Source organism: Raphanus sativus, chromosome 3 (assembly GCF_000801105.2).
Source record: "Raphanus sativus cultivar WK10039 chromosome 3, ASM80110v3, whole genome shotgun sequence".
NCBI classification, from domain to species: Eukaryota; Viridiplantae; Streptophyta; class Magnoliopsida; order Brassicales; family Brassicaceae; genus Raphanus; species Raphanus sativus.
This window is the reverse complement of record NC_079513.1, coordinates 6391630-6463226: the sequence shown is the minus strand read 5'-3', so window position 1 is coordinate 6463226 and position 71597 is coordinate 6391630. Positions and strand designations below refer to the sequence as shown.

Genomic DNA, 71597 nt, shown 5'->3' with positions numbered 1-71597 from the left:
ATCCATGGCTTCGTGGTGTGGATGCAAGTGTGAATGTGGATAGGCCGCGACGTGCGTCCACACGAAAATTAGAAGAAGTGGATGACGAGGAGTTTGATATACCTCAGCTCTTTGATGATATAACGTACGCTGCACCAGAGATACCTGATATGGACTTGGATGAGAGGGATGGGAGAATTTATGTTGGCAAGGTTTTTGGGAACAAGGAAGATTGCCAGATATCTTTGGCTATATATGCTATTAAGAACCAGTTCCATTTCAAGCAGACAAGAAACAAGGTTGATTCATTTGTGGTGAGTGCCCTGATAAACATTGTGATTGGCGTGTTACAGCTCATGAGATCAGGGGGTGTGGGTATTATGAGATAAGGAAAGCTCAACTAGACCATCGATGCCCAATTGAGTCAAGACAGGGGTATAAGAGCAAAGCTACCTCTAAGGTTATTGTGCTGCTGTGTACAAATCTAAGTTTGGTGAGACTGGTAAAGGACCTATGGCTACTGAGTTGCAGAAAATGGTGCTAGAAGATCTTAGAGTGACAGCATCTTACATGAAGTGCTACAGGGCTAAAGAGAAAGCTGTTATGGGCGTTCATGGTTCAGAGGAAAACTCATACCTGAAGCTTCCTGAGTATTTACACATGTTGAAACTTGCTAATCCCGGGACGGTTGCTGATTTGGAGACTGAGGTGGATGAAGATGGAGATGAGCGCTTTCTTTATTTGTTCCTTGCTTTGGTGCATCAATTGCTGGGTTTAAACATCTACGCCGTGTGCTTGTGATTGATGGTACACACCTAGGAGGTAAGTACAAGGGAGTGTTGCTTACTGCTAGCGGACAGGATGCAAAATTTCCAAATTTTCCCCTTGGCCTTTGCTGTTGTGGACAGTGAGGATACGGACGCGTGGACTTGGTTCCTCCAGAAGGTTGAACGCATATTAGCTGATTCTCCAAGTCTAGCTATTATATCTGATCGTGCCACAGCCATCTCCAATGCTGTAAAATGTGTCTACCCATCCGCTCAACATGGGCCTGCATTGTGCATTTGGCACGGAACGTGAACTCGCGTTACTCAAGTAAACACTTGGCGAAAATGGTAACTAAGCTGCAACTGCTTACAGGATAAGGGATTACAGAGATAAGTTCAGTAAGGTTAGAGCAACTAACAGTGCATGCGGTGTGTACTTGGGGAATATAGGGTCTGGTCATTGGTCAAGGGCTAACTTCCCGGGTGAACGTTGTAATATTATGACTAGTAACATTGCTGAAGCAACCTCAACAACGCTTTGGTGGAAGGAAGGTCTTCACCAATCATGGAATTGGTAATCTTCATTCAAAGGATGATGACAAGGTGGTTCTCTGCAAGGAGAAAGAAAGCAGAGAAGCATAGAGGGGTGGTAAGCGTTGAGGTGGATAAAGAGATGACTAAGAACATGGCAACAATGAAGGGTAGCAAAGTGAACTCGGTATCTAATTGGACTTGCGAGATTGTGGGAAAGTTTGGTAGTAAGGAACGTGTGATGCTTGCTGAAAAGAAATGTGATTGCAAGTATTTTGATAGGATCCAGATACCTTGTGGTCATGCTATGATTGCTGCCGACAGCTTGGGATTGACATATGAACCCTTGGTTGGTCACTGGTACAAGACGACGACTTGGAGAGAGACATATGCTGGTTTAATCAGTCCCGAAGGAGATCCAAAAGATGTGGATGTCCTGAAGACGTGAAGAAGAAGGTGGTGATGCCGCCTTTGACGTCAAGGCCACAGGCCGGCGTAGGAAGAACAGGATGGCTTCCACTGGTGAATTTCCAGTAAGTGTGTGCGTAGATGATATGTTTTATTTTGATTTAACAAATTTTTGGTAACTCCGCTTATAACGGTTGCTTGGATAACAAACTGCAGGTGACTAAGAAGAAGAAGCTAATTCCTAACAGGTGTGGAAGATGCGGTGGAACCGGGCACAACAGGACCCGTTGCACCGAACCGATATAGAGAGTTTTGTATCGCGTTTCGTTTTTTGCCGTTATCAAATCTGGGCTTGGCACACCCATTTGGATGAGGGAATCCTGTTACTTTCCCTTGCTCAAACATAGTTAATCAATTTAATTTGGTTATTTGCGGATAAGTTTTTTTTTAAGTTGTGGAAAGGATTGTTTAACTTGTTTCCATATTTTGTTTAACTTTCTTCCAAATTAATTTTATCGGATTTATGCTAAGACAGCCTAAATTAGGAGTTAGTTTATCCTTTGAATGAAGGAATTGAGAACCTACACAAAGTTGTAAAGAATAGAGTAAACCAACTTCCTCTTATGATAATTTGTGTTCGGGACAGTACAGGCGTTCTCCGAACACAGCAATTGCGTCCACAAATGTAAACCGAACACAAGGGAGTAAGCATTAAGACACTACTGGGAACTGAGAAACATTTTAGATTCTTACATAGCAATAATCTGATTCTTAAATAGTATGGGCTAGTGAGATAACATTACTACAAACAGAATTAAGTGATGAGAATTACAGAGCCATAAAAAAGTTTAAAGGAACTTCCAATATAAGCATGCGATTGCTCCAACGATTGCCACAGCAGCAAGAAAGTTGTGGGTGGTGCCACTGTCGGCAAGCGGTTTTACCAATGTGTTTGAAGACACGATAGCCTCAAACTCTTCTTTCATATGTCTTGTGGCTTGACGAATCTCTTGCTTCATCTGCTTGATGTGTTCATCCACCTTGAACACACACTCAGCCTTGTGTAGATCTATCTGTTCAGAGACGGTTTTGCTTAATGTCTGAATGTCGTGTACGAGATCCATGATTTTCGCATCCAACATCCTAACTTCGTCTAAAATGGCTTCGTCTTCCCATTTGAAGAGGTGTGACTCTGTTTTCCTCTGAAATCATCAATGTAAATGTCAAAACGATATCATAATCATAACAGTTAGTGTGGTTTGGGTGGTGTGTTGTATGTGTCGGTAGAATTTACCTGAAGTGCTACTTCGCAGTGGTAGAATCGGCGGAATGGGTTTTCTTTGGTTTCTGAAGCCCAGACAACGAGTCCTTTGCCACACCAACATTTAATGGGAACGCCGTGGACTGTCCTCCGTGCCGCCGATCGGGAAGACGTAGATGAAGAGGTGCTCATCGATCTGGAGGGGGGATCTGAATGAAGGTACGAGTTCTCTATGTAGAAGATGCGTTGGAGGTGAAACCCTAATTGAGATTTGGGATGAGACGATTTAAGCAAGAGAAAGTGTTTACGGAGAAGACCGGTTTGTTGATGCCGGTCTAACCAAACGGTATGGACATATTTAATTGGTTTAACTCTTAATTTGTTTTTTGAGTAGTCATCTTTGGAAAGATTCAAAATTGTTTATTGGTTTAGTTTAGAGTGAGCGATCAAAAATCTAGGATTTAAACAAAAAACAAAGTGAACATGGAACCCAATCACTAGGAAACGATTAATAGATAGAAAGTAGTAGTTAGAAGCAGAAAATAGTTTAGGAACACAAAGAGAATTCTACGCAGAAATAACAGAAACAGAAATAGTCATGGAGAGAGAGAGGTGAATCGAAACAACAGCAGTAACAGGACACAATCTTTGTTCAAGGCATTGGTTGGGGCATGATAGGCAGGTAGAACGATGGTCTTGTAGACATCCATTGCGTATTGTTTGCGCATGTCGTCCACATTGGTGTCTGTGAGACCTGACATCTGTGGATCTGGATCACCGTGAGCATGGAGCTCCATGAACTTGATGTTAAGGGGTCCACAATCACCTCCACGCTCGTTTATGTAGATGTCTTTCATCCTCTTCCAGTAAAAGGGCTTAAGACCACGGAACTGAGTCTGCTGGGGTTTGGCGACCTTCTTGACTAGGTAGGGAAGTGAAGTGAGTAGAGCCTCCATAAACTTCACAACCTTCTTATCACCGTAAAGCGATGGGAGGGGATCCATGATCTCGACGTATCCCATGTCGAGGTTTATCGCCAGGCCAACCCAGTGTCTATCCCCCCAGATCATTGGGGTGTATATGGTGACAACATCCTCCATTCCACCCCCCCCGGCTTAAGCACCAAGTATGTGAGGTTCTTCTCCCATTTGAATCTGTCTTTCCTTCTGATCAGTTTGAACCTCTTCCACACCTCCTGAATACTTGACGTTAGGAATGGTGTTGTGAACGCAAGCTTCTCCCTCTCAAGCAGTACCTGGTGCCTACCAGCGAGCATGTACATCAAAATCTCCATGTGCTGCATGAAGATAAACAGCAAAAAACAAAACAATCAGGAACTACTATTACAAGTACACAATCACCAAATATCCCAAGAAGCTTCCGTATGCTTTTTTATAATTGTTGCCTACAATCTAACAATCAACATACGCGATAAGTGTTCATCTGAAACTAAACAACCTCCAATAGCTACTAGACAATATGATAACATCCACTACATATCGAGATGGTTTTATCGTGACACTTACAAATGTGGTAACCCATTTCTGCGGCTCCGCTATCTCAAGCACGAATTTGTTGGAGAAGTCGAATTTAGAGGGAGTGATGTGCAACCTGTGAAAGGACATTAGACACACAAAATGTAATTCTGTTAGGGCCTTCGGATAGATTTATAACGCTACTAATGAAATAATGATTGCACTTACACATGCTGTTTTGTTTGGAGAGTGGAGTCGAATCGTTCCCACATCGTCTCTGGGGGGGGGGGGAACGAGGCAAATCGCTGGAACAGACGTACAATTAAACAGCTCAGCTGCGAGCAACGCTTCCTCTTCGGAAGGCTGATGCATTGGGGTCGGCCTTGCTGGCGATGAGTCGCTCAGCTCAGTACAATCATCCGTCGCATTATCCTCCTGGACAAGAAAAGATTTGGACTTAAGCATTGTGTCCTAATGGGCCTAAACAACGGTAAAGAGACAAGAATGATCAGTACCTGACTCTGGTCGAAGTTAAGTTTAGGTATTGAGATCCGTCTGGATGTAGCAGTTGCAGCGAAGGCGTTGACTGTGGCCGCATGCTCTTCAAACCCGCTGCTTTTCGTGGGAGAGGTATCTGGAGTGATAGGATGTGGTGGAGGTTGATCATCTCTTCTCGTTGAAGTGTCGTAACGTGGGTTTTCAAGTGATGAAGCGTCAGGACTTATTGGATCGAAAATTTCAAGACCTTCATTGAGGAGGTGGTGTAAGGCAGGACTGTTAGGATGATCAGCAGCAGTGTAGATCTCTGACTTGTATATGACAGGTGGCGACTCCGGAGTGTACAGCCAGGGGGGAGTGGCAGAGGGTGAAGCTGCGAGTGGTAAGGACTTTACTGGTGTAGTGCCTTCTGGAACTGGTGGAACAGAAGTAGTGGGCTCTGGAGAGTTGTGGACAGGAAGTCGGAGGTCAGTTACCTTGGGTTCAGAATCTGTGTGTGCAGGGCTCTTGTGTTCAGGAAGGTTGTGTTCAGTGTCCATTGGTTCCAGGTCTGTGTGTGCAAGGTTCATGTGGACGGGGGATCTGTGTTCTCGTATGCCGTATTGCTGAGCTCCGTATTGGCTGATAACAGGTGAGTTGCAGTGAGTCGGGTCTTCCTCCATAGGTGTAGGAGATTCCTACGAGTGGACGATAATAGTTAGATTTGTTATGTGTAATAGCATACTTTGTTGTTAAAGATAAAAGAGATAGAAAAGTACTGTTGTAGGTGCTTTAGCCTCTGTAGTTTGTTCTTCGTTTCGTTTGACAGCCTCTTGATTCAAGATTAGCTTTGCAGTCACACGATATGACTGTGTGAAAAGCTGTTCGCGTGCTGTGGCTCCGTGTCTTCCTGCGTTTGATCAGCTGTCGCATCGCCTTGAAATCTTTCCGAAGTTTTGAGACCTGGGAGGAAACCGTAGTCAACAATCCGATAATCTGGTCGTTGGTGATGCTGGGATTCGAAGTTGTTCTAGGAAGTAGTTGCTGATCCTTCTCTGCTTGCGGGAAGAGGATGGTTTGATAATGGTCTTGGTGGGTTTCAGAACATGCCTCCTAGGTTCTGGTTGCTCCTTTGGAGGTTTATACATCAGTTTAGGACAGCCCCTAAAACCCCCAGGCCATAGATGCTTCTTGAATAGGTGGCTGTTCGATATGAGGCTCTCCATGTAGGTTACACGGGCGTCAACTGCGGCTTCAGGCCAGACACCCCATTCTTGTTGTGGTTGCATGCGGATAGGTATCAGAGAGGTCACCGCAAGCTGCATAAACAAATGAAAAAATAACAGAACGATCAGACAAGTTAACAGCAGTAAATATATAGATTATTCTGCAACAAGACATGAAACTAACAGGTTGACTGAGTTCTGCAAAAATAACCAAAAATTGAGAAAGTAATTCGAGTACTTACATCCTGCTCAGCTTCCACGCGTAGAATGTCATTGTAGTTGATGTTCGCGCACACAGGAAGATGGGGTTCTTCGAGATCACTTATTGATAGCGTGTCTAAGGGGGCTGGGATTAGGGACTGCAATCTAGGGACAGCCTGAAATGCAAGGAGTTGCAACGCTAGGGGAAAACCCTGAAGCCGGTATGTTTCCTGTTTCAGCAGACTGACAAGCTCACCAGCAGGATCTTCGCAATCCAATGGCGGTTTCATGCAATTGATGGTCTTGAGAAATGATTCTCTGCCCCAGGGGTGTTGGCAGAAAGCGTCCACATCCTGAACCATCTTGACATACTTCAGAGTAGGGCGTGTCTTCTGCTGATGAGCAATAAGGACACCGTCGACGATTAGTATCAACGCTATCTGCAACTTCTTGCGCCGTGGCATCCTTATGTCGGTCTCGAGTCTGTGCCGAAGATCAGCAATAGTGACAAACTTCTTCTTCCCGAGCAGCCTAATCCAGTCTGGATCACTGTTGGCTTTGCTCTGGTCTTATAGTTCGCTCTCGTAGTCTGCAGGGAAATCACCACATGGTAACCCTGTGATGGTGCCAAACTCTTGGAGCCCAAAACGAACGGCGTCGCTTCCAAAAACTGACCACAAGGTGTGCCTGTCTTCGCAAAGAAGTTGTCTGGTGAGAAAGGCGTGGATAAGTTTGCAGGAGACAGGACATTGACGTGCAGAGAGATCAAACAGCCCTCCGAAGCAAGAGTTCTTGATGTACTGCAGCTCGTCCGTGTCCTTTAGGACATTCTGAATGAAAGGTAGAATGTCTGGCTTGGAGAAAATGTTATGGCGACCGGTGGGGAATCGATCTGTCGCGAAGAGCCTGGATGGGAGCCTTTTGTCGGGTTTACTCTTCTTTTGTCCTACAAAACAATGGATCTCCAGTACGTGAGTATCAAAACAGAACTCAACTAAGAACAAAAACAAAAGAAAACAGACAGACAGTGTGAACCTCTGGTTGGAAGTAAACAAAAGTAAAACACGATCACAAACCCTAGAAAAGACAATTACAAACCCTAGAAAAGACAATTACAAACCCTAGAAAAGACTCTGGTTGGAAGCACATTGTTATAATGACAGTCAAACGATAGCAAAACTTCAAAATATGTATGAAAGTCGAAGGAATCGAAAACCCAGAAAGTCGAAGGAATCGTACCTTTCATATCGGGAGAAGAACTTAAGAGTAGTCGGAACCGGCAAACTGGTAAATCCTGGGACTAAACGAACAGATAGGCGAGATTTCGGGAATTAGGGTTCGTCGTCGCCGCCGCTTCTTTGGGAGAGAAAGATAGAGTGCGAGAATTGGGGAAATGAAAGAAAATGAACAGACAAGGGTTGGGGTTTGGTTTAATGGATATTGGTTTAACTTTTTGGTTTGAGGCGAAACCAACCGGTTTAGTTTCGATTAGTCTTAGGGGCAGTGGAGTCTTTGACTAGAGAAGAAGTGCTCTTCAAGTGGATTGTGTCTTTTCTTGATATATGAAACTCATATTGTGTCCTAGGGGGTAGTAAAAATCTAAGAGAAACCCCCTGAAAGTTAGAATTTTTGTGGATTTTTTTTGGGAGAACTGCTAAAAGAAGCAGAGAGGAATGATGAAAAAATTAATAAGAAAGATCGAGTGTTTGTAGTCTTCTTAGATGGATCAAGAATACGGTGGAGATGCAATCGTTTTTCTGGCAATGTGTAGCTTGGGAATTCTGCAATGATGTTCATTTGACCGCTGGTCACTGACCAGTTGAAGATTAGTTGTGTGTTTATGAGTCATGACACATATTTTTATCTACTTTTACTAAGTTTATGTAAAATATATTTTACATAATTTTTTATATTTTTAACTTCAATAAATAAGGTCAAAATATCAATAACAACACTGTATTTAAAAACATAACATATTGCAAATGTAAAAGATACAATCTAAATTAATTGAAATTTTATTAAGTTGTACAGTTAGACCAAATTTATCAAAGTTTTCATTAAGTTTTACAGTTTACTAAAAATGCGACTTAGTTCAACTTAGATTATTTTGTTAATAATATAATTTTATTAGCTGAAGTTTTATTAACAAAATAATCTAAGTTGAACTAAATTTTATGGGTCAGATCCAGATGGTCCGTTAAATGCTTCTCATTGACTTGTAGTTAGAGATGGCAATTGGGCTCTCCCGTCCCATCCCGTCTCGAACCGCTGCGGATTCGGTTTCTGGCGGTACACGGCGGACCTGTCCCGCGCGGGATGCGGTCCTCAAACTAGCTGTCCAATCCCGTACCGCGAAATATGTAGGCCTTCGCGGGCCGTTCCGCGGTATTACATTACTTGTTTCTACATGTACAAACAAACATAGACAATAATTGAGTTTGAGCTTACACATGATCGAGCATAATCTTACAAGATCAATACATTAAGCTTATACAAAACAAATGTTTTATTATCATTTATGATGGCTTGAAGAAGCTCCACCAGTGCAGATCAGAGATGTTTGGGGAGACTGGAAGCATCATCGACCCTGAAACCACCATCAACGGAGCTCCATAATGTCTAATCCTCTCTCTCTCTCTCTCTCTCTCTCTCTCTCTCTCTCTCTCTCTCTCTCTCTCTCTCTCTCTCTCTCTCTCTCTCTCTCTCAAAGCTTCAAAATCCCGCGGTTTAACCCATCCCGCTTTCGGCCCGTCCCGCTTTGAGCCCATCCCGCTTTGAACCCGTCCCGCGAGCCCCGCAATTTTGCGGGTTTATCAAATGTAGACCCAATCCCGCCCTGCAACAAGTCTTTACGGGCCAGGCCCGCGGTCCAGGTCCTTGATTGCCATCCCTACTTGTAGTTATGCAAGTTTGTTTTAGTTTTGTTAATTTTTTGGATTTAAATAAAAATTTATTTAATTTAAATTTTTCGGGCATGACTATTTGAGAATTATTATTTTTAGGTGAGGAGCACTCGAGCAATTGATTCCCCTTAGTGCAGGGTGCATAAGTAGAAAAATGGGGGAAAATGTGAAAGGGAAGACATAGCGGCAAAAAACATATTTGTGAAATTGGCGGGTTTCCCAACCTCAAACCCTAACAAGCAATATTCTCTGAGATTTTTTTTCCTGTTGATGTCGTCAATCTCAAATATGAATAGCTTCAGATGCTTCTACACTCGAGCCAACTCTCTCCTCCTCCTCCGATCTTCCTTCACCATCCCCGCCCGCCGCCTCTCCTCCGTTTTCGACTCTCTCCCCAATCAAACCTCCAATTCCATCTCAGACGTCGATTCAAAGACCCAGACGACTTCCGGAATCGCAAAAGGCGCGATTTCGAGCAGACAAGAGGACAAGCCCGAGGAGAAGAAGCACAGAAAAGCTGGTCGGGGGTGGGACCCAGGGGAAGTGGTTATGAACAAGAAGAAAGGTAAAGTGAAAACCTCCTGGGTTTGTGAGAGCTGTGGCCATTCGGAAGGGCAATGGTGGGGAAGCTGTCGCTCTTGCAACAAAGTTGGGACCATGCGGCGTTTCTCTCAAGGCTCTGAGTCACGTGCAAGTGGTGTTGGTGGCGGCGGCGGCGGCGGCGGCTCGGAAGGTGCTGGTTTGGCTTGGTTGCCTGAGCAAGGAGTTGCTCAGCCACTCAAATTGAGTTCTGTTATCGATGGGATTACTCATCAGCAGTGGAGAATTTCATTGTATGTTTGTGATGAATTGATTCTGTTACAATCTAGGATACTGTTTGTTGAAAGGGGATATCAATTCTTGTGATGTGTTATGTTTTTTAAGGCCAGGACTTTTTGGGAATGAAGTTGGGAGAGTGCTTGGTGGTGGTCTTGCACCAGGTTGGTTGGTTGGTTGCTGTCTTCTTTTATTTCAGTTTATCCAAAGCTCTCTTTTTTTTTTAATACCTTTGCCTTACTATGGTAGGTTCACTTATTTTGATTGGTGGTGACCCTGGTATTGGCAAGAGTACCTTGTTATTGCAGGTTAAGATATGTGATTTATAATGTTTGAATTGATTTTTTTTTCTTCCAATATTCCCTCATTTTGATTAGTGGCTCACTGATTCTCTCTCTTTTTTTTTTCTTGAATGGAAGATTGCATCTATAATTGCTGAGGGGAATGATTTGGCCCAACCAGCACCGGTCTTGTATGTCTCTGGTGAAGAGGTAGGCTGTAGACTTCGTAGTCACATTCCTTAATATCCTCCCATCTAGATACTGTTTCAAACTCGTGGATTGAGTATATGCCCAGTCGCTTTTTTATTAACTAACTACTTAAGATGCTTTAAGTGTTCTTACGCTGTTTTTCTTCTCTCTTTTTGTCCGTTTGTACTTTTAATATGTTCTGAAGGATTGAGTATATGCACAACTGCAGAGTGTCGACCAAATAGGAAGTCGAGCTGACAGGATGAAAATTGAAACAGACGAGCTCTACCTGTTTTCCAGTTCTGATCTTCAGGTATACTTTTTTTTTTTTTGTGGATTAGTATTCTCTTATCGTAAATAAACAAATTACATTCTCTAAGCGCCTTAGAAGTGCAAGGGGTATTCCTTCCTTTTTGTGCTAGTTGTTAATCTTCCTCATGTCAGACACCGACTCTATACTTTGTGATATTCTTAAGCCTTTTAACTGTTTCTCTTAAAACATTGTAATTTGGATGAAGCGAATCATTTGTTTTTAATTTATTTCAGGATATTCTAACAAAAGCTCATCGCCTCTCTCCGCGAGCTCTCATCATTGATTCAATTCAAACGGTTTATCTAAAAGAGGTGACTGGAAGCGCTGGCGGTCTCACACAGGTTCAATTTTATTCCTCCTGTATTCGCTTAGTTCCTGACTAAAATACTCTTCTAATTACTATGAGCAAGAAAGTTAAGCCATAGCTGGTTTTTGTTTCCTCCCATCTATATAGAATCACACATCTTTTAGTAGTCTTATGTTGTAGATGAAGAACGACCTCCACATCCCTTAATTTGTTATTGTTTGCTGAGAAGGTTAGTTTTTTTTTTGGCAACCTCTGATGGTTACAGGTTAAAGAGTGCACATCAACCTTGTTGCGGTTTGCTAAGAAATCAAATGTCCCTGTTTTCTTGGTGAGTAAGCCAATTGTTTCCTATATCTAATTTGAATATCTGGATCAGCTCTTTTATGCAAACTAATTTCTGGTTTAGGTTGGACATGTCACAAAAGCGGGAGATATTGCAGGACCTCGTGTTTTGGAGCATATAGTAGATGTTGTTTTGTACATGGAGGTGATCCGCTTTTTTGTTTTCTGGTGTGTTAAGATATCTTCGTCAATAAATGGCACTCTGTAGTTCTAACTATATGCTTCTGGTTTTGCTTTGATTAGTCTGATAACCTCTTTTCTAGACTATGAACTTGACATTTCTTTTCTTTCAAATTTCAGGGTGAAGAACATTCAACTTACCGGTTGCTTCGATCTGTGAAGAATCGGTTTGGGTCGACTGATGAAGTATGTATGAAAATCCTTGATATAACCACGTAAAACTAGTATGCCAGTTAATTCATAATATTGTCTGCCCTTGGTGGTTTTTTTCTTCTACAACTGTCTTAGTTCGAACTCGAGATATTTAAGAAAAATAAATTCGTGTCTGTCGTCTTTGTCAGCTCGGAGTTTTTGAAATGTCGCAATCAGGGCTTGAAGTGGTTTCAAACCCTAGTGGTATATATCTTAGTCAACAGAACACAGATTCAGATGTTTTAGCTGGATTAGCTGTAGCAGTTGTTATGGATGGATCTCGGAGTTTCCTCATTGAAGTTCAGGTAGAACAGCAGATAATTCTTTTCTTATGCTTCAGGATATCAGTTGTAAAAGGGCTCCAAACTGCGTTTTGAAAGTCCTAATAGATTTTGCAAATTGTCAGTATGATGAGAGAATCATGACTTTCATTAGCAGTAGTATGTAGGTTCTTAATAGACGACAGTCCCATATGTGTTGTAGTTCCTACTGAAACATTGCTTTTGTCTTTATGTAGGCGTTGTGTGCGACTGGCTCAACAGTTTCAAGGCATGTCAATGGTGTTCAAGCAAGCAGAGCTGACATGATAATTGCGGTTAGTGCAACAAACGTCTTTGCTTGTCGTCCAAAACCAATAACGTTTGGAACAGTCCCTCTTTACTTTTTCTATTTAACCTTTATCTTATTGGTATGTTTTGGTCTATCATGTCACAGGTTCTTATGAAGCAAGCTGGACTTAGGATTCAGGAATCTGTAAGTATTGTGTCAATATGCAGTATTGCCCACCATGTGAATCTTGTTCCCTCTAAAAACATAGAAGGTGCTAAAATAAATGATAGGAAGCGTATCAAACTCCAGTCTTCTCTATGTGAATACTACTCACCTAGTAATGCTAATAAATAAATAATTTGGGTATTTGTAGGGTATCTTTCTGAACGTTGCTAACGGGATGGCTCTCTCTGAGACTGCTGGTGACCTTGCAATAGCAGCAGCAATTTGTAGCAGGTGAGGCGTTGTTTACCTACTCTTTGGTCTCTTAAGAGTGTTATCCTGGGACTATAGCTGCACAATTGTTTTGATTGCAGTTTCTTGGAGTTTCCAATTCCTCACGGCGTGGCATTCATCGGCGAGATTGGTCTTGGAGGCGAAATTCGCACGGTAAGCAAATGTCATTGGAAGAATCAGCTGACTGTTTGTTATTTAGAATTTGGATGAAGTGTGATTAAAAGGATCATAATGGTAATACAGGTGCCAAGAATGGAGAAAAGGGTAAGTACAGTGGCAAAGCTAGGTTTCATCAAATGTGTGGTTCCCAAATCAGTGGAGAAGTCACTGAAATCGCTGGGTTTGAAAGAGATTGAGATTATTGGGTGTAAGAATCTGAAAGAGTTGATCAATTCTGTGTTTAGGGGATAATGAGAGTAAACAAACTTCTTTTTTGGTCTCTTTACCTTCTTTTTCGGCTCAATACAATTAAGGAGTTCAATTGTTCAAACCATATTTGGGGAGTACTTTGTGGACTTTAATCTAGAATGGGTCAAATTGATCCAAAAAAATCTGTCACCACCTATTTTAATCTATACACAAGATTTCGATCCGCACAACCGTGTGGATTTTATTTTCAGTTTTATATGCATATATTTATTTAGATCATTAGTATTATATATTTTTAATTTTAATTATATATTTAAAAATTTATTAAGCTATTTCAAATACAATAGTGTATAGTTTGCATGTTGTAAATAATCAACTGTTTAAATTATCGTACGTATTTTTTGCTTCTTATTATATATTTATTTTATTTTATTTGCATTTAATTATCAAACATATTAATATGTGCATAAAAAACATATTTGACAATTATTTTTTATTTAATTTATGTTAAATTTTTACCCGCATTTCAAAACTGAATTTTTAGCAGTATTTTCTATGTTTATTCATTTTACACAATATATTATTATATTTATAAAAGTGAAAGATATGTTAATTTTTATACATGTCTGCTAATGTTAGCCTCTCTGTCATCATATTATATTTTTAAGATAAATATTTTATTTTGATGAAAATAAAATTTAAAAATTTATCAATTTAATATAATTTTATCATATTAAGTTCAGTATGATAAAAATTAACATGATTGATTGTGATTATATAATAGATAAACATAAGATATACTATTTTATTTTTCATTTTATAAAAGACAATAGAATATATTAATGAATAATAATATTTCAAAACTTATTACGGAATTAGTTAAATTAATTTACATATAATTTTGAAAATTAAGATCTTGTTAAGATCTTCTTAATAGATTTTTCGAAATTTAAAATATACATATTTAAATTTTAAATGAACAGAAATCAATATGTGTATGTTTACCAATCCTGATTTTTAGGATTAATAGATTAGAAATGATATATTATTGAACCATATATTTAGTAATTAATGAATGGTAAGTCATTTCTAGTTAATGGTCCATTTTTTAAAATATCACACATGCATCAAGGTTGTGACTTCTGTTTTAATATAATAGATGAGATCATGATCCGCGCGTCTGCGCGGATTTATCTTTTGATTCACATATTTTATATACATGTTGTATATTATTTAAGATTTATAAATAAAAAAAGTTAGAATGATCTGGAACCAAAAAAAATCGATCCGAACAAAAAAAAATCAAATACCTACTTAGATCCAAATGTTGAGAACTCGAAGAACTCATACCTGAAATGAACAGATTTATACCCGACCAATGAGCTAAATTTCAAACATAATATCTTTTGTTATATTTTTAATTCATTTTTTGGGTTGGTGAGATTTACTATTTATTCGGAAATTTTTTTGCTAACTTAATGGTATATATTCGTAGGTTTCTTTTTTTCTGAACAGGAAAAAAAAGATTTGGGTCTTGATTAAATTTATCTTATATAACAAATTGCTGCTATAAATAATTTTTATAAAAACTAATTTGTAACAGTAATATCATTTTTGTTATAAATTAGTATATCATGGTTTATAGGTTTAAAGTATAGTCGTCTTTATAGTATTGCTAATATTGATAGATGCAAGTTAATGAATACATATAATATATTGTATTATTAGTAATATGTCGTATAGTATTATATGCTAGTAGATGTATTATTAATAATTTATCTTATAGTATAATATGTTAGTGGATGTATCTACTTTATAGTAAAATATATGCAATATAAGGAAACATGCGTAGTGGATATAATAATAAAGTAAGAAGTGAAAAACTATGGTAATGGTTGATATTAATTATTTATAAAAAGACATGTCTAATAATAAATAGATTAATATAACATTAATTGATAGATGAGATTCTATTATCTTATGTTTGCATCATGGTTCTAGCCACCAGTCTACACTATTTTTGATCCATATTCAATTTAGAAGTTACTACCATTTTGATCCGTTTTTTTTCAAGGCGCGAAAAAACTTTTTGTTCACATTTTGATAATTTTGCATGAATTTATAACTTTTTTATTAAAAATAAATAATTTAAAAGTTCTTATATTGTAATGTTTGAATTGCAAGTAGTATTTTCATATTTATCCTAGACCCCTAGTCGAATCGGTAAACCTGTCACCATATATATAATATTTGGATTTAATAAAAGTTCATTAATTTGAAAATGTTATAGAACCGTTAAAACATCAAAACCCTCTATAAACCAGTTGAATATAGTATTTATAAAAAACGAGTAAAAAAATTAAAAGAAACAAACATGTAACCTCAAATAAATTAATCTGATTTCTTAAAAAAATGATATATCACGTGATTGAATTTGCTAGTACCCCGATGGGCTGTTGTCATATTGTAGTACATTGTTATATTGTAATTTTGAGTAATTATGTTTACAAAAATAAACACATGTGTGTAAGACTGTTTTTTTGTCGACAGTTAATGTCGTTTTCTTACTAATTTGTGTATGAGTTTCAAAAAGATGTCGTTCTTAGGAAATTTAGGTGTATAAAAATATAAGAAAAAATATATAAAAATATAACAAAATTATATAAAAATATAAGTATTTTTGTAAAAATAAGTAAAATATGATTTTTAAATGTGAAATTTTTTAACAATTGATTTTAGTAAAATATGATTGATTGTAGTAAAAATCTTGGTGATATATAATATTAATAAATATTGCAAGTAGAATAACAATTAAAATGTGGATTATAAGTAATTAAATATATCGGATGTTGAATTATTATTATTATATATACACATATATAAAGGTATGCAATAAGCAAACAGGATTAATAAACAAGATAAAACCGACCTAAAATATACGGGATGCAAGCGACAATGGGCGTTTGGCGCCCGAACATCGAAAGAATTGACGAGTTTAGCCTCGGCCAAATCTGGTTAACAGCAGGTTCGTACAATACTAACGACATCAACACAGTTAAGGCTGGTTGGCAGGTAAGATTATAATTAACAAAATATTAATCCAAAAATTTTACATGAAAATAACTAATAATAGCTGTAAATTCAAATTCTATTCTTTTGTAGGTTTGTTCGTGGTTATACCATGATTACCAGCCTAGATTTTTTATCTATTGGACGGTATGTAAGATTTTATTTAATTTATTTGACTGTCTAAATATATAAATAATATGAATGATTATTAGAAATTTAAAAATTACTTATTAATAATTGTATCTAATAGAATTGTTTGTTCTAAAATACCTAATAGACTTGGTTTTATGTATGCATTTCACAGTCCGATTCATACAATCAGACTGGGTGTTACAATCTGAGATGCGGTGGCTTCGTGCAAACCAGTCGCATAATTGCTGTTGAAGGGGCAGTAGATGAAACTTATGCTTTTAGAGGAATGTAAGTAGAAATGATAATTAAAATGTGGATTGTAAGTAATTAAATATATCAGATCTTGAATTATTGTTATATATATACATGTATATAAAGGAATGGAATAATGCAATAAACACATGATTAATAAACAGGATCGAAACCTCGGGGTCTGGTGGCTCGGAGTGATCCTTCAGCACGACATCCTAGAACCCGTAAGATATTGGCATGTAATACTTTTCAACCGCCTAAACGATTACGCAGAACGGGTGAAATCATCAACCAGCAAAATTTTGGTTGGGCATATGCGGAACCTAGAAGTCGCATTGTCAGCAAAGTAATATGTTTTGCTGTGTTTTTTCTACTAGTTTATTTTGGTTTGTTTGTTGTATTTTGTTGGGGAGTTAATATTAGTGTTGATACATGTAATAGTTTCTTTTAGTATGAACGTCTAGACTTATATTTTAACTCTCACTAGTGCGGGTATTTATTTTCAAGTTTATGAATATATATATATATACTTTTGTTTTATATAATTATTATATATTTCTAAAGTTACTTATATATTCAAATACAATAATTTCATATTTTTATGCGGTAAATTAATTAATTTATTTCAAATCATCACATATATGTATATATTGTTTTATTATATATTTGTCCTATTGAATTTGCATTTAAAATTTATTTTTGTTTAATTTATTATGATCCTGACCCGTAATTCAAAGCGTTGGATTTCTTTTTGCAATTTTTTATGTTTATTCATTTTAGATAATAAATTACTGTATATAATTTTTATGATAAATTAATTTTATACATGTATTATATAGTTTACTAATTTTAAACAATTCTAACAACATATTATATCTTTAGCATATTTGTTTTATATTTATGAAAATAAATATATTAACTTATCAATTTAAAATAATTAATTTATCATATTTAGTCCAATATAATGGTTTTCTTTCAAAATGGTAGATATTATTATAAATAGATAAAATAGGATATGATTTGATTTTTTTCATTTTATAAAGATAATTGTATATATATATATTAATTAATGTATAATAACATTTTACTAATTACAAAAATTACTGTCAATATTTATTTACAGTTTTTGACAGTTAAGATCTTGTTATAATATGTTTCAACAGATTTTAGAATTTTTAAATATAGATATTTATGTTTTAATTTAAAATATATTATGATTTAAGTAATTAGAAATATTATATTATATTAGTATTAAGGAAATACATTTAATAAAAAATTTAAATGATGGTCAAAATAAAAATATCACACATGAAAGAAGTCATAAATTATATTTTAATAGATAAGATTATTAGACAATATATTGTTGTGAGTTACAAAAATTTATGTTAATAATTTTTTTCTTTTTCTAAAATATTACATAATTTACAAATTTTAACTCGTTTTAACAGCAGCTTATATTTATTTATTTATTTATTTATTTATTAGTTATTTATTTATTTATTTGTTTAAATGAAAAAAAATTTGAAAAAGAGTTTGGGTTACTTTACTAATATATATAATTTTGTTATATTTATTTATATAGCATATCTAATTTAATACAATATAAACTACAATAAATTTTATAAAATATAGCATATAATTTGTTTTAATTAACATTAATTTATAATAAAATTATATTGCTGATCACGAAATTAGTTAATGTATTATTTTATAAAAAGATATTTAAACTTTTTGGTAAGATCTTTTTAGATTTTCTCAACATATTTTTTATGAAATATAGAATGTTATAATAAATCATAATAATAATGATAAAAATTAAAAAATAAACATAACATGACTTTTTAGGAATAGGTTCAACTTAAAAAATTCACACATGAATCAACGTTGTGACTTCTGTTTTAATATATAAAACTAGATTTTGACCCGCACAATCGTGCAAGTATTTATTTTTATGTTTATATATATATTTGGTTTATTTAATTAGTATATATTTTAAGATTATTCATATATTTAAATGTTTAAATCACTATTTCAACTAAAATAATTTTATAGTTTTCATGCTGTTAATTAACTAACTATTTCAAATGATCACACAACATATATATATATATATATGTATATATGTATACATATATTTATATATATATATGTATATAAGTATACATATATTTATATTTATATGTTGCTTCTTATTATGTATGTATTTTATATTTAATTTATTATGATCTCGATCCGTAATTCAAAGTGCTAGATTTCTTTGAAAATTTTGTTTTGTTTATTCAGTTTATGTAATAATTATTGTATATATAAAAGTTTAAGAAAAGTTAACTTTTTATACATATATTATATAGTTTATTAATGTTAAACCATTCTACAACATATTATATTTTTAGAATAAAGGTTTTATACTTATGAAAATAAAATATACTAACTTATCAATTTAAAATAATTTTTTTGAACTGAGATTTAAAATAATTTTATCATATTTAGTCCAATATATTCGTTTTTATTAAAATGTTAGATTTGTTAGAAATTGCATACTTCAGAATTATTTTGTATTTAATTTACTATAATCCCGACCCGCAATTCAAAGAGCTAGATTTCTTTTAGTAATTTGTTTTGTTTATTCAGTTTATATAATAGATTATTGTATATATAAATTTTAAGATAAGTTAATTTTTATACATGTTATATAATTAAACAGAAATATATATTGCTTTCCAACAAAATCTTTTTAAAATCTTTGTAAAATGTATTTTTGCAAAGTAATCATTTTAAGTGGCTATTATTATCATTACAATATTTTATATAATTTTATTTTTTGTTAAATTTAAATTTCTGATTATATTTTATGACAATTAAAATTTAAATTAATCAATTTTCGAAAATAAATATTGAAAAATTCTAAAAAGATTCTTTAAAGATTTTGTTAGAATTTTCTTAAAATAATATTTATTTTTTATTTTAAATAAAAATGAAGATACTAAATGATATTATAGTTAAGTTATGTGTATTTTATAAATCTTCTAAATAATGGTACAACTTAAAATATCACACATGAAATGAAGTTGAGTTGTGACTTATATTTTAATATAATAGATTGCATCTTATTATGTATTTATTTTATATTTAATTTATTATGATCCCGATCCGTAATTCAAAGTGCTAGATTTCCTTGAGAAATTTGTTTTTGTTTATTCAGTTTATATAATAAATTATTGTATATATAAATTTAAGAAAAGTTAACTTTTTATACAAGTATTATATAGTTTATTAATGTTAAACCATTCTACCAGCATATTATATTTTTAGAATAAATGTTTTATATTTATGAAAATAAAATATACTAACTTATCAATTTAAAATAATTTTATCATATTTAGTTCAATATAGTAATTTTAATTAAAATGTCAGATTTGTTAGAAATGACATACTTCAGAATTATTTTGTATTAATTTACTATAATCCCGACCCCGTAATTCAAAGTGCTAGATTTTTTTTAAGTAATTTGTTTTGTTTATTCAGTCTATATAATAGATCATTGTATATATAAAATTTTAAGATAAGTTAATTTTTTATACATGTTATATAGTTAAACAGAAATGGATATTGCTTTCCAACAAAATCTTTTTAAAATCTTTGTAAAATTTATTTTTGAAAAGTAATCATTTTAAGTGGCTATTATTATCATTACAATATTTTATATAATTTTATTTTTGTTTATAAATCAAAACTAAATTAAATTTAAATTTCTGATTATATTTTATGTCAACTAAAATTTAAATTAATCAATTTTCGAAAATAAAATTTAAAAAGATTCTGAAAAGATTCTTCAAAGATTTTGTTAGATTTTTTTTAATAATATTTATTTTTATCTTAAATAAAATGAAGATATTAAATGATATTATTTAATATGAAGATTAATAATAGATAAAAATACAGTGTGACCAAGTCTAGTAAGTAGTCTATTTTTAAAAAATCACACATGAATTAGAATTCATAACTTCTGTTTTAATATAATAGATGAGAAAATGGCTATGTAAATGACGTTTTTGCCATTAATGATGGTTCAACCTTAGACATTATATCTTATTTCTGTATTTTAATCTTGGCCATCGAATTCACATTTCTTTTTTTTTTTTAAATCTCAACCATGTGAACAACTCAGAGTCACATAATTTTCTTATCTCATTTTCTCATTCGACTGAGTATAACTAGTATAACTCGTACAACTAAATAAGTTAAAAATTATATAATTGATATATAAATGTTATAATTTATGTATAATACATATATAACCACTAGACACACTATTATATCATGTTTTACATAAAAAATAAACAAACAAATATCATAATTGGTAGATGATGACAAAAATTTCATATATATTTTTTAAGATTTTCATATTGTTGTTAAATTACTAAATTATACACTTAATTTTACATTATATACTTTATACTTTTAAGGGTTGTTAATTATAGTAGCCATATTGTTATGATAAACAAACATCGAAAATATTTTTACAAACCTGTAAAATATTGGTTTAACCCCTAAAACTAGACATATGGGCGAGTAATACTGGTACAACTGGTACAACTTTGACATTTTAGAAAATGACAAAACCAATTTGGTATTCCATGTGAGAAAAACAATCAAATATCCTAATTGGTATGTGTTCGTAAGTTCTCTTAATTTATTTAAATTTTTGAAAGAAAAATTCAAAAAATATTACACAACTCCATAAGTTTACATGATCTACCTTATACTTTTAAGGTTTGTTAACTTATTTGTCCACTTGGTTTTTGGAAAACATTCATGAAATGTATTTTTACGAAATTGATGATTTTGTTGTAACCGGACAAAGACATATAAACATAAATAAGTGGTACAACTGATGTAATTGTATTTATTATGTGGTATAACTATTTTTTCCGATTTCACTGCCAATGTACAACTATGCACAAACTTGTACAACTAAAAACTAGTACAACTATGTACAGCCGGTATAACTAAAAAACTGGTACAACTACTTACTATTTTATTTAGTATTACTTTCAAGGTGCATAAATGTTATCATTTATGTATAATATGTAGCTACTATAATTAACACAACTAGTAAATCATGTTTTACATATGAAATAAACAAACGAATCTCCTAATTGTATATGATGAAAAATTACATCTTTTTGGGGTTTGTTAACTATATTAGTCATATTATTATGATAAACAAACATCAAACGTATTTTTACAAAGCTCTAAAGTGAAAATATTGGTACAACCCCTAAACCCAAGAGATGCAAACAATTGATATAATTTTTTATTATATATTAGATGAGTATTACTGGTATAATTGTGACATTTCATAAATTGAAAAAACCAATTTGATATTCCATATAAAAAAAACAATCAAATATCTCAATTAGTATGTACTTAGAAAGTTTCTCTTAATTTATTTCGCCTCGAGAGCAAAAAGTTGAAGATGACTTTTTTTTCCAAAAATAGTACAACTAGTATAACTAGTACTAGTACAAACTTGTAAAAAATCATTATCCAATCAAATATTATTAGAATTATATTCATGTATTTTGATACATACAGACGGGGGAAGATTAAACAAATATGTTTTATTGGTTCTACATCATTCTTTTTTTATATCTTTATACGCTGAAAACAAAAAATAAAAATCACCATATTAATTGCAAAATTGTACTAGTCGTACTAGTATGATATATTACTAGTATAATCTTATATGATCATTATTCAAACATATATTTAGCAGAGAATAGATATGCTTGTATTGCCTGAATAAAGATGCAAAGTTGTATTGGTTATTCACATTTTAAATGTACCATTTATATTAAATATATGTGTTATAGTTGCATCGGTTATACTAGTTATAAGCATTCGAGTCGTACCAGTTATACACATTTTAGTTGTACCAGTTATACTCTTTTGTAGTTATACTAGTTGTATCAGTTATACTCTTTATAGTTATACTAGTTGTACCAGTAATACTCTGTATTCTTCATTGTCGTGAGTATCATACACTGATGAGAATATTCGGTTTAAAATGGTAGAAAATTGGTTGAAGAGGATGATGGGTTGATCGATTTGACCAAAGATGATTATGGTTGATAGATTTGGAATAAGAATGATAGAACCCAGAATCTGAAGATTTTTTTTTTAAATTCCAATTTAAGATGAGAGAAACATGAATGGAGAAAAAAAAAGAACAAGATAGATAATTGATTATGAAAATGGTGATTGTTGATGAACAATATACAGACTAAGAAAGAGAATCAAGATAAAAAAGTTGGGATGAAAAAATTGGATGAAATTGAACCATCTTGTTTTGAAAAGAGGGAAGAACAAAAAAATTAGGGATTGAGAAAAGATCCGACCCGGATCAAGATGATATTATCTGGGTCGAATTTTGAATGGTTGGGTTGGTAATTTTATCAACTTTTGTAAGGATAATGGTCATTTCTCTACTTTTTCTATTTTTAAAGAAAATGAAAATTAAATAGAAAAAAAAGAGGTCTATTGCAGATTTTTTTGAACCATTTGTCCCATCCCAGCATTTGTTCCGAACTTTGTAGTGCCTGTGTAAAAAGAAAATATTTAATCTATTCCTTTATATCTGTCCACCTCTTATTTAAAGACACATTTTCACTGTAGGACACAATACATCTTATTTATTACACTATAGCACATATTCTTCCACCCACACACTTTCTATAACTATTCTATTCATTCTTAACTAAATTAGTTATCTCTTAGTTCAATCATAAAAGTTTAGGAAATGTTCCTTTATAAAATAGATAAGTGGTGGGCTTTCACCGCAACCATTAATCTGTTTTCAATTTCAATCTGTCAAAATCTATTTTCCCAGATCTTTATTAAGACTTATATCATCCAATATTCCTACCTACTAGGTGAACTCTTGTTCTTTCATCATCTACAACCAAGATTATTACTATTGTATTAAGCAAAATCAGCAGAATTGCAGCTCACAAATCTCAAAATTGAAAACTTGGCTCATTACACAATTCGAATCCGCTTGCAAAAAAGTCTCCAATTTCTACTGCACTCATCGAAGAATCACTCATCTATACAATTTCACCACTGATTCTCGAACTAAGTCTCATGCTGCAACCATCGTCGTCGACAACTTCCGTGAAAAGGGTCATGAATACCATGCTCAAAGTACTTCCTTTTAATCCCAAAATTTGTACCTTTAACTCTAAATTGACTGTTTCAATTGAGTTTTTGATATGTTACTATGTTAATGTATCGGCTCGTATTAGAGAGATGTTAAAGCGTATCTGAATGACACAAGAGAGTTTGCCGTCCAATATTGATGAGGACATCCTATGCAGAACCCAAGTAGCTGAGAAGTTAAGAGCTGAAACTACCAGCCAAGACCTCTACCGGAAAGCACATCCACCTGAGAAGATTATTTGCTTCTAATTAATTATTTCCTCTGTTTTGCTCGTCTAAGACCATTAGAGGTCAGTTCTAAAAGCCGTCTATGGCTTCGATTCAATCCATACTCGTGGTGCTTCTGTCTTGTCCTCCTCTAGCCTCGGTGTTCCCTCCAGCTCTACCGGTACTTCTCAGTTGTTCTTCATAGTTGTTATGTTTTGTTCCGTTTGCAAGTCGGTCAGCGCTCTGGTTTTCAGGGTTTGTCCATGTCTGGGTTTCTCTCCTCTCCGTGGGGTTTACGGGATATGAGGTCTCTCAGATCTGATTTGTGGGAGCTCATTTTCCCAGCACTGGAGTCATTTTGCTTAGCATTCTTTCTTCGGTGGATGGGCTCATCCGGCTTGTGCTAAGGATCCGATGAGCGGTTGTGGAGTGCGGATGTCTTCAGCCTGTTTTTGTATAGTTCTTTGGCGTGTAGCTGCTTCGTGGCTGTTCGTCCGAGTATTGGTCGTCTGTTAATGCGGGTGTGCTTGGCCTCTGATTTGGTTATGCTTGTGTTGGTGGATGCTCTTGATGTCTTCAGCGAGCTGTTCTTAGTCGAATCAAATCTTAAAGAAAGAATCATTGCGAAGGCCAAAATTACTGGGTTCCGTCTTTCATTATAATTGTGGCTCTGCTTTTTGCAGCAAGTGGTAAGTGCGGATTGATTGAGACCAATTATAGCGGCTCAATTTGTTGGGCCAGTCTCCGTTTAGACTTGTTCGAATTATTGTTTAGTTTTTTTTTCCGTTCCTTGTTGCCATTGTACTTCTGTCAAAATCTTAAAAATTGGTAATAATATCTTTACATTTTTACAAAAAAATGAAAAGCTAACGATCATCCTCTAGAAATTTTCAACGAAGTAATTTCATACAATTTGTTTATATATTATGTTCTACAATTAATTTATAAAAAAATTACATGATATATTAGAAAATAATACAGTTAGGTTAAATGTAAAATAGATAATTGTCTTTACTGTTAGTTTATATTTTTGGTAAAAAAATTAACATATGGTAATAACTTATACATTATCTTTAAATTAAATATTTTTAATTATGATATTTAATTAAATTAATAAGTTATTGATAAGAAAATAATAAAACCTAATACTGTATGTTAATAAAATTTTATTTTCAATTTATAATTTTATTTTTTATTGCTGCATATGAGATAGTTCATCATAGTCGTATAATTAGCCAAAAAAGGAAGTCAGATCAACTAAAATAAACAGCTCAAAACGGTGACGCTTAGTAAAGTTACGAACCCAAAACCTGAACCCCAGCGCGATTTTCCTTAGGTTTTTGTGGAGATGGCGACGGCGGTAGTGATGAACGGCGAACCCAAAAAGCAGCCACGGCCAGGCCGCGGCGGCTTCCAAGGCCGCGGACTAACGGAGGAAGAAGCTCGAGTTCGTGCCATATCGGAGATCGTGAGCACCATGATCGAGCGCTCCCACCGCAACGAGAACGTAGACCTAAACGCGATTAAAACCCAGGCTTGCCGGAAATACGGCTTAGCGCGTGCGCCGAAGCTAGTGGAGATGATAGCGGCGCTTCCCGATTCGGAGAGGGAGACTCTCCTCCCGAAGCTCCGCGCTAAACCGGTCCGAACCGCTTCGGGAATCGCGGTGGTGGCGGTTATGTCGAAACCGCACAGGTGCCCTCACATAGCCACGACGGGGAATATATGCGTGTATTGTCCAGGTGGACCTGATTCTGACTTCGAGTATAGTACTCAGTCTTATACTGGTTATGAGCCTACCAGCATGCGCGCTATTCGAGCCAGGTGAAGTGTTCAACTGTTTGTTAGCACTGTTGCTAATACGTATTATAAAATTGAAATTGTTTTGGACTGTAATTGCCATTGTAGATTTTTGATAATTTGGTTGATAGACTTCTAGATTATTTGTTTTATGTTTCAGTTGCTGTTTATTATGTGTGTTAGGTATAATCCATATGTTCAGGCAAGGAGCAGGATAGATCAGCTGAAGCGGTTGGGTCACAGTGTAGATAAGGTTGGTGTTTGATATTTTATATGATAGTAATTTCAGCTTTTCAGCGCAGATGGTTTACTGTTGATTTTGAATGACAGGTTGAGTTCATTTTGATGGGAGGTACTTTTATGTCCCTGCCTGCTGAGTACAGGGATTTCTTCATAAGGAACCTTCATGATGCTTTGTCTGGACACACTTCTGCCAATGTTGAAGAAGCAGTTGCCTACTCTGAACATAGTGCAACCAAATGCATTGGCATGACCATTGAAACGTGAGTGTTGTTTGTTTGGATTAATGATCCTTATCTAAATCATGTATATTTGGAGATCCTACTTTTTTTTTGTTTTTTATTTAACCTTTCATAGTTTCTACAATATTGATTGCATTGTGAATTAGTTTCGTGTTTCATTGCTGTTTTGTTTTTCAAACTTCTGGAGATTGAAATTTTACATCTATGATACAGTTTTCTAATATGTTCTATAACTTAACCAGGAGGCCAGATTACTGTCTTGGACCTCATCTAAGACAGATGCTGACTTATGGTTGCACCCGACTAGAGATCGGTGTCCAGAGCACATATGAAGATGTTGCCCGTGACACAAATAGAGGCCATACTGTTGCTGCTGTAGCCGACTGCTTCTGCTTGGCCAAAGATGCTGGTTTCAAGGTAGGAACTCTTCGATGAATATTTTCTAATTTTTCGTCATCTTGACAGCTTTCACTTTCTTTGTTTCTGTTCATTACGTAGCAGTGAGCCTTTTTCTCAATAAACTACTTCGTTTTGTGTTGTTTTACTTATAGGTGGTTGCACATATGATGCCTGATCTTCCTAACGTTGGGGTTGAGAGAGACATGGAAAGTTTCAAGGAGTTTTTCGAGAGTCCGTCATTTAGAGCGGATGGGTTAAAAATATATCCTACCCTTGTGATACGTGGAACTGGTCTTTATGAATTATGGAAAACTGGGAGGTACAGTGTTCGAACTTAGAAGAATATGTTACAAGGGGAAAGCCCTAATCGTGGTCTCTTTTTCTGCAGATACCGAAACTATCCACCTGAGCAACTTGTGGATATAGTTGCAAGGATTCTCTCCATGGTACCTCCATGGACACGTGTTTATAGAGTTCAGCGTGATATTCCTATGCCTCTGGTTACGTCCGGGGTTGAAAAAGGAAATCTCCGTGAGCTGGCTCTGGCAAGAATGGATGATTTGGGCCTTAAATGCCGTGATGTTCGTACTCGTGAAGCTGGAATTCAGGTGCCAATTTTTTTCTTTTTGGTTTGTTGTTTTGAATACTGAATTTTCGTAACAAACGTATGCTCATATGGTCTCTGAGTACAGGACATTCATCACAAAATTAAGCCAGAACAAGTTGAGCTTGTGCGTCGTGATTACACTGCAAACGAAGGCTGGGAAACATTCCTTTCATATGAAGATACACGCCAGGTACAAGGGTCATAATCTCACATCCTCAAGTTTCATAGGATAGTGCTGAGAATGCTATTGACGAAAACTACTAACCTACCTGTCTGGCTTTACTTAGGGGCTTGTTTATAAAGATAAGGCTTCTAAAGAGTATAGATGTTTTTGATTTAAAGAAAAGGAAAATTATTAAAAGATTAGGTAGGACACAGGGCTTGTTATCTTTAAAAGTATCAGCATCTGTTTTACTGGTGTATACAGTGAGTTTGTGTTTTTAATTGAATATGGAATAAGGTCGTGAAGGTGTACTTGTATTCTCAGTCTTGTTGTCATGCGCTAATCATTTTATCTGTTTGGACGCAGGACATTCTTGTTGGGTTATTACGTTTGCGTAAATGTGGTAAGAACGTAACTTGTCCAGAACTCATGGGAAAGTGTTCTGTTGTCCGTGAGCTTCACGTGTATGGAACGGCTGTACCAGTTCATGGTCGGGAGGCTGATAAGTTGCAACATCAGGTACGCTTATATGAAATTGGCAAACACTCAATTATATGGAAGTGTTGTGTTCTGATTAATCCTTTTGTCTAAAAATGATTTGCAGGGGTACGGAACACTTCTGATGGAAGAGGCAGAGAGGATTGCTAGAAGAGAACATCGATCTAACAAAATCGGTGTGATTTCAGGTGTGGGAACCCGACACTACTACAGAAAGTTGGGTTATGAATTGGAAGGTCCTTACATGGTGAAGCATCTTCTTTGAGATTCTTCCTGTTGAACTACTAAAACCCCAAAACTCGTAAACGTTTTTGTTGAATTATCCCTGTTCCCTTTTGAGTGTATTACTTTTGTTTTTATTAAAAAGTTTCTTTACAGAGTGTTTTTGGCGCAATTTCCAAATTCTGTTATAGAATTAAGAATGTTTTCACTGGAATTAGCAAAAACTTTAATAGAAAACATCTGATATGCCATTGTAATACAAAGTTCAAGATTTAGGAGGTTACTGATTATATGATTTTAAAATATTTTTTTTGTTATTTAGAGGATGCTAGTGGAAGTTACATTTATAATTTATAGCAATTATTCCCTTATTTGTTTAAGGAGTTGATTTGAAATTATATTTTTAATGGATGTAGAGGTGTTATCAAGACTACAATACAAAAAAAAACAAATACTGACCTAAACCTTGTCATTTGGTTGGATCTGTATTTCTCAATTTCTATAATCACCATTTTATATCATATATTTCCACTTCAAAAAGTTCTATCTTTCTACGTCTTTCATTTTTAATAAAGAACTCCCTGAAGAAAAAGATCTTGAAGAAAATAATAATGATGAAAAAAATCTTATAACCCAAGATCAGCAAAGAGAGCATGTCAATCAATTGAGAACAACCATACTAACAAATATGTGGAATTTTTGTATATGTTATGAAAATAACATGATATATATGAAAGAAAAAAAATGAAAAACATGTGTTTTTTTAATAGTTACTGACTTTATTATAGTCTTGAGATTATTATAAATCTACTTGGTTATCTTTACTGGACCGGATGTATATGATAAATCTTGCTCTAATAAGTTCTTCTTATTTTAAATTTTCACGTCATTCATCCCAACCCAACTGACAACCCTACCAACAAATATGTGGAATTTTTTATATGTTATGAAAATAACATGATATATATAAAAGAAAAGAACAATGAAAAAACACATGTTTTTAATAGTTACTGACTTTATTATAGACAAAAATATTATAAATCTACTTGGTTATCTTTACTGGACTGGATTTATATGATAAATCTTGCTCTAATAAGTTTTTTTTTTGAATTTTTTTTCTTATCTGAAGTTCTAAGCCATTTATCTTTCTTTTGATCTTCTACAAGTCTTTAAATTTGGTTAGAAATAGTTCCTTTTTCTGTTATCACTGATCATCAGTTACTTTCTTTCACGTCTCTTCTGAGAATTTACTAATTTATAGCTTATTAAAGAGCTTATACCCTAAACTGACACTAAATACTACCAAAAAAGAAAAAAATAATCTTATGAAATGTATCATGTGTGTTGTTGATATACTTGTTTTTAGTTTGGCAGGAAACATTGATTTAGTTGCACCCACTTGGATAGAAGAACATTAGTACATCAGTGAATTCATGTCCATCGAAATAAAGAGGAATATGTTTGTGCTTTGAATACAGAGTTGTTCATTATTCAATTACAGAGAGACATAAATATTGGATCTAAACAGTAGTATTAAAGAAAAACACACCGAGCTAAAAAAAGAGTAAAAGAACAAACTAAGATAAAAACAGAGCCCACAAACCCGACAGATTGGCCGACATTCGCGATAGAGATAGAGATCTTCAGAAGACTCCAAGAGCGAGGATGTGAGTCTGTCTCATATTCCTCGGAACCGGAATACTCGAGCAGATGCACTAGTAAAGGAAGCAAAGACTCGAGGACATATCTTTTCCCATATAGATCAGACCTAATCAGACGACGATGCTCTGCGGAGAATTGACAGATTGACCACCACTTGATCTAGACTAGATGGGTAGTTGACAAAAAAAAACAGAGCAAAAGAGCATACTAAACACAGAGTAATGTGTTCTCCCATAGCTTCTTTTTCAACAGTCCATTTGTTTAGTTGCTTCATTCTCCTTTTACAATGATTCAACTTGGGTTTAAGAAGGCTACACAAAAAAAAAGCTCCACAAAAAAAAAGCTCCATACGTCAAGTTAACTTATTCATTCATCTTTGGTTTCTTCATCAAAAAACACATAATCATTATTCACTGAAATTCAGAACATTACCTCTCTAACGAGTTGGGGCGCTTCTGCTTCTGTGTTTATTTTGTTGAAAAGGAGTCGTGAACCACTTTTCTTTGTAACAAGCCAATATGTATCCAATCGCTAATCCAAATACAATACCAGGTACAAATCCTATTGCAGCTGCAATGCAACAAAACACATCTTGTTGTTGTTCTTCTTCCTCTACCTCTAGCGCTTCATTCTGAGTTGCTGATTTAGCTTTTTCTTTTGATTTCAATTTAGAAACTGGCCATTAAAGAAGAAGCATAAGTGTGTATATTTTTGTTTCATGAAACTTTCACGACCAGATTCAAATATATTTGGTGCCCCTTTACTGAATCATTCAAGTCTTAAGCTTGCGCTTATAAACTGAGTAGTCTATTAGTTTACTTGTAGTACTTGTAAACTTTCAGTCTTGTAAGTTGAGTTTATAGTGTTCTGAATCATATGAGTTTATAGACTTTATAGTGTTCTGAATCATTCAAGTCTGAGTTTAAATATTTTTTTTTTTTGTTTCAGAAAATAGAAGCTATAGACTTGAATGATGATGGTCAGAATGATGTGATGGATGAAGAAATAGAGGATCATGAAGTTATAGAGCATTCAGAGACTAACAAAGGTACACAACCAAAATTAGCTCAATCACGCCGTAGAGTCTCTAGGTGCTGGATAAAGTTTACTATAATTGGAGGAAGATTGTCTGATGGTACAACTAAGATCAGATGCAACCTTTGTTAAAGGTTTTACTTCTTGAATCTTCATCGAAATGGAACCTCAACTTTGACTCATCATATGAAGGTTTGTCCAAAATCTGTTCGAACATCTAGAACTAGAAGTAGTTCTAGGAAGGTAGATATGATGGTGTTCCGTGAGATGATAGCAATGGCCATTATGAAGCATGATCTTCCTTATAAGTTTGTAGAGTATAAGAGGATTAGAATGACTTTTACTTATGCTAATTCCACTATTGAGTACTGGAGCAGAAATACAGCAGGTTCTGATGTGTTGAGAATTTATGATAATGAAAAGTAGAAACTTAGGAAAATCATTAAGATTTTCCTAGTAGGGTTTGTTTGACAACAGATATCTGGAGGGCTATCACCATTGAAGGTTATCACTGCTTGACTGCACACTACTTTGATGATGATTGGAATCTGCAAGCTAAGATTGTCTTTCATTGTTTTTCTTTCACCTCATTCTGGAATAGCTATTTCTATGAAACTGATTGAGCTGCTAAAGGAGTGGGGATTGGAAAAGAAAGTTTTCTGTCCCACAGTTGACAACACTTCTTCTAACGACAGCATGCAAAGTATTATGAAGAGACAGCTGCAAAAAGATATGGTCTGCAATGGCGAGTTTTTCTATGTAAGATGTTCAGCACACATCTTAAATCTGATTGTGCAAGATGGCCTAGCAGTGATTGAGGAGCTTTGCAAAAGATCAGGGAGAGTGTCAATTCGTTAAAGCACTAGAAAGTAGGGAAATAATGTTTCAAAACTGTGTTGAAATAGTGGGAGTTAAAACTTAGGGTGGTGAAGGTCTGGTCTTAGATGTAATTACACGCTGGAATTCTACTTTACTTATGCTTTCTAGAGCTGTAAAGTTCAAACATGCACTAGATAACTTGGTGGATGTAGAAGCGAGTTATGTGAGTCTTCTCTCTTATTCTGAATGGAGAAGAGCATAAGTGATATGTGAGCTTCTAAAGCCATTTTCTGAGATTACAGATTTGATTTCTGGTTCTTCATACCCAACACCAAATTTGTATTTCAATGAAATCTGGAAGTTTGAGTGTTGGTTGAAAGTTCATTCAAATTCTTCTGATTCTGTTATTTGTGAAATGGTGGAGTGTATGAAGCTCAAGTTTGAGAAATACTGGGAAGAGTACAACAATATCCTTGCAATCGCTACAGTTTTGGATCCAAGACTGAAGTTTGACTTCTTAGAATATTGTTTCTCGGTTTTGGATCAGTCTACTTGTAAGAGAAGGTTGGCGAATGTTTGTTCAAAGATCTATAACCTGTTTGGAGCTTACAAGAAAAACCAGAGAATCAGTATTGCTGCAACAACTGCACAAGGGGAAATACACGATGTTCCAGCCGGGTATGGTGCAAATTATGTTCTATAGTTATTTCTGATAAGTGTTATGATTTTCTGATATTATATAAGTGATGTTTAACCGGTTTTCAGGGATTCTACGCATTTTTTCTCAGAAAGCTCTTGGCGGTGGGAAGTCTGCTCTGGACATATATTTGGATGAGCCATTACTTCATATGGCCGCTTACAAGAAACTGAATGTGTTACATTACTGGAGAGACAACTCAGCTATTTCAAAGAGTTGGCGACAATGGCTCGAGAGGTTCTGAGTATACCCATAACAAAAATGGCTTCGGAATCTTTGTTTAGCATACGTAGTAGAGTGCTTAACAAGTATATGAGTTGCCTTCTACCTACTAATGTCCAAGCTTGTCTATAAAAGAAATTGGTTAAAAGGGTTTCCAGAAAATGGTTAATATCACTTGTAATCTGTTCATATAATAAATTGCTTCAGAATCTTCATAAATTTTTTTTTTCGTAGGTGAAAAAGAAGAAGAGGATAAAGACAAGGAGAAAGAAGAAGAGAGTGGAGAGTCTAGAGACTTGACTTGAGGTATTATCTTGTTACAAGATTCTTGTACTGATAGATTTGAAGTATAACCGTAGCCTCCTTTGTTAAACTAGTAAGCTTATGTTTGTTTGATCTTCTCTTTGATATATGATTCTTGATTTTAAGTAACTTTGAGGTGCATTGAGTTTCCAACCTTTATCATCTCATCCTGTGCCTACAATCTTCGTTTGAGTCTAGAGATAGCTTCCATGTCTCCTATTTTGTTTTGTTGCATATAGTTAAGTCATTGTGTTGTAATGTAGTTGATCAAGTTTGATGCTATGTAAAGATTGCTATCAGTTCTTTTGCTTGAGATGTTAATGTTTGTGTTCATGTCTCTGCTCTTCATTGCTATCTTCTTTCTTTGCATGGTATAAGAACACAAAGTTGAATCTTATTTTTTCCTTCTTGCAGGCTGAAGACAAGTAGACAAGCTGGAAGCTGGAATCAAGTGATTCAGAGAGTTACAATTTTTTTTACGTAAAACAGAGTTGTAATTTTTTAACATAAAACAGGTTGTTATAATTTTTTTTACATAAAACAAAGCTATAATTTTTTTAACATATTTTCTTATAAATTGGCGGGTTTGGGTTGTCCAGTTGGGTGACGGATGAAACTGGGTTTGGGTGTTATCGGATGTGGGCTAAATATAAATGTGGGTGTTTTGAATCCAGTAAAACAAATCACATCCATTTGGATGCGGTCCAACCCAAACTGACAATCCTACCAACAAATATGTGGAATTTTTTTATATGTTATGGAAATAACATGATATATATAAAAGAAAAAATGAAAAACACATATTTTTTTTAATAGTTACTAACTTTATTATAGACAAAATTATTTTAAATCTACTTGGTTATCTCTACTGGACCGGATTTATATGATAAATCTTGCTCTAATAATTTTTTTTTTGAATCTTTTTTCTTATCTGAAGTTCTAACGCCATCTATATTTCTTTGATTTTCTACAAGTCTTTAAATTGGTTAGAAATAGTTCTTTTTCTGTTACCTCTGATCATCAATTACTTTCTTTCACGTGTCTTCTAAGAATTTACTAACTTATAGCTTATTAAAGAGCTTATACCCTAAACTGACACTAAATACTACAAAAAAAAAGAAATTGTAACGCCCGGATCCGCCGACGGCTAATGGGCCACCCATGTCCGCTCTCTCGGCCCGTGGGCCCCATCCCATCCGACGGGTCGGTCGTTAATTTTTCCAAGGCTCGAAATCATTGTTTACTGACCCTGCAATCACCACCCGACCTTTTCCCGTGTTTTGGCCTCACTTACACGATATCACGAATCACTTCCCGATAGGTCACCCATCCTTTCACTACTCCAGCCCAAGCACGCTTAACTCTGGAGTTCTAAACGGATGTGTGACGGAAAAGGTAAGTCAAACTTTGGTGACATAGTTAGCCAAATCAATTCTCTTAAGTCTTTCCGTATATCACAATTCGGGATATTACAGAAATGATCTTATGTATCATGTGTGTTGATATATTTGTTTTTAATTTGGCAGAAGAAATATCGATTTAGTCGCACCTACTTGAATAGAAGAACATCAGTACATATGTGAATTCATGTCCATCGAAATAAAGAGGAATAAGTTTGTGCATTGAGTACAGAGTTGTTCAGTGTTCAATTACAGAGAGACATAAATACTGGATCTAAACAGTAGTATAAAAGAAAAACACACCGAGCTAAAAACAGAGTAACAGAACAAACCAAGAGCAAAAGAGCATACTAAACACAGAGTAATGTGTTCTCCCATAGCTTCTTTCTCAACAGTCCATCTGTTTAGTTGCTTCATTCTCCTTTTACAAGATTCAACTTGGTTTAAGAAGGCTACACAAAAAAAAAGCTCCATACGTTAACTTATTCATTCATCTTTGGTTTCTTCATCAAAAACATATAATCACTATTCACTGAGATTCAGAAAATTACCTCTCTAACGAGTTGGGGTGCTTCTGCATCTGCATTTATTTCGGCCAAAATGAGTCTTGAACCACTCTGTTTTGTAACAAACCAATATGTATCCAATTGCTGATCCAAATACAATACCAGGTACAAATCCTATCGCAGCTGCAATCCAACAAAACACATCTTCTTCTTCTTCCTCTACCTCTAGCGCTTCATATGGTGGGGATGATGAGGGCGTGTGAATATCTCTGCAATCTTCGTCAAGAGCAGGACCAAAAAGTCCTGAATTATCTTTGAAAGAAGAGCAAGCCTGCCTTCGAAACTGAGTGCCTCCTGGTACTAGACCGACAAGCTGGTTATGAGAAAAGTTCATGTACGCAAGGTACGACAAATTCCCTAACTCCTGTGGGATTTCTCCTGAAATATTGTTTTGGGAAACATCAAGTGACTCAAGAGCTGTCAGGTTTGCCATAGATGATGGGATGTGGCCAGTGAAAGCATTGTTCGACAAGTTGAGCACGTGAAGCTCTTTCAATAAGCCGATCGACTTTGGAATCTCTCCTTCAAGTTTGTTTCCGGAAAAATCGAGTGCTGTGTAGATCTCTAGAATCCGGACCAGCTCCATCTTTATACCTTTATTCATCAAAACCATGGAATCATGGTAATAACCTTCCCAATGTAATTTAGATTGGACCCATCTTTGTTCGTCTCAAGAGATGACATTTTTCTCCAGTTCACAAAATAATCCGCTGGCAAAATCCCACCGAAATGATTATGCGATATGTCGATGATTTGCAGCTTACGGAAAGAGGCTTGATGTACTGGTCCATGGAACGCGTTGGAGCGTAACACGAGAACTCTCAGCTCTCGTAGAGAATTCAACCAGAACGGAAATGTGTCATTGATCATGTTGCTTTCCACGTTTAGAACTTCGAGCGCGGAGAAATTCACCAACGATCTCGGAAGCTTTCCAACGAGTTGGTTATGGCCAACGTCAAATGACCTTAGACTTTCGAATGCATTCCCTGGAAGACATCCACTAAGACGATTCTGACGCACGTTCAGAACCGAAAGAGTGCTCTTGAGGTTTCCCATACAGAGAGGGATCGAACCGCTGAAGTTGTTGTTCGATAGATCGAGCGTTCTTAGAGAGTGCAACTCGCATATGAGAGAAGGAACCTTTCCTGAGAAATTGTTATTGGAGGCAAACAGGTGCCCCAGGAGAGAGGATAGTTTGCGTTCCGTTGATATTTCAAAACCAATGAAAGTGTTGTTGGATAGATCCAAGTAACCTAGATTTGGTAGCGTCCATAACCAGCAAGGAACATGACCTTTGATTTTGTTGTTGGAAATGTCTAGAGTATGCAGTAGCGTCTGGGTTCTTAGAAGCTCTGGAAATTCGGTAATACCGCAGCCTGACAAGTTTAAATTACTTATCGCATCTGAAACCGTAGTTTTGTTTGTGGCTAAAACATGGTTTCCTGAGAGATCCAATAAATCGAGAGACTTGAAACATGACAGAACTGTATTCAAGTCGATCGTAGGCGTTGCCGTCAAGTGAGATAAGTAAAGACGTTGGAGCGACCTGAGGAGCGAGAAGATGCTAAAGTCCACAGGGGAGTTCCAATGGGAAATGTCAAGCACCTCGAGATTGGCTAATATGGAAATGGAACTCGGGATTGGACCTTTGAATTTATTACTGCCGAGGCTTAACACTCGTAGCTTAGATGGTGAAGATATATTACCAAACTTGAGAGATCCGTCGAGTTGGTTATTTGTCAAATAAATAGAGGTCAGGGCGGGAAGGTTGAAGAGAGAAGAAGGGAGGGGTCCAACGAAAGCGTTTTCATATGCTGAAATAAAGACCAAGTTGGATAGTGAAGTGATGTTTGGAGGGAGAGTTCCAGTGAACCGATTGTTGGAGAGTGACAAGTAGGATAGCTTAGTCAAATTTAATAGTGCAATAGGAAATTTACCACTAAGCTTGTTGGAATTAACAACCAAGTTGGTCAATTGGTTCAAACATGAAAAAGAAGATGGGATTTGACCAACCAGACCGTTATCATAACAGTCGAGAGAAGTTAAATGAGAGAGCTTTCCAATGGAAGATGGAATCTGGCCTGAAAAATGGTTATGAGAAAAATCTAGAGAGGTGAGATGAGAAAGGTTTCCAAGTGGAGGCGGAATTTGGTTTGAGAACTGATTATCAGAAAGTTGGAGATAGGTGAGATATGAAAGTTTTCCAAGTGAAGTTGGAATCTGACCCGAAAACTGATTACCAGATAAGTCCAGAGAGGTGAGGTGTGAAAGATTTCCAAGTGAAGATGGAACCTGACCTGAAAACTGATTATCAGCAAGCAGTAGAGACTTGAGCTGTGAAAGGACTCCAACTGAAAATGGAATTTGACCAGCAAAATGATTAGAGGAAAGGTCAAGAAATGTGAGATGAGAAAAGTTTCCACTTGACAATGGAATCTGACCCGAAAACAGATTGTTAGAAAGACGGAGAAAAGAGAGATGAGAAATATTTCCAAGTGAAGGTAGAATCTGACCGAAAACCGATTATTGAAAAGTGAAAGAGAGGTTAGAAGAGACAGTTTTCCAAATGAGAAAGGGATTTGGCCAAATAAATAGTTATTAGAAAGGTCTAGAGTTTTAAGAGAAGGAAGCCTAACAAGACTGGTATTGGAATGAAACCGACCATGGAGGCAGCTGCAACTGAGGTCCAGCTTGATCACATCTTTAGACTTGGCATCACACGTGATACCATCCCAATAACAGCAGTCGCTGTTATTTTCCCATGACTCTGTCTTTGGATAAGAGCCTACAATGCGACCATCAATATTACAAAGTTTCGAAGAAGACCTCCGAATCTCAAACTCCTTTTTGAATTCGAGTAGCACGTTCCTTTGTTCCGGACGACACGAGTGTCTTGCTGTCGTAGCGAACGCAATCACGTCTTGGAAATTAAAAATATACAAGAAGAGAAAAGAAAGAGTCATATGACGACTGATACTCATTGTGGTCCAAGAGCCTATCGTTCTTATTTTATGCTAGTTTATTGAATATCAATAATGGAAAAGAAGCGAAAATGGAAGTTGTGATGGTAAACATGGCATGGACATCTCTTTATATACACACACAAAGTTTTCACCATGGTAAATCCACCCAGCTTGACTAACATCCACGTTGAACGAAGAGGATGCGCGTATTGGAGTTGTGTATCAATTTTCACAAAATTTGCTTTTACCTTTTTTTTTCTCGCTAACTTGTTAATATATGCTTTTACCTTTTGTTTGTCAGTTCATTTTGGTTTAACTTTAATTAATTTTTTTTAAAGAGAAAATGGACTGGATAACTAAAAGATAAATCATATTTAAGAATTTAACCAAATAAAAATATCACTATTATTATCATATATTATATTTGTTCTGGATGCACTGAGAAATATGGGATAAACTATGCAAACCAAAACAAGAAAGATGAATTGGTTTCAGACTAATTCATGAATTTAACTTAGAATTAGAATTGTTAGCAAAGAAATTGTGGAGATTGATACAATTTCCAGATTCTCTTCTTTCGAAAGGTTGTAGAGGTCTTATTCGCAACTAAGACCCATAACCAGTAGGAACCAATGATTGTAGGAATCTGATTCCTGGTTAAGACTCGAAACCAGCAGGAACCAAAGATTGTGGGGATCTGATTTGTGGATGAGACTCAAAACCAACATGAACCAAAGATTGTTGAGGTCGGATTTGTAGTTTAGACTTAGAACCAGCTGGAACCAAAGATTGTAGGCGTGTGATTCGTGGTCGAGACCCATAACTAGCAGGAACTCATAAGTAATTCATGCATTGAATTTTGTTATTGCTGTTAGCATGGTGTTATCCTCCCTTGGAGGATGTTTTGGGTTTTCAGCTACGTGAGTTTTGGATCTGGTTAAAATAAATTGTTTCTCGCCCCCATGTGGCTAGAGTGGAAATATTCTGCTGGAATAGATGTAATGTCTATTCCGCCTGTCACATCGTAAATTATGTCCGAAGTGTTCTACTAATTTTTTTTGATAAGTTAACCGTAGAAATATAAATGCATATTTATCTTTTTAAAGAAATATTTGGATTATTTTGACTTTATGGACTATATTTGTAATAAAAACCTTTTTATGTCATACTAAGAAATTTTTCTTTGTATTATTATAATTTAATTTGATTTTATTTTAAAATATATACACTAACTATATTATAAAATATCAATATTTATATTTCAAATACAAAAACAAAATCTAAAACATAAAATCATTGGAGCATTGTTACTTTTCACTTTGTTCTGATCCGTTAATTTTTTTCTTAATATGCCATAACTTTTTGAACCGGAATTCATATTCTAATACTATAATTTCTGCTTTCCTTAAGCTTTCTTGTTTTCAGTATATTTAGTTAGAAATTTAGAATTAGATGTAACTAATTTTGGAATAAACAAATCTCTTTGATATCAAACTTCCTAGACGACGGCCATGTTTTCTAGATTACTAGGTCGAAACCCACACTAAAATATTATAATTTATATACCAAGGTAGTGGAAGTTTGAAGTTTCCACATTCCATCGATATATTCATATGCCGTCAGTGAAAGTTTCAACATTCCAGTAATATAAATTATATAATATATACTATGTTACTGGAAGTTTCTTTGTCAGTTCCAAACCGTTTGACTAATGGGAATGGGTCATCAACAGAAACTCCTCGGCTTGATCCAACTTAACGTGTTTAAAGAACACTCAACAGAATCACACTTAATCGCAATGGAGATGACCACCTTTTGGAATTGTTAAAACGAATTTTGATGCAGGATGGACAAAGGATCACAGCAGGATGGGTGATATGTGATCATCAAGGAATTACACTTTTTTGGGGATCAGTCGCCTCTGGAGTGTCACAATCAGCTCTTGAAACTGAAGGAAAACCACTGTTAGTGTATTTGCAACATTCATGGTCTTAAGAAATAACATCCATTGTGTTTGAAGTAGATAGCCAACAGTTAGTCAATATCCTCACATGCCAACAAAAGAATATTCATATTGAAAATTTGGTCAACGACATTCTCGTACGGAGCAAGATATTCAGAGCTTGTTCATTTAGCTATGTTGGAACTATTTTTTTAGTTTTTTGGGTTGAGTAAAAAATTAAATATGTGAATATAATTTTACATGTCTATTGAACTGGGTAAAAAATTAGTGTGAAGTAAATGTTATATTTTATATGGAGAAAGTCCATCATATTTTGCAAGTCCGTGGACTGACTAAAATGAAAAAAAATCTTATACTAAATTGATGACCAAGCTGTCAAGAGAGAAAAAAAGAGATTTTTAATAGTTTCAAGCCGATGGTAGGAGGCTTCAACAGCTCTGCCATCGGCTAGTTTGATTCGTTCTGCTTCTTTTTCTTTGATCTGATTTACTTCTGGTTATTTAGTTTATTCGATTGCAAATTTATTTTAAATCTGGCAAAGTTTTTTATTGTTCTTTTGTATGTTTCTTCCAATAGAATTGGAAAAACAAAGGTTTCGGTTCAATTGAACCGTTTAGAAAAAGTAATTGACAGATCTACTGCGGATGGTGGCTACGGGTCTTACCGGCTTCAATCATTGATGGTTTCTCATGTGATGGTGATGGAGTTTTTGCTGCAAATTATGGTTACTTCAAAAAGCAGTATCAAATTCTATGGAACGGTAATCTCTTTAACTCTATTATCAGCAATAGAGCAATATAAAGAGTTGTCTTATCTCAGTGGCTCCTACTGGAGTATTAAAAGAGAGTGACAATCGTTCTCAATTCAGTCTGAAGCGTGGTGTTTTTGGATCAATACGAAGATAGTCTCCCTTGAGATTCAACTATTCCAAAAGCAAATATGGAGTTTTTTATGTGAAAATCTTTAGTCATCCATACGCAAGATGTGTGTTATTTTACTTTGGATCCCTACTGGTGTATCCCTTTTCTACTTTTGTTTTGATAGTTCTCATTATTTAGAACAATTTACCTTAAAGGCTTAATAATAAAATCCAGCGTTAAAAAAATTGATGACCAAGCTAAATATATTTGATGATAAATGGGTTATCCTGAGTAAACTTGATTACTAATCTAATTTAATGACCAAGATATGCAACTTAGTGACAAATGACTAATACTAAAATTCACTTGGTGTCTAACCATAGTGACTTAGTAATAACTGTCAAAAGGTTAAATAAACTCAATGACACATAATAACAAAGTTGCTTTATGACTAAGTTGTTTTATGACTAAGTTGTGTGAATCTCTCCTATGAATAGACATCTCTCCTAACAAAAGTGATCAAATCACGACTCTGCAGTTTCTCTTTCCATATACCACAAACCGGGATGTTACAAAGCCATGGACCAAGTGCTACGAAGCTGGCGGAAGAAGATAGAATCAGAAAATTTGTTGTCAGTGGTGGCTGTGGCCATAAATTTCACCGGAGGAATTAATCTGAAGAACTAATAAGTTTAGAAAAGGTTTGGGCGGCACTTACCCCAGGTAGCGGACATACAACAAAAAAGCCAACCTGAAAAATATGCACAGAGTGAACCCACATCGGACTGTTGAGTAGGGCTCCCAGCCCCTTGCAGGATGGAAATGAATGGAACTGGGAGAAGGTCTTCTTACATGGGGACTATCCCTACTTAACCACAAGTGCCTCATAAGGCGCAACGAGAGGGCATGTGTGGGTTACTTTAGTCTCCCAGGTAGCCAAAGGCGACATCTAAGCTAGGGCTATGCTAGTCAGATCCATGTCACTTCAATGAGTCAGGTACAAAATCCGATCAAAAGAAGATTTTGGTTTCAACCCTCTGGAGGAATCAGAAGCACTGCTAAGTTAAAAGCGAGAGCAGAGCAGCACCTAACCTGGGTAGGAAACATACAACAAACCAGCCAACGTAAAAAAATTATGCATCAACTGAACGCATATCGGACTGTCGTTGAGTAAGGCTCACGACCCCTTAGGATGGAATGTAGTAGAACTTGAAAGATGTCTTCTCACAAGAAAACAATCCCTTCCTCAACCAAAATCGCAAGAACCTTGCAAGGCATAACAAGACGACATTATGGCTTACTTTAGTCCTCCCGACAGCCAAATGTGACATCTACGCCAGAGCTATGCTAGTCAGAGTGATGCCACCTTAACTGCTCGAGTACGAAATTCATATCAAAAGAAGCTTTTTGTCTAATTTTATGGGTTCTCATGTAATTATTCTTAAGTATCCCACGAAATGTTTGCATGGCTTTAACACTCCAAGAATTCATAAAAATAGCTACTGGTTGGCGAAGGCATTTCCGTAGCCAATTTCATTAGCTACATATATAGCGACATAACATATAATTTTAAGTTTTTAGCTAACTATAGCAATCCGTAGCTATATAGTTACAGATAGATTCCGTTGGTGGTCTATAGCTAAATAGCTACGCTTTAGCTATGGATAGGTGGTTGGTATAATTGTTCTATTTAGCAACCATTAACTACATTTTTTTCTATTGCTATATAGCAACGATGTCTCTATCTTCACCATTCCTTCGTTTGATAATAATACTCTATATATTATAAATAATCAATATTATCAAATTATAATTTATATATATATATATATATATATATTGTATGCAAATATAAAAATGTTATATCACCGATTAATTTTCAATGAAAATACAATTTATGATTTAATATAATTTTAAATCCACATGTATTAAAACACAGCAGTGTAGTGAAACTAATGGGTGGATATATATATATATATATATATATATATATATATAGTCACTTATAGTAATTATCAAGCAATTTTTGTTTTGTTTCCATTGAACATTATAACTCGCTCTACATCTATACTATTAAAACATGATACACATACTTTTTCCCCACTAATTGTCCCTAACTTTTAGCCTAATCGTCTCTTTCATTAAGGGTAATTAGGACCTTTCAAACCTTTCCTTTTTGATACTTCGTCGTTTTCCTTAAACCATTTTAAAGGTTTAATTTAAACCTCGTTTTCCTAATTCGTATTCGATCTACGATTATTTCCTATTTGATATTGCGTCGTTTTCCTTAAATCATTTTAATGGTCTAGTTTTAAACCACAGTTAGGGTTCCAACCCCTAAATGAAATTACATGATGTCGACTGAAACCACGTAACCTAAACCCTCCTTCTGAATTTACTCTTGGATCGAATTTATTAACAATGAAATGTTATTAACTGAATAATATTATGGATGTTAAATACATAAATCAAGTCATTTCTTTCATCTAATCCCATGATCTGAACATTTCATCATTGAAATGAAATCTTCCTTTCAACGAATCCCTAAATTTGAACATTTTCTAATAGATTAGAACACAATTCCAAAAATGTTTACATAATCTTTATAAAATCCTGTTTTCTTATATTCCTAACAATGGTAACTGATTTGATTATTCGTTTTTAAATATTATACCTCAGTTTAAAAATCAGATATTATTTTTAAAAACCTGAATTTATATAATCCTAATAATACTAACGTTTTTGTATCATTCGCTTAACGTCTTTAAATTATAAATATTTATTCTTTTACCTTGACTGAATATTTTTCACATTTAAATTAAATCATGTAATACATTTTCAAAGGTATATTTAAAAATTTAATATGGTATCTTCCATAGTTCGTATATCACTATGAAACTTGGGCGATGGTCAATAGATTAATTAATGTATATATGCAAACTTTCATGTCTTCTTTAACATATATTACAGAATTGGTTGATCGTCTAACATTGTATACTATTAAGTAATTTGTTAATGTACTTAAATACAAAGATCTCTATTTACAGAAGAAAATCTCTCTATTAATTTTCAAAATGTTAATTGATCCGCATGTATGTTAGAAAAATAGATTTCCTAAATATCATCTTAACTGTATAAAGGTTTTTTAGGAAATGCACATTCACAAAATATCTGCAACTTCGTAAACTATGTTTAAATATTCTCTAACAATAAAATTTAGGTTTTATGAATCCTCTATTGAGGTTCTCTTATAAATACAACCAGATCCATCGACCTAAACTCACAACCAATCCACTGAGGAAAAACATTATGAATGTTCTTTTCCTGTTCATTTTTGGGTGATGTGAAGCCTTTCAAAACCGATTGGAAGGTTCATCTGAAAGTGTTACATACATGGAAACAATACAACTTTGTCTATGGAGAAAAACTTGAAATCATCTTAGCATATGAGCGTGTATGTTTTGAATTATATGTATACTATCGATTTATTGTTATTTATTTCATTCAATTTTGTTACATATATAATTAAATATGTTCGATTTGTCTTTGTAAATGTAAAGGGATGCAAAATTCATGCTTCGTGCAAAAAATGAACTGGCGAGTTCTACCAGTTGGAGCTTGGAGTAATATTCAAATTTTCCCTCTCAGTCCAGCAACATGGATGCACAGATCAACTGAACATTCATATAAAAATAGCTTTGTTCATAACACAACATTCACCAGATCTAATCATGTGAACGATGAAATGTTTCTAAGTTTTGGTCGATTTTCAGTTGGTTATGAGTTGATCACTACAAGCATGTTTTCTAATAGGTAGTAAAACAATAAATTATATTCTATACTTATATGCTTATCATATTTGATTTTGTTAAACATGTATGTTGCAGACGTAGTTGGTCAGATTGTTGAACTGAGAGAGTTTTTATTTATTTTCTATTTTTAAACCAATAATGGCATTCTTGCTGGTAAATGGCTAAATGGTAATTTTAAATAGGGTGGACCCTTTTAATAATTTTAACATTTGGAAGGGTACCATTCTCCATTTTGTTTTTGAAAGTAGGGAAAATCAACAAATGACCCAAGTTTAGTGTTATTAAGTTTAAAGAGATTATAAAAAGGTTATGGAATTTTAGAGTGAGAAACATTACATTTTTATTGCAGCCATTTGAAAGAAAGAGAGAGAATGTGTAGTTTTTTTAATATAGTGAGACAAAAGTTTCCAATTATGCTAAATATTTGACTCGAAAAACTTCCTAAAAGTCTTCTAACGTAAAAAAACACAAGAAGTCTTTATGGAAGTCGCCTAGAAGACTTTCTGGAAGTCGTTTATACCCTAAATATAAACCATGAACTCAAATAACTAACTAGATATAAATAAACAATTCATTAAACTTAACTTAAAGAGTGTTTAATATACACAAAACTAAACATATATAAGTCAAAAGAAATTTTCAAGAAAAATATTATTCTTCCAAAATATAACCCTAAAAATACATACAATACTACAACATATATTATCAAACCTTACACCAAAGAATACCATGACTCACTACATTCAGTCATCTATGTTGAAAACAATTCAATTTTACTATATCTTAATTTATATCATTTACAAATGTTTATAATTACGTGATTTCAATTTTTCTCCCAAGAAAATATTTTTTTTTATAAAATTTATAAATTATTTTAAGATCTAATATATGATCTATTTATAAATTACAAAGTCTTCGAGAAGACTTTCAGAAACTCAGAAGACTTTCCGGGGTTATATTCGAAAAAATGAATTCTATTTTTTTTGTTTGGTCATAAGGGGCTTATTGTTATTTCACAAGGCTTTTGGGTTAGTTTTACATTTGATTGAAGTTTTTTGGCTTTTACATTTAAAATCAAGTTTTGAGTCATATTTGGCCAATTCCCTTTTTTATAGATAGAATTTTTTTTTTTGCTAAATTGTAAATATCATTAACTGAATAATAATAATAATTTGATTACAATGGAAATTGAAATCCTAGATTGCTCAAGAGCTGATCTGATCCTAAAGGCCACAAAAAGTAAAAGAACCTATAGCATCAATGGAAGATCTAAAAATATTGCAAAAACAAACTTAGAACTAAAGTTTAGGAACAAGTATCAACTAAGCTCCTAACTCAAGCGCTTCCTAAACCCTTTGCTGATCGAAATCTGCTGAGAATAGGAGTTGGCTAAGCGGGAACAGTTTGTCGAAGACTAACCCAAAGGTCTCTCAAGCAGCAACGACGGGAGCCTGGCCTACACTTCGGTGCTAGCTGATGAGGGAATTCGTTGAAACCAAACCCAAAGCCACTCGGAAAGTAGCTTTCTGACAGTGCCTAGATGTCTTCACTTGAAATAGAGCCCAAGAAACGATAGTCAATCGTAGTCGGTATAACGCACCCCAATCCGACTACGACCCAAAAGATAAGCTAACACATCAAGACTGTCGGAAAAGAAACAAACCAGAGCTTGAAGATGGAGATGAAGACCCTCATAACAGGCTAATCCCACCAATTGAAATTCTCAATTGTTCGATATCAAGAGATAGAGGCATAGGGACTGTCCTCAGAGAACCCTAAGCATCCAACCACCCAAAACACAAAAAGAGAGAACTGAACCAAAATTGACAGGAGAAAGCCATGGAGATAATACTTGAAACTAGATACAGAGAACCTCAACAGAGACCACTGCCCCGCTGCTCTCTGAGGATGAATCCCCTGAGGAGAGACTCTACACCCTTTGAATCTTCGTAACTCAACTCGTCGGGAGGATGGTCGGAGAAAGGAGACGAGGTAGCTACGCTCTCAACCTAAACTCGATGACTAGAGATTCAGATCTGACCCAGATCCGACACACTAAGAGGTCAGAAGATCAAGGCCACCGATGGTCTCAAACACTCGCGACCTCTCCTGCGCTCCAGGAAAGAGAAGCACGAACTTCCACTTTTGATTAGGTCTGACGATGCAGAGATCCAGAGTCACAGGGACAAGAAGGAAGCGATGCAGTAAGATAGGATCGATGGGTGTGGCTAGGACGCGAAGAAACTGTCAGAGCAGGAGACCAATGGCGAAAACTGTGTCGTTGGCCTCCTTGAAACAAACGGTTGAGATGTCTGAAACTAGGGTTTGACGGCGGGGTGGGGAGAGACCATAGAAAAACTTTATCTCTCTCTCTTGTTTTTATTTTCGTGCGTATAGATAGAATATATATTGATAAATTTTTATTAGCTGTTACTTTAGCGGTGAACTTAGGAGTGAACCGAATAAAAACTTTACATGTACTACTGGTTTCAGTTGTGCAGCTGATCTCCAACAGTCTCCACATGTTATACATATTCAGAATATGTTACAGATTTGGATTGACGAAATTTAATCACAGATTATGGTTTTATTTTATGTTTTTTTTAGGTTGGTGATTACAAAGAACAGCCAGTTGACGAGCTGATTTAAAGATAATAAGAGCTAAGAGATCGAAGGCCTGTGAGCTTAGCGTGATCAACTCTTGTCCCGGGAATCTCTTTTATGCTTCATCTCAACATGATGTTCTTTTATTTTTACCCGCGCTATAGTCGGTTGATTATTTTCCTAGCGAGCTCTTTTTTTGTTGGATGTTTTTATTTTTATTTTAGGTTGACACATGCGAAGTTTTATGGGATTTCCGGGTTGTCGAGTAGGCTAACTTTAGTTTGAATCCGGTTATTGCGAAATTGTGCAGTCATTTCCAACAGTCTCCATGTTATACAAATTCAGACTATTGAAAAACATATATATTCTTTCTCAGGAGCAATACGGTTATTGAAATGGTTTCATAATCGAAAAAGTAAACTAAAGTGTGTGTTTTCTATTAATTGATAAAGTACGACAAAGAAGTACGTGACTACAACTTTTGCAAACTCAATGGTCATTATAAAGACCTTATGTGGAAAACAAAAAAAAAAACTTAAACAACATAGAACATAACTCATTTTCTTGAAAACAAAAACACATAAAAGTTTTCAAGAAATATATAAAACATATTGTTTTAGAGGCATGGAATACCCGATGGAACACCACAAGCATTGAGTGTAAGGCTGACAGCTAGGGGAATGTTCAACAAGGGAAGAAGGCTTCCGATATTAGCTTTAACAGCGGTACAAAGACAAACTGCTGCATTTGCGTCCACAATGCCTTTGAGAAGTGTGCAACATTCGGTTCCTGCTGGCAGAGAAACCTTGACCACTCCATTCAACAAATCTGCACACACCGTAACTAAATTTACGGCATTGGGACAACCTGTAGCGTTAACTGCAGTGAAGCAGATGATGTTGAAGAGGAGAACAATGGCAAGAGTTTTGGAAGCCATCTTGAAGAGGAGAAAATGTTAACTTTTTAGAGAAAGATTGTTTGTTTGTGGGATTTGTGTTTGTGAGATTTGTGTTTGTGATGGTTTAAGAAACTTGACAAGGGTTTATATAAAGTGTGAGCTCATGCATGTTGGTGTTATTTTATGTTGATTAATAGGAGTAGACGTAAGATACACAGCAGGTAACGTGTAAGTTGGACTAAAAATTATTTAATTATCATAATGTTAATCACCTCTAAAATCAGCATCACTTTTGTAATGGGATATTCTGTTATTCAAGTGTGAATATTTCCATACCGATAACGGGGAGGCCTAAGAAGACGCTGGGGAGGACTTTGTGACTAAGGAGTCGTTGGGAGAGATCAGTGCCTAATGTATTCTGGGCCGGGGATGATTAACCCTGGTTTCTTAATCGGGGTTCTTAACTCATGATTTGACATTTTTTTTTTGTTTTTACACTTTTCGGTTAAAAGACGATTCTTATATCTTTTATTTAAGAGATGATTCTTAACTTTTTTTTAGTTAAAATCTAAGAAAAGTTAAGAACCGTTTCTTAACCGAAGCTAAAAATCCCAGTTAAGAGATTTGGGTTAATCATGGTCTTGCTTATGAAATCGCCCTCATAATTCAAAAAGAAGAGGGAGACAGAATTCAAGATCTCCGAGAGTTAACCGCTTCATCTCCTTATAAATAAATTAATCCCCAGTGCCGATGACGTATCTTGAACTACCATAATTGAAACCATCAAATGTTGAAAGTAAATCGATCGAACAACTATTAGAATACTATGATGAGCTGAAACAAATATAGATTCTAATCCTTACATTTGATCAACGTTCGTGGACACTATCACCAGACTTCATGTGTCTACACAAGAGTGCTTCATAGACTCCCGACCGTGGTTTTTGATCCCCCAATTGTTGGTTAGCTACTTCACCAGATGTCATATGTTTTTTACCCAACTTACATCATTTCGATCAAAAACATGACTGGGCTCCTTATCCTATCGGCGAGATGCAAAGTTCAGATGACCTCATGGAAACTTGAAGAACCCATCGGATTCACTCAAGCGATCAAGAGGGAACATTCCACGTTCAGATGAAGTCAAACCGGAGAATTGAAACATGCTTCTCGTCTAAATATAAGAAATTGACATTCAGATTACTCTTTTAAAGGATTAATGATGCCTCGATTTACAAACCGGAGGCGAATCTATTCCAAAATTGGGCAACAATGATTTCTAGACAACTTACCCATTCGATTTTGCGAATATTCTTTCCTAATCTCATTGTGTTCTTGTTGATTTTTCAGATAAACCAATCAAAGTCAGAGCCTTTCCACCAAATTATCGAGGTCAATAAGCTGCAAAATGTTGGGATCCTCTAATGGAAAATGAAAACGATAGAGGGAGCTGTTAACGAACGATCGAGTGCCGAGTGGATAGATAATTATCTCTTCATTTTTTATTCAATTATCGCAGTGAAATTAAAAGGTAAATGAGTGGCAACAAATTTGATACGAACCTGAGCTTTGTTTTTATACGAACATGAGTTCGTTTGATACGAACTTGGGCTTAGTTTTAGTGCGAACTTGCGTTTGGCTTTGATACGAACCTAGGTTCAGTTTTTGTGAATAATAGTTCGGCTTTTGTGTCCGACCGATTTTAGCAATGTGAACCTTGGTCCGCCTTTTTGCTATCAACCTATGAAAAATATAACCTGAACTTTGGTTTGCGGTATTTCCATGGTGAAGCGGTTTTCACTGACTTTTCCATGTTTACTCAGATTGGAATCAGAGAGCGAAATCACTCGACTTATTCATCCGATCAACTTGGACGAATGTGAACCAAGGTTCAACATTAGTGCGAATCTGAATTCCGTAAATACTGGAATGTGAACCAAGGTTCAACCATGTTTCCTTGATTGGAATAAAATTGCAAGTTTACTCGCCTTAATCATCCATTCAATTCAAGGGAATACAAACATGAGTTTGGCTTGATGTCTAAAGTACCGAGTCCTGAACGCTAATACAAATGTATGTGATACATGAAACAATATGAATTACACACATCAAAGTGTATTTCTAGCCTATACACGTATATTATTGTTGTAGTTTTATGTATACAATGGTATCCTATTACATATGTAGTAAATATTATTCAACAACCATCAAACTATATTTTTTCAACCAAGAAATAAAAGAAAACTATTCAACATATGGATTAGTATTTTAAAAGTATTTATAAGTAATTTTTTTTTTAAAGTATGAACATACTCATTCATGTATTTTACATTAAAAATTTTTTTAACACATGATCATAGGGTAGAAGAAAAAGGGAAAATGATTTTCTTTTATATATAATGTGATAAATGCATGTATTCAGGGCCGTGCTTACTTGAAACGAAATGAAACATTGGCCTAGGGCATCAAAATCTTACAAAACACTTAACGACATATATTTAAATAATTACTAATCTTTTTTTTTGAAAAAAATAATTACTAATCTTAGCTAATAAAATATATTTATATAGGTTTAGGTTTAAGATTATTAAAAAGAAAAAGAAGTGCCACATTAAAAGTAAGTTTATTAGTCTATTATTAATTTACAAATTAAAAATAAGATATTTAAAAGCTATTTTGGTTTATCTTACAACAAATTACAGCAGTAAGAGAATTTAAGATTATTGCTTAATGTCTTCTTCTACTCACATTCAAATTCGTATATGATTCATCTAAATCTTGATGTAAAAATAAACAATGTTTAGTTAGAAATAATCACAAGAAAGAAGACAAAGAGAGGTGGTCGAGATTTCTCTCCCAGGCACGGGCGTCGAGGAGTTGACATTGGAGCTGCTGGCACACGTTTCCATGATGGTGACTTCACAAAAGGGCTTTCCTCTTTTAGCAAGGCACTAAAAGAACCGCTGGTGTCTTTGGGGTGCAACCCTAATTCTTTACTGTAATCAGCTTCCTCCATTTCAAACTTTCAAAATCTCAACGAAGCTCAAGAACTTGGAAGACAGATCTACACCATTTCACCGAGTTATTGAGCCATTGACGCACGTAATCTCGACTCCTCCACCCACATCTCACTACTCCAACGACTTGCAGCCATCTCTTCCATCCATCTAGACAAGCGATAGGTCAAGAGCAACGGTTCTCGGAGTCGACTTGAGTATCTACTCCTCCAGAACACCCACTCCTGCTCCACTATTGACTCTAATAGCAATCTCTCAACTCCCCTTTGCCTCAACCATGGAGCGTCGCTTCACAGCTGCAGAAAAAGGGAAAGGGCTCGTTTCAGGAAGTCAAGACACAAACGTCAAGAGAATAAGAGCCCCACCCCTTGACACATCGAGACTAATTAGGGAGAACTCCCTAACTCTCATCGGTAGACTGACAAATCCTCAGGAGCAGAGGATAGGAGCCCTCATCCCTTCACTACCGCGCAAGTGGGACATACAGGGGAGGGTCGTGGGGTCAGATATAGGAAACAACTGTTTCCAGTTTAGATTTGAGACTGAGAAGGACCTCCAAAAGGTCCTAGACAACAGGCCCTACCACTTCAACTACTGGATGACAATCTTACAGCGGTGGGAGCCAATAATCTCGGAGGCCTTCCCGTCGGTAATCCCGTTCTGGGTACGCATAAAAGGGCTCCCACTCCACTTCTGGCAAGATGATATGATACGTAGTATCGGTAGAGAACTTGGAACCTATGATACGCACGCAATCACAAAAACGTCTGCGAAGGTTCGGGTGTTGGCTAATGGTCTGAAACCGTTGGTAAAAGAGACCATCATAGAGTTTGAAACGGGTGAGGAGTGCAAGGTGTACCTGGAGTATGATAAACTGGAGAACCATTGCTCCTCTTGCGGTCTACTCTCCCACCTAAACGCCACCTGTCCCACCTCATCAACGGATGAACCAAAAGGGGAGATGGAACAGAGAAACACCGAGCAGACCCATCCTCACCTCCCAACCCAATCTCAACCTGAAAGAAGCGAGAGAAGGACGATATCAGAGGACAGACCCTTCCAACAGAGGGTTGACAGATACGGTAGGAGTTACGGGGACAGAGTGAGTACAAAACAAACAAGAGTCCCCCCACCTATTCGCTCTAACTCAGAAGTCCAAGAGGATGCCTCAAGGGCAGAAAGACCGGGAAGAAATGATAACTATCGTAATACCTCTCCACAGTACGTTCACAGCAGACGACACCACCCTTATGAATCTACTCGTCGACGCACACCCTTCCCTCCTAAAGAGATGAAGGAGTGGAGAGCGAAGGATGTCGTAACGCAACCTGCAGAGAAGCCAATTTCTATAAGGGACAGCCCTCAAGAAAACACACTACGAAATAGACAAGAGACCTATCTAGCAAGTACAGAAGGTCTGGCTCAGATACCTACTCAAGCGGAGGTTATGGAACAACTCCATGAAGTTACACTACAGTACCTCAGTTGTGCTGATCCAACGGAGGCTGCAGCACGCCAACGGAGAGTCCTAGCAAGTGATAACAGGGGCCTAACGGAGGAGACAGCTGCTAGAATTATTCGAACAGCACAGCTAGCTGCATCATCTCCACACGATAACAGAGATGCAGGAGTTTCCCTTGTAAGGCCGATACTTTCAGATCAAGGAACGCCGAATCATCATAGGTCCCCCCCATAGAAGATCAGAGAGCCCACCCTGCAGCAAACAATGTGTTATATGTGGATAACGGGGGAGTAAACAATCTACAAGTCGAGGTATTACCAAGTGAGGCAACCAACCAAGAAGGGACCAGTGAACCACAAAGACGAAAAAGGGGAAGACCTGCAAAACTTAAGTCAATGGTGGTTAGCCCAAACGTCCTCACAGGAGCGAGCTCAAAGAAGGTACTAATGTCTCAACTAAGAAGATCACCTGCGAGAACTGGTAACTCCCCAAGACAAAATCAGAACACCAACCAAACAGGGCAAAGACATGGAGGGGCAGGAAGAGACAGCTCTGCTAATGGCTCTAACCCCCCGATCAATCTGATTCCAGCCGTGTCGAGGAAGAAGGCGGATTTTCGGCCACATCCACACCCGGCTCCTTAGTCGTGGTGAGCTGGAACTGCTGCGGGCTGGGGAATCCCGCAACAGTCCAGCGACTGAAGGAGATCAATCGAAAGAACTCTCTTGACGTCATCTTCCTCTCGGAGACAAAGAACACTACGGATATGATCCTCAAGGAGCTTGACTGGTTGCAGACACAACATCACCATGCAGTTCCCCCTGTGAATGCTGGAGGAGGCCTCTTTTTACTCTGGAAAAAAGAGACTAACCTTACTGTATTGCAATCCTCAAAGAATTTCATCCATACAAGGATAACGACAAAAGGAAAGACGTTTTACGCTACCTTTGTATACGGTGAGCCTGACCACACAAAACGCTACGTGATGTGGAATGAATTGTCCTCCCTACACCCTGCAGCGGGGGAGCCTTGGTTCCTAACTGGCGATTTCAACGAAATTGTAAACAACGATGAAAAATGTGGCGGACCTAGTAGAGCAGAAGGAACCTTCATAGCCTTTCGAACCTTCATCAGCCGCAACGACCTGTATGATCTCAAACATCATGGCAGCTTTCTTTCTTGGAGAGGACAACGAAGATCACACCTGGTTCAGTGCAGACTGGACAGAGCGATGAGCAATAGCGAGTGGGCTGACATGTTCCCATCAAACAGATGCCAATACCTGAAATACGAAGGCTCAGATCATCGTCCTATTCTATCCTTCCTAGACACTAAAAGGAGATCAGGAACTAGAATATTCAGATATGACAGGAGATTAAGAGACAACCAGGAGGTGGCACAAATAATAAAAGATACCTGGAACAAGTTTGCTGATCTACATGTGGAAGATCGACTATCTCAATGCCGAAAGGCAATTTGCAAGTGGAGCAAAGAGTTCCACGAGAAGAACAACAGAACATTGGAGCAGCTAAAATCACAGCTGGACAGTGCCATGTCAAATCCAATCCCGGATGACTCCCTGATACAAGAGATCAACAAAAAACTGTTACAAGCATATAAGCTGGAGGAAGAATTTTGGAGGCAGAGGAGTCGTCAGCTGTGGCTTACCTTAGGGGATGCCAACACTGGCTACTTCCATGCCATCACAAAAGGCAGAAAGACGACAAACAGGCTCTCTGTGCTGGAAGATGAAGATGGGACTCCGTGCTTTGAAGAGGACCAAATCTCAAACACCATTTGTGATTTCTATGGAAAACTCTTCGAGTCTCCTGGGTACGTAGAATCCCTTGCAGTCTCAGATGCCTTGAAGCCATGCATATCACAAGAGCAGAATGACATGTTAATCAAGGACCCAACGCCGGAGGAAATCAAATGTGCTACCTTTGCAATACATGCAGACAAGGCCCCCGGCCCGGATGGGTTCTCGGCTTCTTTCTTTCAATCAAATTGGCAAGTGGTAGGACCAGCAGTAGTTGCAGAAGTCCAACTCTTCTTCACAACAGGCGTCCTTTCTGCAACAGTAAACAACACACACGTCAGATTGATTCCAAAGAATACAGAGGCTAAGAAAGTTGCAGATTTTCGGCCTATAGCTCTGTGTAATGTCCTGTACAAGATCATCTCAAAGGTGTTGGCTTTAAGGCTAAAATCGGTGCTGGGAATAATAATATCTGAGAATCAATCTGCCTTTGTGGCCGAAAGAGCTATCTCAGATAATATTTTGATCACGCACGAGGTCCTTCAGTACCTCAAGACATCTACAGCAGAAAAGAATTGCACTATGGCTGTTAAAACAGACATGTCAAAGGCGTATGATAGACTAGAGTGGGGGTTTATCGCACATGTCCTGCAACAACTGGGTTTTCACTCTAAATGCATCGAATGGATCGTTCAGTGTATCTCTACAGTCACCTACTCCTACCTAGTTAATGAAACGGTTCAAGGCTCAGTGGTTCCTAAACGGGGGATTAGGCAGGGTGACCCCCTATCCCCGTACCTATTCATTCTTTGTAGTGAAGTTCTTTCTGGCCTATGTTCTAAAGCAGAGAGAGAAGGCACCTTGAAGGGTATCCGATTTGCTAGAGGAAGCCCACGGGTGAATCATCTGCTGTTTGCAGATGACACCATGTTCTTCTGTTATGCTACGCAGACGAGCTGTGAGAACCTGAGGAAAATACTTGAAGTCTATGAGGCAGCGTCGGGCCAACAGATAAATAAAGCAAAGTCCTCAATCACGTTTTCCTGCAAAACACCCCTAGAGGTCAAACAGGGAGCGCAGAGGATATTGAATATAACACGAGAAGGAGGATCATGGAAGTATCTCGGACTACCTGAGCATTTCGGCAGAAGGAAACGAGACCTGTTCACTTCAGTGGTAGACAGAATATGACAGAAGGCAGTGAGCTGGTCTACGAGATTTCTATCAAAGGCGGGCAAGCTCACCATGCTCCAGTCGGTGCTAACAGCCATCCCTTCACACACGATGTCTTGCTTTGAGATACCTGTAAGTCTGTGTAAAAGAATCCAATCAGTTCTCACAAGGTTTTGGTGGGACGACACGGAAGGAACAAGAAAGATGTCATGGGTGGCTTGGGATAAGATAACTATGCCAAAGGCGGAAGGAGGTCTAGGTGTAAGAGATATCCAGCTTTTTAATCAAGCACTCTTAGCCAAACAGGCGTGGCGTATCCTCACTAAACCAGATTGCCTACTAGCTAGAGTTTTGAAAGGAAAATACTGTCATAAGAAATCCTTCCTAGACGTAACAACTCCAGCAAGTTGTTCCCATGGATGGAGGAGCATATTACATGGGAGAGACCTCCTAATAACAAACCTAGGCAAAACTATTGGCAACGGTCTAGAAACTAAAGTCTGGAAAGATTCATGGATTTCTCTTGATGAGCAAATCAAAATACATGGACCGATTCAGGAAAAAGTATTAGACCTCAGGGTGTCAGACCTATTGACAACAGACATGCAATGGAACACGACAAGGGTTCAAGAAATCCTACCTGTCCTGGCGCAACAGATCTACTGTCTAAAGCCTAGCCAAACCGGAGCTCCTGATGCTTATATATGGCAGAAGACTAACTCGGGGGCCTACACAACACGATCAGGTTACTATTCAGCTCGAATGGAGGGGAAGATGGGTATGATGCCAAGCGACTCAGAGTTTGACTGGAAAACAGATGTCTGGAGAAGCTCCTGCTCGCCTAAGCTGCGAGTCTTTCTCTGGTCCGTACTGAGAGGTGCTCTGCCCTTGGGTGATAACCTACAAAGGCGAGGAGTTGCTACAGAGTTAGTTTGTCCTCGGTGCCAGGGAAGAGAGACAATTATGCATATTTTTTTTAAGTGTCCATACGCAGAGGATGTTTGGAAGCTAATACCTCTAAAAGATGTAGTTCACATAGCTACGGAGGCTGACTTCCCGGAAGCACTGGTCAAGTTCAGGAATAGCCACTGCCTCCCACCCACCGGAGTGACCCAGAATATACTTCCATGGGTCATCTGGTCAATTTGGCTAGCTCGCAACTGTTTAATCTTCGAAGCTCGCTCCTCTTCTCCTGAAGAGATAGCAACAAGAGCGATTCGATTAGCCCAGGAGTGGATCTCAGCGCAAGGAGCAAAGGTCAAACCTGAGAGCAATCAATTGAAGGGCATGAAAGCCATAACTCCCCCGGTGGAGATCGAAGGGGAAGTCCTCTGTCGATCCGACGCGGCGTGGAACAAACAAACAAGACAAGCAGGCTTTGGATGGATATTCACAGGACACGGTCTCACATCAGCTCTGGAAGGATCAAGCGCCCAGGGCTTCGTGGATTCAGCGCTGGTAGCAGAGGCAATGGCGATTCGACTCGCCCTCATCAAGGCAGCGACCCTAGAGATGAGATCTCTCAGGATGTCCTCCGACAATAGAACGCTCATTAGAGCAATCAATGGTGACATGCAGGTGAAGGAGATCATTGGAATCGTTCAGGACATCCAAGCCATCTCCTCTGTTTTCGTCAAAGTCGTTTTTTCTCATATTTCTCGTGATTTCAATATCGAAGCAGATTCATCTGCTAAACTCTCCCTAAGGCAATTCTCTGTAATGAACCCCTAGTATGCTGACTTGGGCCTGAGGCCTTTCTGCATTATTAATTTAAGCTTTGGGTGCACAAAAAAAAAAGTTAGAAATAATCACATATAATATAAGTTTCTGAAGCGGTTAATTCAGGGATTTATCATAAAAATAAAAACTTCAACCAAGAAGTGGATGTCATTTAAAGTTTTTTGATATTTTGAAATAGTGTTTGTTATTGTTGTGATATTATCTTAATTTTTATATTGAATAATTAGGATTCCAATGAGGGTATGCATAATTTATAATGCACCGGCCAAAATGAATTCCTGTACTTTTTATTTCTAAATTGTACTTTTTATTTCTAAATTGGAGAAAGTCAAATAAATCAAGAAAACTCATAAATCAATGCCTTTGTTTGTGTGTCTTCCACGTGTTAGATCCGAAGATAGCTCCTTCACGCAATAAACAAGAACAACATGCCTCCAAATATCTTAAATATTTTTACATCTAAACGAATCGAATCGAATCAATTTGTGAAAAATTCTTGTTTTGACTATTGTTATCAATCGTTTCATTAGTTGTAGTAGTGAAGTGCGAAAAAACTATTGGTACTGATTAACATTTATATATGACTTATTCTTAACCTAAAAGTTCATCAACCAATAAGATTCAAATATTTCATATTTAATATATTTAAAAAAGTAAACAAAATCTTTTTAAATTATATTATATTTTAAAAATAAATAGCTAAAAATAAATAAAAACAGTAATTGTTGCAAAATTTTTTTTTAAACTATGATTCATATAACGGTTTAGAGTTTACCAAGGATTCAGGATTTATTCAAAAATTTAGAGTTTAGTGTTTAGGATTTAGGGTTTAGAGTTTTTATTAATTTAAAAAAAAAATTAAAACTATGATTCATCCAACGGTTTAGAGTTATCCAAGGGTTCTAGATTTACCCAAAAGTTTAGGATTTACGGTTTAGAATTTAGGATTTAGAGTTTTATTAAATTTTTTTTTGCAACTACTAATGTTTTTATTTATTTTTAGCTATTTATTTGAAAACTAATAAAATTTAACAATATTTTGTTTCATTTTCTAAAAAATATTAAATATAAAATACTTGAATCCTATTGGTTGGTGAACCTAAAGATTCATCCTAGGGGTGAACCCAAAAATAACTCTTTATATATACGATGAATGATTGGTTGGATTGTAACTACAGCTTCAATTTAGAATTTAGGTCTGGTTGTAGTTGTAGAATTTCTACAATAAGTATTTTTGGAGAAAATAATAGCACGTAAGGACAATACATCAGGAATACATCAGGAATCTACGAAAAAAGGACGTCTATGATCGAAGTAACAATTCAAAGATAAAAATAAACGAGATCACCAGTGTTATTAAACCCGGACCGAACTGGTGGTCGGACCAGGTTCAACTACGAACCGGACACAAATGCGGGTTGGGTTAATGCCAAAACCCAACTATAATTGAACCGGTTAAAAACCTCTATCGAACCGTTAAAAACCCATGAACCGGCGACCCAACAAACCGGTTAAACCCTGGTTCTTGTATTAAACCAAAAATTTATTAGTAAAATAATTAAAATTTCCTTTTTAAAATAAAAATAGGATTCAGATTAATAAGGTAAATCAATCTCATATTTTTCTCTTGAGTCTTTGACGTCTATGCAAGACTGCAACTCACAAGGTATCTACTTCTCAAGGTATTGTTTTTGTTTTGAAGATTTTAAAAATTGAAAACTTAGATTTGAAGAACTCAATCATGGTATAATTTTTAATTTTATTTCATAGTATAAATTTTTAACTAATGTGTCTATAATTTTGTAAAGGTGATGAAGATTTGGAGTGACAAAAACTAGGAGAATAAAATTTAAATTTGAAATTTGGATTATTAAATTGTTCTATTACTTTTATTATATTTTTAGTTTGTTACTTTTTAAAAATTTCTAAACATTATGATTATTGAAATATTTTATTTAATATGATCTTTATCTTTGTAAGAATATACATATTCAAAATATCATTAAATTTAGTTTAGTCTAATTAAATCCGGATCAAACCGGATCGAACCAGGTCGAACCACATTGACCCATGGCCTAAAAAAAATCCGGTTCGCTTGCCGGTCCGGTTTTAACAACACTGGAGATCACCAATTTTCACGTGAAATGTGAGAGAGAAAAATCACAAGACTATAACTCAAAGTCAACTATATAAATGAATATATGAGTTACAGGCACATTTGATCTATTTCGCCAAAATAGATGTAGAGAGTTAGGTTTTAAAGAGCAATCTCCAACAAAATAGAAGCACAATAAGAGACACAACACAGCAACCCATAAATAAATATGCAGTTACAAACGACTCTAAGTTCAGAGAGACTCCAATCATCAAATGAAAATATCACCGTAAAAATCCAAGATGACAAGTCAAAAACATCTATGTAAAATTTTTGGTCAAAAAAAGAAAAAATCACCATCGGATTTTTCAAATAAAGTTATAACCCTCTATTGCACTGAGACAGATACGGGTACGGAAACAGAAAAAGAAATGATAAAGCTAAAATTTTATAAATAAGGAGACGACACATATATATCAATGAAAAAAAATATATTCATATATTGAAAATAAAAATAAACACACTATATCTTCATATAAAATTGTTTAATATAATATTTTAAATAAAAATAATAAGAAAAGCAATCCTTAAACCATTTATTATCAAAATTTGGTTCACTAATAAAAAATTCATAAACTTATCAATAAAAATATAAATTCAAAGTCTCGTTAAACTCTTACTTTTAGTTTTCTTTTTAGAAAAAGGTAAATGAATTAGATTAGAGTGTGAATCTGTTCTTAAACAAACCATACACTAAACATTATGTTTCCATATTCACTCCCCGTCCATTAGGGTGTCCTCGTGCCGTGCCCAAACTGTCCCCGTCCCGGAAACGTCTCCGGTACAGATACGTCAAGCAAATTCCCGTCCCCGTGCTTCATAGGTTATAAACAAAAAGAACTAGCAAACCAAATCGATTATTCAGCTACTTCGATTAAATTCAATCACCTTTCAAAACTAGTTGTACATTATCTTATGTTGTTTTAAAATCCTTTAGAAAAAAAGAAAAAAAACTTATGTTGTTATATGTTGAAAAAGCAACTACTTATTTAAATTGCAATATTATCTTTACATAATGATGTTTACATTTATGATATTGATTATAGTAGGTTGCTTAGCAAAGGTGTAACAAAGAAGAAAAAGTATCTATTTCAACATGAACTTTACGCATCGTACCTATTCCTTTACGTACTTTGTAGTAGTGCGTATTCCACACTAAACTAAACAAAATTTAAAAATACTACATGAACTTTACGTATCATGCCTTTTCATTTTCAAAAATTTGTAGTAGTGCATATTCCATATTGAACTAAAGAAAATTTCAAAAATACTACATCGACTCTCAAAATCGTGCTTTTATATATCGACCGTCAAAGGTGTTAATCATCCGTTAATTAATCAAGACGTCATTTAAATCAATTCTATAAAATTAGAAAATTTAAAAATGCAACATGGACTTTCAAAATCGTGTTTATATATATTGACCGTCAAAAGTGTTAATTATCCTTTAATTTATCAAAACGATGTTATTTTAGATAAATTCTATGAAATTATCCGTTGTTTTGTAATTTTTTAATTTTACAAAACATATCTATAAATGACGACATTTTGATAAATTAATGTATGACTAACACTTTTGATTTGCCGACAAAAGAAAAGATAATTTTTTTGATGACTCATTTAACAAGGTTTAGCCCACAAATAAATGTTATTTTCAGAAAACTCTTACAAATATTTTTGTATAATGTGTGCTTAGATACTTGTCATGATATTTGGAATACTTCCAGATAATCACGGTCAATATATATAAGCACGATTTTGAGAGTTCATGTAGTATTTTTGAATTTTCGTTTAGTTCAATATGGAATATACACTCCTATAAAGTTCGAGAATGAGAAGGCACGATGCCTAAAGTTCATGTAGTATTTGAAATTTTTGTTTAGTTCAGTGTGAAATAAGCACTACTACAAAGTTTGTGAATGAATAGGTACGACGCGTAAAGTTCATGTTGAAATAGGCCCTTTTTCCGCAACAAGGAATACTTGTACTTACTGAAGACACCATACTTGCATCTAATTTATCTTTTCCTTCAATTCTATTTATGATTTCCCTAAAGAAGTAATGTGGCATGCTAGACTTCCTCATCCTCATTCTCATGCCTTTGATGTTGCCTAGTATATCTTTTAAAAATGATTGTGAGGCTTGTATCTTAAGAAAACATTGCAAGTGTATTTTCTAAATCTATTACTATCTATGAAAATTTCTTTGATTTAGTGCATTCTGATGTGTGGACTGCTCCATGTTCATCTAGGGAACAACATAAATACATTGTGATATTTATAGATGGGAAATCAAAATACACTTAGATCACACTGCTGCGATCAAATAATAGGATGTTAAAAGCATTTGTAAACTTTCAAACCTATGTCACTAACCATTATCATACCTAGATAAACAATTTAGATAAGATAATGGAGGGGAAAATATACCAGATGTGCATTCAAACAACACCTAGCAAAGCATGGGGTGGTCCACCAAATCAGCTTCCCATACACTCCTCGGTAAAATGGTGTGGCTGAGAGAAAGAACAAATATCTCATGGAGGTCACAAAGAGCATAATGTTCCATACAAATGTACCAAAGAGGTTTTGGAGAGATGTTGTGATGACAGCTTGTTACTTGATCAACAAGATATCCACCAGAATCCTTCATGATCAGTCTCAACATGAGGTACTGAATAAGAACCGCCCTTCTATAGATCATTTGCGTGTGTTTGCGTGCATTTGTTTTGTTTTGATTCCAGGTGAGTAGAGAAACAAATTGGAACCTAAAAGTAAAAGAGCAATGTTCCTTGGGTATTCTCCTCATCATAAGGGCCATAAGTGTTATTCAGTAAAGACTAGGAGAGTCTCGATCTATAGGGATGTAAAGTTTGTAGAATCCAGAGGCTATTATGATGAAAATAGTTGGGATGAGCTGAACAATTTATCCCAATCAGCCTCAGATAGAGTAAACAACATGAGAATCATCTTGGAAAACATTGGAGCAGTCAACCTAAGGAGAGTAAGGAAACCATGGGACCTCCTACACCTTAAGAAGCTGAAGAAGGTGTAGTAGTAGTCCATCCTGATCATGAGGGGGGGGGGGGGGGGGGAGGTGAAATCAACATGAATCGCAAGCTATCAATGATTCAGCTGTCCATGATTCGACTGTCCACGATTCAATTGTTACTTTGATTCTTCGTTGCCGTAGTAAATAGGAGGAGAAAATATAATTTTTTCCTCGTCTAGAAAAATAAGAGTTAATTAACTGTGACACATTCACTAAAAAATCATTTTGTAGCAAAACATGTATTAAGAAACATAGAGAAGTTTAATACAAAGGCGGAAGAAAAAATCAAAATAACTTGGTTTCAGGCATCTACTGTTACCCACAATGATTGGTCATACTATAAATATACATAATGGAAGAGAACTTACCCATTTATGTAATCGACCTTATGGTAGGACATAAATTGGTCCGCGATTCAGTTTTCCATGATTCGGCTGTCCATGATTAAGATGGAATGCAAGAAGAAGTACAACCATTAAGGAATGAGGAAAACATCCAAGTGGGTAAACACCAAAATGTACTTCAATAGCAATGAAGTTGCTCACCCTAAACATGCTACATGCTCATTGGCACATTACCCTCAAGAATACATTGCTTTTATTGATGAACTGGATCAGGAGTATATCCCAAGGTGATAAGAAGAAGCAATGGAGCATGAAGAGTGGAGCGAATCTGTTGGGAAAAACCAATGCTATGGTAATCAATGATACTTAAGCATGAGGCTAAATTTTCAAAAGGCAAGAAGGCAGTGTCAAGTAGGTGGATCTTCACCATCAAGTACCTAGCTAATGGAAAAATAGAAAGACGCAAGACAAGGCTAGTCTCAAGGGGTTTACTAAGACATATGGAGAAGACTAGCATGAAACATTTGCTATAGTTGCCGAACTCCAGACCATAAGAATTGTGTTATCATTCACAGTTAACTTGGACTGGGTATGGCAGATTCAGGTCAAGAATGCATTTCTAAAAACAGAATTGGAATATGAGGTTTACATGAGACCACCTCCAGGTCTGGTACACCTTGTCAAACCAGGAAATGTGCGTAGATTGAATAAAGAAATCTATGGGTTGAAACAATCATCAAGAGCCTTATATCATAAGTTAAGTACAACTCTCAATGGAAGAGGGTTCATTAAGTCTGAAGCTGATAACACTCTTTCACTCTCACCAGTCAACAAGGCATCATGGTCATCCACATATATATGGACGACATCATCACCACATGAAGTGACAAGGGAGGTATCACTTTAACCAAAACTTTTCTTAAATCTTCCTTTGATATTAAAGAGTTGGATGAGTTAAAGTAATTTCTAGGAATTGAGATATGCCGATATAAAGAGGGACTGTTTTTTTCCCAAAGAAAATGCACAATTGATTTGTTGTGGGTGACACATGTTATCTTGGAGGAAGCACATAAAAGACCTTTACTAGAACATGGCTATAAGGTTTTGGGTGGGGGGGGGTGGGGGGGGGGGTTAAGGACAAAACATATGGAGATGTCAAAAACTATAGAATAATGGTTAGGAAACTCATCTATATCAAAAACCATAGAATAATGGTTAGGAAACTCATCTACCTACCATAACTAGGCCAGACGTGTGTTTTGGAGTCAATTAAGTCAGTCAGCACATGCAAGCTCCCAAGATACACTACCAGAATATGGTAGAAAGGATCTGGAGATATTTGAGAAGCATCAGGGCAATGAGTATGGATGAGTTATAACAAGAGTACAGAGATTACATGATATTGTGATGTTCATTGAGCTGGTGATAGAGTGGACATGAGGTCAACAACCAGTTACTGCACCTTCATTATAGGGAATTTGGTCACTTGAAAGAGTAAGAAGCATGAGGTGGTGTCTTGTTTAAGTGCTGAGGCAGAGTACTAATCTACGAAGAAGCTTACTAGTGAACTCATATGATCAAGGGATGCTGAGGGACTTGGGCATAGAGACAATCTATCCTATTACTATCTATTGCGACAACCAGACAGGAATTCACATAGCATCTAACAATGTGTTGCATGAAAGACCAAATACATTGAGGTGGATTGTCATAAGGTCAAAGAAGCAGTGGAGTAACAAGTTATTCTTTTTTGTTACACAAAAAGTGAAGATCAATTGGTTGATTTCTTCACCAACGCAGAAAGCACTAAAGTGTGTGAATTCATTCACCTGAAACTTTGACTCGTAGAACTCTCATTACACTGATCCTCTTGATCATGAGGTGTTATGCTCTTTTTCTTTGGTTTCGTTTTTATCCCAAATTGTTTTGTCAAACTAAGGTTTTAATGAGAAAATACTTCATAATTTCCAAATTTAACCAGCTCCTATGGTCAAGTTTGAAGACGAATGTTGACATAAAAAGATAAAAAACAATTTGGGATAAAAACGACAATTAGTTTTCATTTAGTTTTAGTTAGTCATGTGGACGACAAAAACGGTTGATTCTTGACACTTCGTGCTAGCATGTCCGCTGAGTCTGTTCTCAATTAAGTTTTCATTTAGTTTTAGTTAGTCATGTTAAAATATAAAAATTGATCTGATATATATGTTCGTTGTTGGTAGATTATTTTTTTATTTTATGTTTGGCTGTGTTAGTTTTGTAACTTTTGTTATGGATTAATGTCTTAAAACTTTTGAAAAATAAGTAAAGAATTTAGTAAGCGTTTTTAATTTGAAAAAATAACTAACTGTTGAATAAAAAATTGTTTTCAATCATAAATACCCTTCCAATTTAATTTAATTTTGGTCTAATAATTAAATATATTATATTTTTTTTAAAAATGGATTCAAAAAGAAAAGTCCATCATTAAATTTATTTTGTTTCGAAACAATACATCATTAATTCATATTTGTTAATTCATGTAGGTTGGACTTCAAACTAACTTTAAAAATCAAAAATTTGGGCTACGAAGCCCATTTCAATTGTAGAACCTAACATTGGCTTCAGACAATATTGTAGATTTTATGGAAGTATAATAAATACTCAAAGATTAAATTCTTCAGAAACAGTCTCACATAATCGCATTAAGTAGACACGAAAAATTCCAACTTCAAAACTGATATTCAACAGTATACATATGATGGCTTTTTGAAGAAGCTGCAAAGCATCTATCTCTTCTTCTTTGCAATGCCTCCCTTTCTAGAGGTACCACTAGACTCAGGTGCTTCTGCTTCTTCAGCCTTTTGCTCTGCCTCAAGTATTGCCAACTGCAGATTTACATTCAACCATCATCACTTATCAGAACTTTGGTTACTTTTAAAAACTATAGAGAGAAAAGAAAAAAAATAGAGAGATTCATCTGACCTCATCTAGTACGGGTTTGAGTTCCAGATACCTAGTTTCTGCAAGGTCAAAACCATCCTTCCGCAGCTCCTACAATGCCAATTTTACATGTGGATCATAATGTCATGACTCATCCTTAAAAACAGAACAAAACTGCTAACAGTATACGTTTCATTAGATACTAAATCAAAACAGAAATTAGCATACCTTGCCAGTATGTTGGGTATGCTCATAGGCAGCCATTTGCCAGTACATATTTGTGCGCTTATAGAAATCCTTCAAAGTTTCTCCAGGCTTCAAAGACATCATATGATCAAATTAGCAGAAAGCTTCAAACAGATTCTCACTAAAACTCTTAAGTAATTATTACCGCTGGGGTTCTCTGTGAATCTGAGAGTCCTAGATTAGCTCTGATTTGTTCTATCCGAGCTCGTTTCTCTTTTCTTCGGAGGGCTTTTCCTTCACCTTTAATCATTGCAACAACTTCTCCTACTTTCACTGATCCATCAACATCCATTGCCTAGATTTTACATGGCCAAATTGAGTCAAAGCCAACAACAAGAGAAAGGGCTGAAGAAGCTAAAAGAAGAGACCAAACATCAAGTACCTCTACTTCCTCATCGTCATCTTCATCATCAGACTCCTCACTGTTTCCTTCATCCTCACTATCATCTTCATCCTCATCTTCGTCCCCTTCTTCATCCTCTGAGACTTCCACCCACTCTGTTTCAGTCGCCTGTTTTAAAGATATAACATTAGTTTTCAATTTTTAATCAACAGAAAGAAAGAAAATAGAATGTAGATTGAGGTTGAACAAACCGGAATGATACACTTCCACTCGTCAAGTTTGCTAAGATTAAGAGAATACAAATCATCAAGAGTTATTTCTTTATCTTTGATCTCCATCATGCCACCATATATGTATAAGGTGTCCTTCCCAACAACCATGCAAGAATTAATACGTCCACATGGTTTTACAACCTGCACCAAAGAAAAAAAATAACAAGTTGGCACAAAAGCTCATAACACAAGTTTAACACAATGTTATTGAACAAACCTCTTCTGAGACAGAGACTTGTGGATCTAGTCTTCCCTTTAGAGCTTTACTTTTATCAGACTCAGTATTAAGTGTACTTCCTTCAACAGTTAGACATGCTGCCATACGTTCAGAAATCCCATCGGAAGAGCCTGCCACATCACCCATGGCCGACGCTGAATCCATCTCATCATCATCATCATCATCATCATTAATTGCGATAGGTTTGGCCTCTAAATTCTTCTTTGCCTGTAACCGTACATATGTCCATAGAGATCAAAATGATGGTAACATGTAAATACAGCACGTAACAGAAACTCTAGGTAGACATAAACATACCTTATCTTTTGATGATTTCTCTTTTCGTAGCTCTATGGGGTACCTGTAGATAAGGTAAGATTTAGAAGAAAACAAGAAAAGTACTCAGAAGAACATCTCAATTGGATTCTTACCAGCGGCGATTATCTAACTGGAAGCCATAGAGCTCATTTAAGAATAAACTCATCATTACATCACCTGCCAAATAAATTACACAAGTCGATGATAATTCAACTATACAGATTCAGATATGCAAAAAAAAAAAAAACAAAGGATATAACCATTTCCTGACCTTCCATTTCCATATCCACGACACCACCAAACAGCAAAGCACGCTTTTTGTGGACACATACCGAAAACCCTGCACGGGAGCTAGGAGGCATCCCAATTTTCTTCACCTAATTACAACAACAAAGAAAGAATAAGAGTTCCATCTAGTTGATAGAAATTGCAAAATAATAAACGAACTAATTATAAAAAGTACATACTTTGTTCCATTCCCAGGTTCTGGGATCAAGAGACCATAAATCAGCATGAACAACTCCTTTCTCAGAGCTCTTCTCAGATGAGACTTCTTTTGAATAACCACCATATAAGAATATCTGCAGCATGAAAAGCTTTCTTATCAATAAATGGTTCATGCTTGGACCGTTGGAAATGAATCTGTCATTTTCTATTAATTTTTCGTTCAGGAAAAGAGACAAGAGCTTTAACTCCAGGATATAGGTCCTGTTCGTTTGCTGGTCGCTAGCGTCAGCGACCAGAATCAGCGACCAGCGACTGCGATTTAATGTCGCTGATGTTGTTCGTTTAGAGGTCGCGCAATTGATTGCAGCGACTATTTTTTTTTTAAAAAAAAATTAATCGCACGATTTTGATCTCACCGCTAACATTTTTAGCGTCCGAAATTTTTAGTCGCTGGTCGCTAGAGTGTGGTCGCTGCGATCAGTCGCTGAATCCACGACCAGTAAACGAACAACGTTTGATCGCTGAAATTGGTCGCTGACGCTAGCGACCTGCAAACGAACAGGGCCATAATATAGACATGAACCTCGTAAACTAACCTCATCTTGATAAACAAAGAACTGGAAACCGCTTCTAGCTGTAGGCCACATGGCACCAGGCTTAGGCTTTATTTCTTGCCACTATTAAAGAGACACCAAAATATATATTCAGTAAAGAGCTTCCGAGAGGTAGGATGGGTGGAAAGTTGAAACTTCTTCGATGGTATGTAGGTTTTACCTTGTATTGGTCCAAGTCAAACACATAGAGATCATTGTAATACCTGCAGGGGTTGGCAGAAGTAAACTTATAATAAAGAACAAAACAAAAAAAAACTTAGACATAAAGTGACACTAAGATCCTAATTCAGTAGTAGCTAAGATTTACATTTTCCAGTTTCATTAACTGAAATTTCTTACAAAAGGATTTATCCAAACCAAAATAATTAAACTAAAAAGGAGAAAAACCACTATCATGATATACTTCTTACGCAATGAGTAAATTACCTTACTTCACGTAGAGTGTCATAGAAGCCACCAAAAACTATAATCTTGTGCTTGTATAATACCTGGAGAACAGGAAGATACAACAAAAGCCGAATAAGAACTTGATGGGTTGGTTACTAGAGGGGAGCAAGAGTTGATTAGTTAAAATTTCACTTCCACTACGCAAACAACTAAATACAGTACAGTTCAATATATATTCATCACAAAAGAGAGTTTGAAAATTAAGGAGAACACAGGAGATAAATATTCTAGATTCCCATCCATGATCTATAAACTACACAAAACTGATATTAGTCTCAGTGTTTGATTAATGGATAATGTAGAGTCTACATATTCTCATGTTTCATTGAGAGGTGGAATAGAAAATGCGAAGTTATTCCAGCAGTATGTTAGCGACTACATAGATTAGTTTTAAGGATACATGGAAAACTTACCATACGATGACCAGAACGGGGACTAGGACATCCCTTTAAATTTAATTGTTCCCATTGATTAGTTTTCACGTCCAGCATCCAAAAGTCCTATAAATCAAACCCATGTGAGAAACAAAAAAAAAAAAAAAAAAAAACTGATAAAACACACATAAATATGCAACTCTCACCTTGTAGTGATGGAACCGCTCTTGGTTTGGCGATGTAAACTCACCACCTAATCGATAAGAAATAAAAGAGGCTTACAAATATGAACGGTAAAGGAATGAAGATTAAAAAAAAACTAAACCTACCAAATATGTAGAGATAATTCTTCCAAGCAACTGCCTGGTGAGAGCTGCGAGGAGGTGGACTGTTGGGACTTGAAACTAGCTTCCACTCCTGCTTATCAACATCATATCGGTACAGATCACCATATACATATGTCTGCATTCACATAAAAGAAACAATTTTTATTTAAATCTTTAGAGAATCAAACACTTATTAAATAAAGAATAGAATTAAAGCCAAAATTTTGAAAGGTAACCTTTTGGCCATTATAAAACTCGCCGCCATAGAGTATCAGCTCAGTCTCTTTCAAGGGATTTATAGTAAGCTGCATAAATGTTTCATCACACACAGATTCAACAAAATTGAAAAGTTTTAGATAAAATAAAAGTTTCAAATTTTAAAAGACACATAAAAGCAAAGCCTAACCGAGCAGTTAGACCTAGGAGATGGTGCAGGCACGTTTTCCTCAACAAGAACCTCTTTCTTCTTAGCTTCTTCCTTTTGTATGCTCAACTGTGTAAACAACATACAACATTAGACCACTTGTACTAAAGTAGCCTCTTTTAAATCATCAATAAATCTATAAAACTATGAACAGAGCTTAGCAGGACCCCATGTGAAATTCAGACAAGGAATAAGAAACCTCTTTGCTGTCTAGACAGAACCTAATGAAAACAAAAGAAGCAGAGGAAGAGAGTAAATACGAGAATAGCGTCTATGTCGTCTTCAGGAGAGAGCTTCTTGCCTTCTCGTCGAGCTTTCTTCTCCTCAGCCTTGGCCGTTTTCCTCTCAGTTTTTTCTTTGCCTTTACCGGCCTTCTTCGTCTTCTTTCCCATCTGTGTTTGTTTGCAGGAATGGAGGCTGAGAGCGATTACAAGGGGAGTAGCCCTTCTTCTTCTACAGTTTGTGCTCAAGAAAGGGAGCGTGGCTTTTATCTACTTGGGCCATATGCTTTTTCATTAAGGAGGAAAATTGGAGGCCCATTTACTTTCATGTCATCACTATTCGTATAGTTCTGGAATTTTAGAAACATCATATCTTTCGAACATGGGCAATTGTGTAAAAGAACACTTGAAGTTTTTGTCACAAAAAAGACACTAGAAGGTAAAAGTCACAAAGATGATTCCTCTTCTTAAGGTTTCCTATTTGGGGATTTCGATTTGTTTTTTGAATATTTGATGTTTCGAGTTCTTTTTGTTGATAATTTGTTCCGATTTGATATTGCTTCAAAGGTGTGTGGTATGTGTTGATGTTTTAGTACTCTGATTGCTGTAAAAGTCATAGAATTTCCTAGTTAAGAACACACTCAAAAATTGTAGCTTTTCCTTGCTTTCGTTAATCATGAGTGTAATGTGAATCTTTCTTTGATGTTTCGTGTTCTTTGTATTGCTAATATCATTTTAAATTTCAGAGACAATGACATAGTTGTTTTTGACAGATGTAGAAAATAAAATTTTGTCTCTTGCTGCTTGTGCTTGTGATGCATTTTTACATATTCATCTGTCGTTTTGTTTGCATCTATTGAATGTGTGTTTATTTTCCTCACTTCAGGAAGGGTTTGCATCTATTGAATGTGTGTTTGCATCTACATTTGTCGTTTTGTTTGCATATTCAAGTCTTTCTCACTTCAGGAAGGTCTTCCTGAAAATTTGATTTTGAAAGATGTAGGAAATAAAAGTTTGTCTCTTGCTACTTGTGCTTGTGATGCATTTTTACATATGCATCTGTTGTTTTGTTTGCTATTGTAGTCTCTTGTTGCTTGTGAAACTGTCTCGTGTTTAGAAAATTTTCAGGAACCATTTGTTGTTTGTTTTGCATCTATTGCCCGTGTTTAGGAAATGTTGCATATGACATTGTAAGTCTTTTGTTGCTTGTTCTTTGTGAAACTGTCTCCTATTTAGAAAATATTCAGGAAGCATTTGTGTAGTTTCAGGAAGGTCTTCCAGAAAACTCGGATGGTAACAAATTTTGAATTTTTTTTGCTTGGTGTCTTGTTTTGCTTAAGCATGTAGATATCTTTGATAGACTCTTGAATTTACTCATGAGTCTCTTGTTGCTTGTGCTTGTGAAACTGTCTTGTGAAACTGTTTAATGTTTATTAAAAATTCAGGAAACATTTGTCTAGTTTCAGGAAAACCTTCCAGAAAAGTCTGAAAAAAATATATTCCCATGTCATACCTTTTTTCCATCTATTGCCCGTGTTTAGGAAATGTTGCATATGACATTGTAAGTCTCTTGTTGCTTGTTTTTTGTGAAACTGTCTCATGTTTAGAAAATATTCAGGAAGCATTTGTGTAGTTTCAGGAAGGCCT

General features: G+C 35.7%; 6 protein-coding genes and 2 long non-coding RNA genes across 8 annotated transcripts; 3 read left to right on the top strand and 5 right to left on the bottom strand.

The window, feature by feature from the left end:
- Nucleotides 1-2533: 2533 nt before the first annotated feature.
- On the bottom strand, nucleotides 2534-3138 carry LOC130509927 (uncharacterized protein At4g04775-like). The gene is made up of 2 exons (XM_057006243.1): nucleotides 2980-3138; nucleotides 2534-2887 (listed from the first exon to the last, which is right to left on the bottom strand). The coding sequence occupies exons 1-2, from the start codon at nucleotides 3136-3138 to the stop codon at nucleotides 2534-2536; spliced, it is 513 nt and encodes a 170-aa protein (XP_056862223.1).
- Nucleotides 3139-9354: 6216 nt separating this feature from the next.
- Nucleotides 9355-13466, top strand: LOC108830162 (uncharacterized). The gene is made up of 15 exons (XM_018603761.2): nucleotides 9355-10061; nucleotides 10153-10208; nucleotides 10294-10352; nucleotides 10464-10535; nucleotides 10744-10827; nucleotides 11061-11168; nucleotides 11400-11462; nucleotides 11541-11621; nucleotides 11777-11842; nucleotides 11998-12153; nucleotides 12366-12443; nucleotides 12563-12601; nucleotides 12771-12853; nucleotides 12934-13006; nucleotides 13097-13466. The coding sequence occupies exons 1-15, from the start codon at nucleotides 9499-9501 to the stop codon at nucleotides 13262-13264; spliced, it is 1749 nt and encodes a 582-aa protein (XP_018459263.1). The 5' UTR covers nucleotides 9355-9498; the 3' UTR covers nucleotides 13265-13466.
- An 11915-nt stretch (nucleotides 13467-25381) lies between these two features.
- LOC108830161 (elongator complex protein 3-like) lies at nucleotides 25382-28431 on the top strand. The gene is made up of 9 exons (XM_018603760.2): nucleotides 25382-25927; nucleotides 26087-26156; nucleotides 26234-26406; nucleotides 26628-26802; nucleotides 26937-27103; nucleotides 27173-27392; nucleotides 27477-27581; nucleotides 27921-28073; nucleotides 28159-28431. Exons 1-9 carry the CDS (start codon nucleotides 25452-25454, stop codon nucleotides 28315-28317), a joined length of 1698 nt encoding a protein of 565 aa, XP_018459262.1. The 5' UTR covers nucleotides 25382-25451; the 3' UTR covers nucleotides 28318-28431.
- Nucleotides 28432-32570: 4139 nt separating this feature from the next.
- On the top strand, nucleotides 32571-33522 carry LOC130509885 (uncharacterized). The gene is made up of 3 exons (XR_008943839.1): nucleotides 32571-32873; nucleotides 32944-33015; nucleotides 33427-33522. It is a non-coding gene; the product is annotated as an uncharacterized LOC130509885 (long non-coding RNA).
- A 1119-nt stretch (nucleotides 33523-34641) lies between these two features.
- Nucleotides 34642-37982, bottom strand: LOC108830167 (receptor-like protein 34). The gene is given in 3 exon segments (XM_057006192.1): nucleotides 34642-35611; nucleotides 35614-37400; nucleotides 37535-37982. Coding segments are annotated over 3 exon segments (2856 nt in total). The 5' UTR covers nucleotides 37960-37982; the 3' UTR covers nucleotides 34642-34967.
- A 7739-nt stretch (nucleotides 37983-45721) lies between these two features.
- Nucleotides 45722-47043, bottom strand: LOC130510191 (uncharacterized). Its single transcript, XR_008943864.1, has 2 exons — nucleotides 46240-47043; nucleotides 45722-46120 (listed from the first exon to the last, which is right to left on the bottom strand). It is a non-coding gene; the product is annotated as an uncharacterized LOC130510191 (long non-coding RNA).
- A 753-nt stretch (nucleotides 47044-47796) lies between these two features.
- On the bottom strand, nucleotides 47797-48117 carry LOC108845052 (14 kDa proline-rich protein DC2.15-like). The gene has a single exon (XM_018618322.2). The coding sequence runs from the start codon at nucleotides 48115-48117 to the stop codon at nucleotides 47797-47799; it is 321 nt and encodes a 106-aa protein (XP_018473824.2).
- A 17282-nt stretch (nucleotides 48118-65399) lies between these two features.
- Nucleotides 65400-70186, bottom strand: LOC130509884 (uncharacterized). Its single transcript, XM_057006191.1, has 20 exons — nucleotides 69990-70186; nucleotides 69712-69798; nucleotides 69542-69610; nucleotides 69309-69441; nucleotides 69186-69232; nucleotides 69019-69105; nucleotides 68585-68646; nucleotides 68319-68361; nucleotides 68141-68221; nucleotides 67565-67678; nucleotides 67369-67474; nucleotides 67211-67274; nucleotides 67098-67140; nucleotides 66780-67007; nucleotides 66542-66703; nucleotides 66330-66458; nucleotides 66093-66242; nucleotides 65930-66016; nucleotides 65744-65812; nucleotides 65400-65646 (listed from the first exon to the last, which is right to left on the bottom strand). Exons 1-20 carry the CDS (start codon nucleotides 70119-70121, stop codon nucleotides 65548-65550), a joined length of 1992 nt encoding a protein of 663 aa, XP_056862171.1. The 5' UTR covers nucleotides 70122-70186; the 3' UTR covers nucleotides 65400-65547.
- Between the last annotated feature and the right edge of the window lie 1411 nt (nucleotides 70187-71597).

Excerpts from the sequence above, each read along its gene's own strand:
- LOC130509927 (XM_057006243.1), bottom strand. The coding sequence starts at position 3,138 with ATGAGCACCTCTTCATCTACGTCTTCCCGATCGGCGGCACGGAGGACA. Across the intron at positions 2,888-2,979 it reads ACTGCGAAGTAGCACTTCAG|AGGAAAACAGAGTCACACCT; the intron begins GTAAATTCTACC and ends TGATGATTTCAG.
- LOC108830162 (XM_018603761.2), top strand. The coding sequence starts at position 9,499 with ATGTCGTCAATCTCAAATATGAATAGCTTCAGATGCTTCTACACTCGA. Across the intron at positions 10,062-10,152 it reads CAGCAGTGGAGAATTTCATT|GCCAGGACTTTTTGGGAATG; the intron begins GTATGTTTGTGA and ends ATGTTTTTTAAG. Across the intron at positions 10,828-11,060 it reads TTTCCAGTTCTGATCTTCAG|GATATTCTAACAAAAGCTCA; the intron begins GTATACTTTTTT and ends AATTTATTTCAG.
- LOC108830161 (XM_018603760.2), top strand. The coding sequence starts at position 25,452 with ATGGCGACGGCGGTAGTGATGAACGGCGAACCCAAAAAGCAGCCACGG. Across the intron at positions 25,928-26,086 it reads ATGCGCGCTATTCGAGCCAG|GTATAATCCATATGTTCAGG; the intron begins GTGAAGTGTTCA and ends TATGTGTGTTAG. Across the intron at positions 26,407-26,627 it reads ATTGGCATGACCATTGAAAC|GAGGCCAGATTACTGTCTTG; the intron begins GTGAGTGTTGTT and ends TAACTTAACCAG.
- LOC108845052 (XM_018618322.2), bottom strand. The coding sequence starts at position 48,117 with ATGGCTTCCAAAACTCTTGCCATTGTTCTCCTCTTCAACATCATCTGC.
- LOC130509884 (XM_057006191.1), bottom strand. The coding sequence starts at position 70,121 with ATGGGAAAGAAGACGAAGAAGGCCGGTAAAGGCAAAGAAAAAACTGAG. Across the intron at positions 69,611-69,711 it reads CTCCTAGGTCTAACTGCTCG|CTTACTATAAATCCCTTGAA; the intron begins GTTAGGCTTTGC and ends ACATTTATGCAG. Across the intron at positions 65,647-65,743 it reads TCAAACCCGTACTAGATGAG|TTGGCAATACTTGAGGCAGA; the intron begins GTCAGATGAATC and ends GTAAATCTGCAG.